We start from the raw sequence: 72,089 nt of genomic DNA, 5'->3' as shown, positions 1-72,089 counted from the left end.
TCCCCCATAATAAAGGGTGTAGCTGAAGCAGTTCTCTCATGTGGTTCATACTTAATTTGTACTGACAAGTCAATCAAATTCACATGAAGCTTGCGTTTTCTGCATAAATTGAACTTTAAGCAGCAGCTGATATCTTCATGTTTGTTATTAGGTGTTAGATGTTTCGGAATGGCCTTGTAAATATAGTGGGACTAGAAATTTTTCAACAACGTATAACCAAGTATATTGTTTAGGTAGAAAAACCATGGTGTCTATGTTCCATTTTTATTTTATTTTTTGAAGCAGGGGGCTGGGGTATGGTTTATACCTATGAAGCACCGATACGGGTTCGGCAAATGGCATTTCTAAAAAATATGAGATACGGGTACGGCGGGGATACGGCAAATTTTATATATAATTAATGATATCTATATATAAAACCACAAATAACACTCACAAGTCATTATAAAACCACAAATAACATCTATAATATTAACTAATATTAACATCTATAATATTAACCAATAAGTCATTATTTAATTTGTTATATAATCCTTGTATTTTAAGTTTTTTTTTTAAAAACCCCACAATTTAACTAATTAATTATGAAAAGTATCCCCGAAGTGTGCCCGGCATATCCCCTAATTAAAAAAGAAAAAGAAAAAGAAAAAAGGGGATACTTCCTAGCTGTATCCCGTAAGTATCCTGCCGTATCCCCATCCTCGGAGTATCGGATACGCGTACGTTGACCTCTTAGAAGTATCAGGTGCTTCATAGGTTTATAATTTAATTGGGACGTGTGATAACAAAATCCCTGAACTTCACATTTTTACATTAAAGTTCAAATCAACAAAATCTGTTAAAAAATCAACAAAATGATGAGGCTAAATAGATACTTGACCATAATATTTTGTGACATGGAAATTTTCCAAGGGTTATAAGAATAGTAGCACTGTAGTTCAGGGGCCATGGATGTATTTTACCCAATAAATTGTGTGGACTTTATGTAAAACTTGTAATTGAACATTATTCTGTATTTCTGTTATCCCTGCTTTGGCATCCCACCAATTTGTGGATGCTCTAGAAATATTTGAATTTATTTAACCTTTTTCTTTTTGCTGAGGCTTCAATGATGTACCGGGAAGTTTTCATCTTCTAATCAATTATGCTTTGTATTCCTTGATATTAAGTTGATTTCTGCTGAGTGCTTACCTTTTTTTTCCATGCATTTGGAAACTTAAGACACGCCCTCATGCAACTGTAGAAGTGGAAATATCAGAAGATATGCAGCTTGTTCATTTCGACTTTAATAGGTAATGAAACACTGTAAGCTTGTAACCTCACTAATAAATCCAGATGATTTATTCATGCTTTCTATGTGTCCCCGTCATTGGGGAAAATCAAATTTACCCTTAGTGTCATAATCGTGTTATACATATATATATATATATAATGTGTTGTGTTAGGTGGGTTATCTCTGTAAGCCGTGTTGTGTTAGAAATTGACAGCTCTAGATTTTCCATGTATGTTTTAGTCGGTTATCAGATGACTTGCAATTATCTTATGGGATTATTATTTAGTGGCTTAACCATATTCCAATCTGATAATAACACATTAAATTGATGTACTCCATTTGCAGCACTCCTTTCGTTCTTCACGACGATAATTACGTTCTCAAGGCAATGAAGTTCTGTGAGAGACCGGAAAGTGATGACATGGCACCCAATCTAATTACCGACGGAGGCGAAGGTTCTAGCATGTCCAGCATGTACCAACAACAAATCCTTCCTCCATCAGGAACAAACACACCAGTCAGGCCTCCCACCTCTCCACCTATTCCTGGAATCATAAAAGCCCGTAGTGTCAAGCATGAGCATTGACAACAAGCGTCATGCTGCTCGATCATCATCTTACCATTGGAAAAAGGTCAGCACTGTCTGTAAATTGTGTAAAGTAGTTTTCCTGGAGGTGGGTTTGCTTTCTATAATTAATTACCTTCTTCACCTCCTGATTTCGCCTCCACTGGCAGGAATCAAAAGGTAACAAGCTGATCAGTCCATTTTTCTTAGAAAATTACATGGGATATATTCTCCTCTAAGTTCATCAGATTTAGATCTGTGGTTAGTCATGTAGTAATTGCTTAAATTTTTTTTTTCTTGATTTATTGTAGTGGAAAGAAGTTAGTTCTTTAGTTCATATTTAGGCTACAGGGGATTGTCTAGTTGTGCTCACAGAATCATAGAATTAAGTCAAACAATTTGATGTTTTCTTGTATTGGATAGTACATTTAAGCCATTTCTCCTTACCATTATTTACAGTTACGACCATCAACTTGTTTTAGCGGATCAATTTTATCCGTGGGGATCTATGTTGACGTGTCAAAATGGGTTGTCTTGTCATAATTGTGTCATATGATATATATGTTCCTCAATTGACAACTTTAATTTACGAGAGAGAGAAACGTTAAAACGGTGCGATCAGTGAACAACATAAGTCTATCTGAATCATAGTTATATCAAAGGAGCAACATTTTGGAGTATTTGTTACATTCTATGTTTTCTTTTTCAATCACCTTGGTTTCTGGCCTATTATGGTGATGGTGGCCTGTCCTTAAATGGTTTGGAAAATCGCAGCATTAGGTGCCTATTGTTTAAGGTTTTTCAACAAGATCAATGCAATATAATTAGATTATTAAAATGATTAATTTATTATAATTATTTTTTAGGCTTAATGTATATTTACACTCTTAAACTTGACAAGTTTTGCCTACTGGCACCCTGAACTTTTTAAATAACTTATCATACACTAATAGTTGGCTTTAAAAATCCATCACACACTTATAGTTGACTTAAAAAACCTATCACATACTTAAAGTTGGTTCATTCGGACCTTTTGCACACAAAATCGTTATCTGTCATCTTTGGCAGATGAGGTCGCAAATGCGTTCTATAGAAACAAGAAAAGCATATTAGTTCGTTCTGTATGTCGTCTCATATGTCAAAAATGACAGATCGATGATTTTGTGTGCAAGAGTTCCGAATGAGCCAAGTTTAAGGGTGTGATAGGTTTTCAATGTCAAAGTATAGGTGTGTGATATGTTTTTAAAGCCAACTATAAATGTGTAATAGGTTATTCAAAAAGATCAGGGTGCCAATAGGCAAAACTTGCCAAGTTTAAGGGTGTAAATATATATTAAGTCTATTTTTTATTAATACTAAACTTCTCTCTTATAATAAAAAAGGGCAAATTTTAAAAAATATTGCAAAAAATGTATTGGTAATTAAAAAAACTACTTATAAAGGTTGTTTGCAAGTTTTTCCGATTTCAAGATATGTTTGAGGATAAAATGTTCTTAAATTCAATTGTTTGTGGCAAGCACATATTGAAGGAAGGAACACTCTCTCTTATGCCTTTTCCAATGGCATTCCTATAGCAACTTAATAACAATTTAGTATTTTTTGGGATTTGTACAACCTTGTGTGTCATGTGTAACAGAGAATGGGAGGATGGTTGGCACTTGTTTACCGAATGTGCAGTGGCCCTTCGTGTTTGGAGGAAAGCGGGATTACGAAACAAAGTCTCGAGCGAAGCGAACGTCGCTGACAGCCTTGCCGCATGGTTTCATCGAATTCTGGATACGTCCTCGAAGCAGGTTGTTAGTTCATTCTTGATGCACTTGTGGAGTTTATGGCAGGCTCGTGACGAGCGGTTGTGGCGGAACGGGTTGAGTGCAGCAGATCAGATCTCATCAAAGGCAAAGTCGGTTCTAGCCGATTGGCAGCAAGCGAGTAGTCTGAAACGTAATCATCCCGATCGAGCTGCTGCTGGTGGTGGGTCGGTAAACGTAGCAGCGTATGCAAGTCGTGTGTCAACAGCATGCTTAAAATGGCATAGGCCGCTCCGGATCATCTGTTCTGTTGTGTCCACGCTGCCCGTTTTGAGGAGGACGGTAGTGCATGTATCGAAGCAGCTATACGCGATTCTTCAGGGAACTTTATCATGGGGCATCAAGCTAAATTGTTTTGATGTCCACCGTCTAAGGAGCGCGAGGCGGAGACGTTAATTCAGGCTATGAAGTGGCTAGAAGTTAGTCAGATTCATAACATCATTTTTTAGCCTGTTGCTAAGCAGGTAATTGACGCGATCAACTCTGACTCTGAATATATATCTGAATTCGGCGATTTGATCTCTCAAATCAGAACATTTCTTCTTACAAACGACTCTTACTCAGTCAAGTGGATACGTAGGTAAGCTAGCGAATTGGGTCACACAATGGCTCAATCATCTCATTTTATCACTTGCCCCTCATTCTTTTATTCATTACCGAGTTTTGTTTCTCATTCATTGTTAAACGTTTGCCTCGAGGTTCATTAAGATATTCATTCTTTGATTAAAAAAAAAAAAAATACATTTTTCTGAATATTCTAGAAGTTGTGCATTTTTGTTGTTTTTATATTAAACTTAGTTATGAGAAATTGAGATGATGAGGTCTTTGTTCGTCTCTAGTACCTTCGTCGGGGGCGGTTCTTGGAGTACATTCCGATGGTTAAGTTAGTGTTTTGTGAGAAATGTTGGATCTTTTACTGTGGGGGTGCGATCCTTTTATTTATAGGCGTAGCCTATGGGATGGTGTAAAATCCTTAATACCGCTGGCTTGGGAGATGGTGCGGTTGCTAGCCCTGGACGGGTACGAATGTGAGGGGTGGTTGTGCTTTCTTAACGGGCCTAATTCTCTATTAAGGAACCGTCTGTGAGCCTTTAGACCTAGATGCTTCATCGGAAGCCCCTGTGGGGTAGTCGAGGTGAGTTATTGGGTGCGAGCGGTTTTGGGGGTGATGGCATTTTTGTTGATGGGTCTTCTTTGCGTCTGGTCGAGGCGACTGGCAGTGAGGTGCCCTTGCTTCTCTTGGCTAAGTATAGTGCATGTGCACATTTTTGTTGTTGGCTTTATTTGTGTTTTTAGTAGTGTTCTTAGGATGCGTGTCTGTCATAATGATGTTTTTTTCTTCTAATGTCTGCACAATTATTTGCAGTGACGGTTGGATTTTCGAGGCCACCTATAAATAAGCTTTCCTTATTTGAATTTCGCTTGGATTTCTTCTCAGTGTATATGAGGACAAGCTGGACGTAGGGATAAGACTGTCTTTACTCCCATTCTTTATGGAGGTGCCGCAAGAGTTTAATTTAGCTCATGCGTAAATAACTGAAAATAGGTGTCGTTTTATGGTTAAGACGTACTCATTGTGTAGGGAGGTTGGGTTTCATTTGATCGACCTAGTGTTTCAATAGTTCTTCTGGTTGATGGCCTCGTCACAGTCGCCACATGTGAGTTTAGCATACGCCCTCAAACCCATTAGGGGGCTTAAATCCAAACCTCTCGAGTGGTGACATCGGTACTTTAAAATGAAAACGACGTACATGGCTTTCCCATTTGCAATGAACTAGAACACAAAGTCGGCATGTCCGAGCACTTGTCTAGTCTAGAGGGATATGACATCGTGTAGGTTGGAGTTGGTCAGATGGGTGAGCGAGATGTTGTTTGAGCCAAAGCTGGATTGCGGGAAGTTGATGAATGACTATCTGGAAAATGGGTGGTTCATGTATTTGATGTGGACGACTGGCAACTTGAAGGATGGAAGAAGAACGACATGCATACGCATCGAGAGGGGAGGGGCTTAACGAGGCATGGCCTAGTTAACATTGAGGCGATTGAAGTGACTGTGGTAGAATATGCTCCTGCTGAAAGTGGGGATTTGTATAAGGATTGATTGATTAGAACATCATAACAACAAATAGGAATAAAATGGTTATAACTCCTATATAAACTATTGGGACGATCATAGCGGGGAAGTCGAGACCTAACAAAAGAAGTAAACTTGAGGGGGAAATCTTGATTGCTTCCTCGTAGTTGCTAATGTTGCCACCATTTTTTTATTAACATAGGTGCAATGGCTGGTGACGGAGCGCCCAACTAGTCGATGGATTTGAATAACCTCGAGTTCCTTTTTAAGCTTGACCATTTGACATAAGATTGTGAGGCGGAAGAGGGTTGACCTTGGCTTCAAATGATATGTCTTTTCGAATCTGGACATGAAGGTGGTTCAGAGGCATGGGCGGGGGCATCCTCGTCCATTAATGGAGCTGAGGTTGAGGGGATTGAGGGAGATAATGCTCATGACAATGTCCCTAAGGCTTCGATGCCTTTTAGACCGGTTTTGAGAAAGAACAGGGTTGAGGAGGGTCTTGTCGATGATGTACGTCCTTCCCATTTCTTTCCTAGTTTGCCCTTATCGATGGGTGATTGGGAAGCTATTGTTAGGAAATAGGTTATGTAACGGAATATTTAAAATTTTATAACTATTCTTTAACTCGGGGAATTTGTTACATTCATTATTTGGTAATAATATTAAAACGGTTCAAAAAGCATGAACAATTTACCTTTTTGAAGCGATTTACTATTAGAGGAGCGAACCACAGAGCTTGAATGAACGTCCAACTTTGTTTAGCAACTAAAATAGATTGCCTCTAACGAAGTCGACACGAACGTCGAACGAAAAATTAAAATCCGAACCTAAACTATTTGTTTCATTTAAGTAATTGAGAGAAAATCTAGGGTTAATTAGCAAAACAATTCGATTAGGATATTCCTCTTAGGTTGGTCGAATTACGTGTAGTAAAAAGGGTATAAATAGGTTTCAACTTTGCAAGGTTTATTTTAGGAATAGATCTAAAACTCAAATTTTGGGTATGAGAAAGAAATTTCCATGCTTAGATTTAGGAATGAATTAGGAATAAGGCTTTGTGTTCCAACTATATAGGGAGAGGGAAAGCCTTACCAAATAAAATCCTATAAGGTAACATGCCAATAGGTATCTTATAAGTTTGTAATCTTCTTTAGGATTCACTTAATCTCTTTGTTCGAGATCTCTACCAGTCCACTAGTTTGTGGATGGTAGGGAGTGAATATCATGTGCGTGACACCATATCTTGGAATAAGATGTTCTAACTCGGCATTACAAAAGTGGGTACCTTGTCACTTATTATGGCTCTTGGGATCCCAAACCTTGCAAACAGTTGTTTTAGAAAACAAACAACTACTTTAGCATCATTAGATGGATTTGATATTGCCTCAAACCATTTACCCATATAGTCTAAAACTACTAAGATGTATTTATTCCCATATGAGCTGGAGAAGGGTTCCATTAAATCAATTTCCTACATGTGAAAAGTTGCACAACCCATAATGTTGTTCAAGGGCATGGCATTTTTCCTAAAAATGTTACCTGTTCGCTAACATTCATTGCACTTAAAGACAAATCTTTGTTCGTCTTTTAACAACGAGGGCCAATAAAAACATTCCAAGTAATCAAGTGCTAAAGCATTGGAATGTCACATTCCACTTCCAACTCTACTAATGAGAGAAGATGAGTTGAGGTGAGATGCATAAAATATTCATTTGGGGGGTTGCATCTACTTTCCGTTTTGCCTAACTTTCGTAGGTCTTTGGATCAATTCAGTGAACCAATGAAATTCATGCTTCCATTCCATGAGTCTTCTTCGATTTGCCTCATTTTTTTATAAGAACGGCTACAATGGGCACAGACAACTGTTTGGTGAACAACCCACAAAACAGTTAGAAAAGAAGGGTAATATGCCCCGAAAAACATCATATTTTCTTAGAACAACCACAAAATGACTTGATATGACTAGTATAATTTCCTCTCATCAGTGCCTTGCGACATGCCTACTACGACAAAATCGACTCGAACTGAAGTTGCTTAGCTCAATTTTCCATCTGTACTTGGTCCAACCTAGGTATTTCCATGCCTCACTTTTCCTCTGCTTTAGTAAGTTCACGCGAATAGTCCCATGCACAAGGTTTATAGAAAAATCACACGCATTAGCAATAATTCCTTACCTGTATGGAAAACCATCTCACCCAATCCAAATCCAAGATCAGAATTCCTCACTTGCACCCTTGACCTCACTAGTTCCATGTCAAATAATGATTTATCTTTAGAATCTCCCAATCTAATTGAGCATAATAATGATGTTGTTTTGGGTAATGATTTATCTTTGGATTCTCCAAACCCAGAGAAAAGTAATGATGTTAATTAGTACTGTCAATAACTTTATGTAATCAGAATCCTCCACTATGTCAAGGAATAGAAGACTAACTAAATGATCTACATGGTTGGATGATTTTGTATCCATTAGTGTTGGTGATATTTCAACACATTATGGTATACCGACTGCTGAAAGTTTTAATCCACAACATTTAGCTTTTATAAGAAATATGGATTGTGTCAAGCAGCCAAAGAACTTTTATTAGGCAATTTCAGAGGAAATATACATTCTATGAATAAAAAGGTCGAGACTTTATAAACAAATGGCACTTGGGAACTAACATAGTTGCCTAAAAGAAACAAGCCAATTGCATCTTAATGGGTTTGTCTTATTAAATACATTCCTAGAGGTGAAATAGGTAATCTTAAAGCAAGAATTGTCTCCAAGGGATACAATTAGCAATATGGGATCAATTTCCATAAAAGTCTCAGTCATGTTGCTTACTCAGTAACAACTGACTTATGTTACCAATTACAACATCTCGAGATTAAGAGGTGCATTAAATCAATATTAATGATGCATATCTCCATGGTTTCATCGACGAAGAAATTTATCTTCAGCTACCTCAAGGCTATCACAAAGCTAAATACAATCAAGTTTGGAAACTAGTTAAGTCCCTTTATGTTCTTAAAAATGTCGGTCGTCAATGGAACAAAGAACTCACAACCAAACTCATTGCTTTTGGTTTTAAAAGATCTCACCGTGATTATTGTTTGTTCACCAAGAGGCAAAATAATGAGTTCCTAGTTCTTGTTATCTATGTGGATGATATTCTCATCAATGGTTCTAATGTTACTCAAATAAAAGAGAATTTATCATCATTCTTTGTTGACCATTAAGGACTTAGGCAATGCTAAGCATTTTTTGGGCTTAGAACTTGCAAGGTCCGAAAATAGAATTTTTTATCTCAAAAGAAATACATTAAAGATAACATTTTATATGCAGGGTTTGAGAATGCCAAAAATGCATCCAACCCAAAGTGACATGGCTTGATATTTATTGATCCTAGTACATTGTAACATTGCTTAAAAATCCAACAACATATTAGTTGCATACTGCTCTACCTCAATTTTACCTGACTAGACATTTCTTATATAACACAACAACTGAGCCAGTGTATGCAACAACCATGTGAGCATAATCTTCACGTGGCAATTCATGTGTTAAAATACTTAATAGGTGTCATGAATTATGGTTTGTTTTATCCAAAAAAAAGTCTACGAATCAGTTGACTGGTTTTTGTGATTATAACTGGGGAACATGCAAAATCGGCAAGAAATCTTTGAGGAGATATTGCATTTTCTTAGGAAACTCTCTCATTTCATGAAAAAAAATCAACTATTAGCAACTCAATTGTTGAAACTGAGTATAAAAGCATGAGAACAACAAGTTGCGAACTTAAATGGATAAGTTTTCTGCTGCAAGATTTCTCTTTTGAGTTTCAACTGTCAATCAAACTTTACGATGACAATCAAGCTGTGATTTCTATTTGTAGGAATCATGTTTTTTTATGAGAAAACAAAACACATAGAGATTGATTACTATATCGTTCGAAATAATATTGACTCTAGTTTTATTCAGACACTATATATTCCAACAACTCATCAATTGACTAACTTATTCACCAAATCAATTCCTTTTGCTCGAATGCTTTATGTTTTAAACAAATTGAATGATTCATCTTTTAAAACAAATGGGTTTGGTTTACGTGTGTCACAATGCACCCGGTGTTCATTGTGAGGGGCAGATGTTAAAAGATGAATCACAGAAGTTAATTTTTCTACAAATAGAAGAAAAGCTTATAGATGAAGATATTAAACCAATTCTAATATCAGTTAACAATGTTCAGGTTCAGTAAGTTACGAATTTCAATCTCCGTTAACAATGCGTAGGTTCAGCAAGTTAATTAAATTTCCAACTAGTAGTTTACTTCTCGAAAGTTAACGATAGTTTTCCCGTCAACAAAGGTGGACTAGGAAATGGTTAGTTTTGGCGCCAATTTTATACTCTTCTTTAACATTTAAGAATTGTGTGAAGTTGTGTATAAATAGACCCTTCAATTCCTCATTTGTCTTATTCTAGTGATATTTTTGTTTGTTATTAATAAAACTTCTTTTCTTCCTCTTATTTTCTTATGTAAATTTTGAAAAGAAAAGAAAACAAATATATCTCATAAAAAGCATAATTTTTTTATTGTTTGTTTTAATCCATATATTTATTTTATTTTTTTAAATTTGCGCAACACATTAAATGATAAAAAAATTTCTTACCCACGTGATCTCAATCTATGACTTTTCCAATTTGACTCTCAACCACTAGACTAAGACATTCATCAATAGTTCTTATATTTAATATTTTTTTATTTTTTTACCCTAAATTTATTTCATTTTTTTTTAAAGATTGGTTAGCGAGGAAGGGTAAGAGGCGGACATCCCAGCCATGCTGGCACCCCCACCACAGACCCAAAAAAAGCCCCGAACCAAATTTATTAAAAGAGTAAAAAAATATCATAATACAAAAAGAATAAAGAATAAAATGAAGCCAAAGAATTAGGAAAAGCGATAAACGCAACGTCCTACACGATCATGAAAAAAAGACCGATCCACAAAAATCTGGGACAACATCCCACCAAGTCGAAGCTGTTGTCGTCCGTCCATAATTTGCAAGCGAATCCGCAACATGATTTCCTTCACGAAAAATATGAGACACCACAAAAGCCACAGAATCAATCTGATTTAAACAATTGAACCATTTTTGTCTAAGCAACCAAGGAACCGAACAACATTTAGATTTGAACATCTGCACAACATACATTGAGTCGCTTTCAAGCCAAATTTTTCGCCAACCTTTGCTGATAGCCATATCAATGGCGTAAATAGCAGCAGATAGTTCAGCAAGATAAGCAAAGGAACTTTCAATCGGAAAGGCAAACGCACCAAGGCACATGCCAGTATGCGAGCGATAAATACCTCTGCAACCCGCAGGAGCAGGAGCACCCGTGACAGACGCATCAGTATTGATCTTAATCCAATCCCTCGGAGGTGGTTGCCAAAAAATCGGAGTAATGTGCGGAGCCTTAGCAAGACGCTTTTCAATCCCGAGCTCACCTAAGATTTGAAGTTCAACTAGCGAATTCCAAACGGAGCCTCGTCCAGTGTGAGCAGATTCACGAACAGCTCCCCAAATCCGTCTCAGTGTGATAGAAGTATCAACCCTCTCATCCTAAAAAATGGACCTATTACGAGCAAGCCATATAGCCCAAATTGTATTAACAATTGCTGCCGCCCATAAATCAGCGATTTGAGTACTGAAACGTTGAATAACAGCATGATCAACCAGATTCTTAAGAGTCGAGTCTATGTTAATTCGTCTTCCAAACAATGAGCTAACACCATGCCAAATAAATTTGGAAAACCGACAGGAGACAAAAAGATGGTCCAACATTTCAGAATCTAACGAGCACAAACTGCAACGAGAAACAACTTGACAGCCGCGCAACTGAAGCTGATCATGTGTTGGCAAATACCCAAGATAAGCCCGCCATCCAATAAGCGAGTGTGCATGAGGAACACTCTGACACCTTAAAAAACGACTCCAAGGCTGTTGAGTAGGAGGAGATCTAAGCCAAGCGTACAAGAGCTTAACAGTTAAAACCCCACTCGTAGCAGGCTTTCAAACACAAATATCAACATCGTCCCTACCCCGCCTAATATTCCGCAATCTATTCTCCACATCCGCAGGTAACACGGGCAGATTATGCCAATTATTACCATCCAAATAATCCTCCACCAAATCAAAAGAACGACGTTGTTGACTAGCAGATAGGCCAACCTGTGCAGCCAGTGAAGGACACATCCAGGCCCCATTCCAAAAATTAAGTTCAGAGTGCTGACCAATCCACCAAAAACAGTGATGCTCAACTTCAGAATAAATGGATTTTATCGAGCCCCAAATAGAAGAATTCATGATATAATGTCGTGACTGTCCCGCTTTATTGAGAAAACGAGTTCTAAGTAAGTTAAAGCAGAGAGACTTTTCTTGAAGAAGATCCCAAGCCATCTTTCCATTCAATGCTTATTTCATTTTTAGATTTTGTATTTATTTATTTATTATTTTTTTACCTTAAATTAATTTAACTTTGGTTCTTGTATTTATTTTTTTATATTATTTTTGTTTTAATATTTATTTGTAATCATTTTAAAATTATTGTTTTTCTTTTTAAAACATTAGTTTTATAATTTTTATTTCTAATTTTTTCGGTTCCATTCATTTTACAGCTTTTTAATTTTAATTGTTAAAGTGGTTGACTTTAATTTATATAATTATAAATAATTTTTTTTTTTTTGAAAATGAGTACATCATTTTATTGGTAAGACAATTATAAGTACAACATAAAAAGTAAGGAATAAAACCTCACACAAGACTATACCTAATACAAAATCCATATAGTTAAGAAAATGACTAAAAATAGCAAAACAAACCATTACAGATATTAATAATACAAACAGATGAAATATATACTTCTTGAAACTCTAAATTCACAGAGAAGTATTTGGAATCCAATCTTCATCATTTAAACTCTTCCGAATCTTCGGATTTGAGTCATTTCTTTTGCAATCACTTAGATGTAGTGATCTACATATAAGATCTATAATTTATGCTCTTGCTAAATCAGAAAATGTTACAAATGAAAATATAATAAATAACAGATGCAATTCAAGTGGATTAAAAAATCCAGTAAAATATATGAAATTCAAATAAAACAAAGAAATTACAAAACAAATAAAAAAAGAAAAAAACAGAATGGTGCAATGAGAAAAGTGGAAGACAATCTTCCTTCTTTTTACTCAAATAGAAAACTAAGAAAACTCAATTAACAAAAAGATCGATTGATTGATGAATTTAATGAAAAAACAAGATCACACTCGAAAATTAAAGAGGAGATGAAGAAGCATTTTTAAATAATTAATTTATTAATACAAACCGGAAACGCATAAATATAAAAATTGCTATTGAAAAATTAATTTTCTAGTTTGAACAAAATAAAAAAGGATAAAGTATTAAAATAGGACTATAGTTTTTAAGAAAGTATCAATTTAGATTTCACGTACAAAATAGTACTAATATAGGCTTAACGTTTAAAAAATTGTATCAATCTGTTAAGTTATGATTTATCCATCCGGATACAATTGACATAACCTAACGAAGTAATATCAATAACGTGTCTCGTTCCTTTCTTCACCCGCCACCTCCCACCCCTTCATCTCAGTCTTCTTCTTCTTTCTCCCCCTCCCACCAAACCGTCGACCCTCCTCTCCTCTTGTCTTTCTTCCTCTTTGTTGCTGTCTAGTTGAGGAGGAAGGAGGAAGCTTGTCTTCCTTCTTCCTCCTCCCACGGGTTTTTGTTTTTCTCGCTTTTGGTATTGTTTTTCTTTTGTTTGTGTCAGTTTTATAGTTGGATCCTCTATATTTTATCGGATCTATGAATCCGTTTTGAACTGCATCTGTTGGCTAAAATCTTTATCTTTGTAACATTTTCTGTTTTAGTAAGGGCAGAAACAACATATATTTTCCGTGGATCACTGGATCTACATGGTTGCAAAAGAAATGACTTAGATCCAAAGGTTCAGAATGGTTCAAATGCTGAAGATTAGACTACAATTGCTTTGCGGCGAATTTAGAGTTACGATCAATATATGGTTCAACGGTTGTTTATGTTTAATGTACCTTTAATGAGTTTTTTTGCTTTTAGTAGTCATTTTTTTATCCTAGTGGATTATATATTAGGCTTAGCTATATTTATGTGAGGTTCATTCCTTATTGATCTCATATTGTACTTGCAATTTTATTATTTAATAAAATATTAGCATTTTTATTATAAAAAATAACGTATCTCGTTCCGTTAGCGAGACCTAAATTGATATACTCCCTCCGTCCAACTTTGATAGGCAATATTTCCATTTTGGGTGTCCAAAAAAGATAGACATTTTTCCATTTTTGGTTGTTAGTTAATGATAAATATACCAAAATATCCTTGCCAATAACTACTCTTATCACTTGCCATTAATTAATCAAACTTATTCTTCTTTGATTCACGAGTAAGAGTTTTTATGCACAATTAATTTTATCTAACCCTTCAAATATCAAGAAAGTTAAAATCATGCTTCTAATTAATTATCCAACCCTTGCCCTTCTTATTTGAACCAATTAAAACCCTTTGAAAAGCAAAAAAAACTTTCAGAGTAAAACCTTGAAATGGAAGAGATAATCAAAATTCCAATTTGAAGACAAAAAATCAAATCAAGAAATCAAAGTCAGTATGTGAAAGTAAATGTTTAGATTGGAATTTTTGTCAAATTCTTGCCGCCAACTCAATATGTGAAAGTAAAACTGAATTTTTATTTTCAATAGAAAACTAGAAAAATGCAATCACATTTAATGTTTTGTCCAACATTTATTAGTGGAGTATTTTGAATAGTGGAGTATACTTATTCTCACCTTTTTTAGTTCACCAAATAAATAAGAGTATTATGGTAAAAATATTCCCAATTAACTGATTTTCTTAATTCCCGTGAAATGAAAATATTGCCTATCAAAATTGGACGGAAGGAGTATATTTTTTTAACGTGAAATTTATATTGATATTATTTTATATATAGAGTCTAAATTGATACTTTTCCAAAAACCATATGAAAAATAATAATGTATGCATTAATCCTTTTATGAAATAAATAGAATCGTTACTTGTGATTCCTCTCCGTTAAGCAAACGTTACTTAACTCTTAAAGAATGTGAAGAGGCGGCGAAGAGATAATATTCAAAGATGAGATGATAAGCTATTAGGTGTCACTTCTTAATTTGCTAAGTGAGATCATCTCCCACGTGCTTCACACACTCCGTCACGTGGTGTATCTGATTCTTATGTTTCTGTTTAACTTTATGAAAAAGACATTTTGGGGCTCCTGATTTTTCTTTTTGTTCATTATGATTTTTTTTTTTTGTCAATTTAAGAAATTCAGTTTTCTTAGATTTTATCCGATTGATTGTTTTGAGGTTCTTCAGACCAATATTTATTTTTTTTTATTGAACTTCAGACCAATATTTAAATAGATTATTTTTTCAGGTAAATTAAAATTGGAGCTTGAATTTTCTTAATTCAACAATTTGAAGCCATTAATCTATCAAATCAAATCTTAATTATTTAATAATAAATTTAATTTTAAATAATACTAATTATACATATTCTAATAATTAAAAAAGTCGGGAGAAAATCTAATGTTTTCAATTTGGTATCTTCTTCCAAGTCCATCTAACATACAAAATTTAATATTTATTTAAAAGTAAATATTATATAGATTAGGAAGATCACACATAAAATTATTGATTTTTTTTTACGCGTAAAAGATATGAAAATGAACACTTAATTAGAGACATCAGATTATCTCTCACAAATCAACTTTTCTTTTATAAAAATAACTCAGTTTAAAATATAAAAAGCATTTTACCTGCATATACAAAATAGGAACAGTAAAATTAGGAAAGACTTAAATATCACTCCTTATACAAAATAGGAACAATTTATAGGTTTAATTACAAATAGATATTGTGGTTACACAGATTTACACATGGGTACTTATGGTATTTTTAGCTACAAACGCAATCACGTGGTTTGTAAAATTTTGTATTTTTTTTACTTTGCCAAATAATATGACCGATAACGAACTCAAAATTAAAAATTTCAAAAATTAAAGTTGTTCAGTATGATATTTACTATGGAACCGCATTTTTAATTTTTTTTAAAATCACTATTTTTGTAGTTTTCTCTCTCTAAACATTAACTTTCTCTCTCATAAAAAAGCAACACGTAAATGACCTCAAACCTAAAAAATTGATTAATTAAAGTTGCTTAAAATATCATTTAACTTTCTAAAAGATTCATTTTGAGGTCGTTATCGGTTAAATTTGGCAAAGTCAACAAAAAAATGAAAATTTTGCAAATCACGGGGTTGGCTTTGTAACGAAAAATACCATAAGTACCAATTTGCAAATCCGTAAAACCAAATGACATTTATTTGTAATTAATCCTAATTTATATATGAATAAACCTGTTTTGACATTTATTTGGTAACATTCTGTACAATGAAAAGCTGATTTTACAGTTAAATTAAATGTTATCAAATCATATATATAAATCACCTTTGATTTTGATAGATGAGAAAGGAAGGTAAAAGTGTTACCACAAAAATAGAAAAGATGATATGCTCAAAAAGATGTCTTGTTTTTATTACAATTTTTGTTTTGTTCATTAGTGGTCTGGTGGAATTTGACAGTGACACCATGCTCTCAAAATCTTTTTATTTTATTATTTTTTTCTTGAATCAGAATTTGCATATAAAAAGGGTATTACGGTACCCTTTTGCTCATTCTTTCAACTTAAAGTTTGGAACTTTGGATAGCAAGTGGAGTTTCATTTATATGCATTTGCACCTGCACCTTTCTTTTTTAATCTATCTATCTATTCATAGATATACATAAATAGAAAGGTGCAGTTGCTATATGCACACAAATGTCTCATTGCTTCTTCTTTCATTTTCTCATCCATCTTCTCCCGAGGACGACGGATCCAAGTCGAGGGTTTGAGCACCACTGATTGTCAGTAAAAGCTAAAAATTCTATGGAAATTGCAGGGACAGAAATTGTATAGGTGTTTTTAAATCAGAAGAGAAAGTGAAGCATGGATCTGTCGCTATTTCATCCCATCCATATTCTTTCAGGTATTTTTTTTTAATATACAGTTGATGAGATTATTAGTTGAAGTCATGATTATCAGTGGCTTATACCATGTTGAGTCGATTTTGGTAAATTAAGCTCGTGATATTTTGTTTTAACATATTAAGGGTGTGTTTGGTTAACGAATTTTTCATCCGGGAATGGGAATGAGGAGGGTTGATTCCCATTCTTAGTGTTTGGTTTTACAAAAAATGGTGTGGAATAGGAATCCGATTCCCAAAAATATGGGAATCATGATTCCCACCTCTTACCTCATCAATCAATAGTTGATTCCCTCTTAATCACTTATAATAATATTTTTAAAAAATAAGATTCATCCCTCCTAATCCACTAATTCATCCCACGTTTTCTTTGTTGAATAAGAATAACTGATTTTTTTTTTTTTTATGTATTTAATGTATATTGGTATATTGTTTCTTTGTTAGAATCTATACTACACTATTATATGCAACTTTTTTTTTCCACGATTATATACTAAAAATTATACTATTTATAATTAAATTTACTTTTCATAATATAAATGTGATTTTAAATATATTTTTATCATTATATAATAAAATTTTGATTTTATCTCATTTCGATTTCGATTCCAAAATTTAAACCAAATAGTCTCTAAAATTAATTGGATTCCGATTCCGGATTAAACCAAACAAAAGAAATAAAGTATCATTCCGATTCCCATTCCGATTCCGAAATTTGAACCAAACGCTCCCTAGCATATTAAGCTATTGATTTTTTAGTTTCAGTCATATTAAATGCCTTCTTACCAAATTAGTTAACTGTGAATATAAAACCCAATTAATATAGTGTTACCGATTTAATCTGTGTATGAAATTGTATATTTAACTACACAAAATATAAGGTTTTTATAGTTTTTTATAAACTAATCACACATATAAAAAAATTATTTTGGAGTTACTAAAATGTAAATTTCGAATGCATATAAAATGAATAATATTGATTCGGGGGTCATGGGGGTTGAGGTCGGGGGTGCCAGCTTTGCTGTGATGTCCGTCTTCGGCTCCTCCTCGATAACCAGCCTTTAATTAAAAATAAAATGAATAAAGTGGTGTTAACTAAGTTTTAAAAAATTGATTTTTATGATTATCATGAGCTTATGTGATCGAACATAAAAGATCAGAAGCTTAATATGTTGAAATGAAAGATGAAAGATTCAATGTACTAAAATCAGAATGATTCAATATCTCTTATGTTTTTTTTACCTTAGTGTAATTTCTAAATTTTATTTTCTTCAAATAAAATTATTGAATTTTTCATTCAGTTAGATAGAAAAAGTTCTAGAAAAGCGACATGGTAATTATATTGGAAAACTTATTTTTACGTACAATATGATATCCACGTGTGTGTCACGTGACATCAACAAACAAATATTACATTTTTCGACTACAAATAGCTATTTCAAGCATTTGGGTTAAATAAATAAAAAAGTGCAATGTTTTTTTTTTGTTACAACTGAAAACAAGAGCGAAAAATACAGAAAAAAAAACTAAACGAAAGGAAGTAAGACTACATTACATAGCAACCAGACGAGGGAGAGCGACTCCCTGGAAAGTCACATTACAAAAAAAAGTGTAATGTTTAGTTTTATGTCGTCGTCATATTACAAATAAAAGTCACTCATTTTTAATGTGATTATCATATGATTATCATGTTATTATTACAGTGATTTTTGTTGTTTGAATTATTTGAAATAATTTTATTAAAATAAAAGAAAAGTTCAATATAGTTATTGAAAGAAAATGAAATTCACCATCGATACAATTTTACACAACCCAATGAGATGATTGAAGCGGGTAAGTCTCTTATCTAAAGGGCTAACATGATTTATTTGTCGATTGGATTAAATAGGATGTAGGATGATGATATTTAATAAACTAGTCTAAACAATAAATATAATCAGTTTCAATAGCTAAAATCAAAATTTAGACTAATTTATTAAATATTACTAACTTCACGACTTAATTGATCAAATTTGAATTAAACTAATTATATTTGTCAGAAATCATTTTTACCCTTCATTTGAATTAAATTAAATAATGATGGGGTTTATGAAGGCAATCGAGGAGTTTTGCTGTGTCATTTAAGCTTCAGGCTTTGTAATTCAAATTTTGTTTGGTTTAGGATACATGGTATCACAATGTGGGTGTAGAATCAAATTCAAAGTTGGCTATTTAGTTTATGGAGCATATGCTAAAAGTGCATCATTCCATGTTCTTGTTAATTATAAAATGTCGGAATGTAACGTATTAAATTTGGTCATCTATACCGTGAGGGTAAAAAATCTACCGACTGGATGACGAATTTGATAAATTCTCTTCTTTTGAATTATTACAAGTATGATGTACTTTCTCCATATGTATGTGGAAGATCACATTGGTTTTCTTTAATGTCGGGAGACTTTTAACTAGTTTTCTTTAAGACTTTTTAACCTTTCTTTGTAATAAAAATCTTCTAGTTTTTCTTTTTAAATTTTGAAAATATATAATAATTAATTTATAATTATTTTCTTAACACATTCGATAAATAGGACTTAGCCGTATTGAGTCATTGTTATACAAGCAATTAAATTAATTCTGTAATAAAAAAAACTTTGGATTATATATATGTAATTCAAAAAATTTCTTGTATTAAATTTAATTATATTTAATACATTTAAACTATCATATGCATCTCTTTCACAAAAAAAAAAAAACTATCATATGCATGCATCTTATAAATGTATTTATCTTAATCTTTTATTACAGTTTTCAGAATTATTTCATGTATTTTATTATCTTTTTGTTTAATTTAAATCATTTTAATCTTTATTTTATTAACTTTAAGTTTTTAATTAAACTTCCAACATTTTGTTAATAGTTCTCACTTTTTGTCAAATATATTTTGAATTAAAACTTCGATTGTGTCCAATTCATGTGATTAACTTACCAAAAATATATTAATTTTGGTTCGATATGGATAAAAGAGATAACTTCGCGTGTGAGGGTCACTTGGTGGCCTTTACAGCCGGTCCCAAGCCCGGACAAAGGAGGAGGGTTGCGGTAGGTTTGTGGCGGCCAGCGTAAAACTTAGCCACATCTTATGACATGAACCATAATATAAATACCGTTGGGGCGTTCCCTACTCAGCGACGCGCTGCACTTCCTAGACCCGGGTGTAGTGATAAATGTACAAGGGTTGCTAGGTCGTCGCCCCGAAGCGGCGCGCCACCCCAGGACCCGGGGGTGGTGTCAAATATGCAAGGGTTGCGGGTAAATAAGCTAGTCCACGGTAATGGTAGGGGTAGGGGTAAGGGTAGTAGGTTACACTTTGGGACATGGAACATAGGTTCTTTGACAGGAAGATTAGCTGAAATTGTAGATGTTATGAAGAGGAGGAGAATAAATATATTATGCCTACAAGAAACCAAGTGGGTTGGAGCCAAGGCTAGAGAGATAGCTCCTTGGGGTTATAAGCTTTGGTACTCAGGAAAGGATAAGGGTAGAAATGGAGTAGGTATTCTTATTGATAGGGAGTATATTGATGAGGTAGTAGCGGTGTCTAGGAAGAGCGATAGAATTATGAGTGTTAAGCTAGTGATAGAGGATGAGGTTGTGAATGTCATTAGTGCATATGCGCCACAAATAGGATTAGATGTGTCTATAAGACAAGCTTTTTGGGATGACTTAGAGGAAGTGGTGCAACAGGTTCCTAGGGATGAAAAAATGGTACTAGGGGGTGATCTCAATGGACACGTGGGTTCTAGGCGAGATGGGTTTGAGAGTGTTCATGGAGGGTATGGTTTTGGAGATAAGAATGAAGCAGGAAATGATATTTTGGAATTCGCATCAGCCTATGACTTGAGTATCATGAACACATGGTTTATGAAGAGAACATCCCACTTAGTGACTTATCGGAGTGGCGGTAATGCGAGCCAAATTGACTTCTTCTTAGTAAGGAGTGCTTGGAGAAAGAGTTATATTGATTGTAAGGTGATCCCTGGTGAGAGTACGACAACCCAACATAGAGTAGTGGTGCTAGATTTTCGAAGTAGGAAATGTATAAGAAAACAAACACCTCAAGTAGAGACTAAGATTAAGTGGTGGAAATTGCAAGGGGAGAATCAACAAAAATTTGTGGATGAGATGACCAAAAAAGATATTTGGACTTGCAATATGGATTCAGATATAGATTCGATATGGAATAAGATGGAGCATAGTATAAGGGAAGTAGCGAAGGAAGTTCTAGGGGAATCTAAAGGTAGCATGCCACCGGGTAAGGACACATCTTGGTGGACAGAAGAAGTACGACAAGCAGTAAAGAGTAAGAGAGAATCCTATAAACTATTGGGGAAATGTAGGAGTGACGAGAACTGCGAAAAATACAAAGAGGCTAAAAGGGAAGTAAAGAAGGTCATACGAGATGCTAGAGCAAAGGTGAATCGGGATCTGTATACAAGATTGGATACGAAAGAAGGGGAAAGAGACATATATAGAATTGCTCGGATGAGAGATAGGAAGACGCGAGATCTCGGAAAAGTTAAATGTGTGAAGGATGTGGACCAGAAAGTCCTAGTTGGAGATAAGGATATCAAGGAACGATGGAGGTCCTATTTTGATGACTTATTTAATGGAGATCGCCAACAAGATGTTGGAGATATAAGTATCCATCACGATATGATAAATCATGAATGCCTGCGGAGAATTCAAAAGGGTGAAGTCAAAATGGCATTAAGTAAGATGAAGTTGAAGAAAGCAGTAGGACCTGATGGCATCCCTATTGAGATTTGGAGATGTTTGGGAGAAAGAGGAATCGAATGGTTGACGACGTTCTTCAACAAAATTTGGAGAAACAATAAGATGCCATCAGAATGGAAGAAAAGTACCTTAATCCCTTTGTATAAGAACAAAGGCGATGTCCAAGATTGTGCCAACTATCGGGGAATCAAATTAATGAGTCACACTATGAAACTTTGGGAGCGAGTGATTGAACAAAGGCTAAGGAGGACGGTGAAGATCTCGGAAAACCAGTTTGGCTTTATGCCGGGAAGATCAACTATGGAAGCCATCCATCTAATGAGACAATTAATGGAGCACTATCGAAATAAGAAGAAAGACTTGCATATGGTTTTCATTGACTTGGAGAAAGCATATGATAAGGTACCAAGGGAAGTACTTTGGTGGGCCTTGACAAGGAAAGGCATTTCGCGGAAATATATTGACATCATAAAGGACATGTATGAGGGAGTATGCACGAGTGTACGTACTAGTGTTGGGAAGACTGAAGAGTTTCCTATTACGATTGGAGTGCATCAAGGTTCCGCACTAAGCCCATTTCTTTTTGCCATCGTTATGGATGAACTAACAAGTTCACTTCAAGATGGTATACCATGGTGCATGCTGTTTGCAGATGATATTGTGTTGGTTGATGAGACGAAAGAAGGAGTGGAGATGAAGTTGGAACTATGGAGGCAAACTCTAGAATCTAGAGGCTTTAAGTTGAGTCGAAGTAAGACAGAATATTTGGAGTGTAAGTTTAGCGGCCGTAGGAGTAGGGAGGCAGGGACAATCACCCTAGATGGGAGAGTTGTTCAGGCCTCGGATTGCTTCCGGTATTTAGGATCTATTATCCACACGGATGGAGAAGTAGATGGAGATGTTGCTCATAGGATTAAAGTTGGTTGGTCGAAGTGGAAGAGTGCTACAGGTTTCCTTTGTGATCCCGGCATGCCTAATAGATTGAAGGGAAAATTCTATCGGACGGCAATTAGACCAGCATTGTTATATGGTACGGAGTGTTGGGCAGTGAAACACTGCCACATCCATAAGATGTCGGTGGCGGAGATGCGTATGTTGAGATGCATGTGTGGTCACACGAGAAAGGACCGGGTGTGTAATGAAATAATTAGGACAAAAGTAGGGGTCACATCTATTGAGAATAAAATGAGAGAAAACGGACTAAGGTGGTTTGGCCATGTGAGACGTAGAGCGCTTGATGCGCCGGTTAGGAGAACCGAAGAGTGGCAAAGGGATGTAGTGGTGAGGGGTAGGGGAAGACCTAAGCAAACTTGGAGGAGGGTGATCGAGAGTGATATGAGTTTATTGGGAATTGAGGAAAATATGGTAGTGGATAGGACGGAGTGGAGGGAGCGAATCTGTGTCGCTGACACGACTTGATTTTCACGATTTTATATGATGGTTCATGTTAGCCGACCCCGAATCATTTCGGGACTAAGGCTTTATTGTTGTTGTTGTTGTTATGGATAAAAGAGATCTCACAAGTTAAATTAAATCATTGGATAAATATTTGATGAGATTTGGGAAGATGATTGACATATTTTCAAGGGATTCAGCAATTATCAGAGGGTTGGCCAAAGACCAAACACAATTCTGCACGATTAGATGTCGTTGACCGCTAGCTCGTCGAGCTGGCAAGGAAGGAACGAAGAAGGCCTCCAGCTCGCCAACTGGTCTGCAACCCACCCAACACCTGACTGTTGGTTAGCTCGTGCGAGCTAGCCTGCGTAAACACCCAGTTTTGATTGATCCTCCCCATTTCAAATATGTAATTTGCATAATATTTTATGGATGTATTTTATATCTTTATTTTTCTATTTAAAGACATTGAATTTGTCATTCCAATACATCTAAAATCAATTATTAGTGTATTCCCTTTGAGAGCAATATGAAATTCTATCATTCTCCATTTCCATTTACAAAAAACTTCCGCCCTTCATTGATCAACAAGAGATTGAGATTCATCCTCCAATTCAGACATTGATTGCTTGAGTTAACAAAACTTCAAAACGAATCTCCTTTTCCTTTGTTCTTTTCAATTTATAAAATCTTTCTGGGTTTTGAATTGGTTATATACATTAATACATTTTCATCTTTAATCTGAAGTTTATTCAATTAAATTCTTCTTTTTAAGCTTCTGATAATTGTGTGTTTTTGGGTTATTGATTGAGTTTTTCATAAGTTTGAATATAATTATGAGTTCATATATTGAGTTAACGATATTCATACCAGAAATTATAGGTATTGACAACACCACGATAAATAGACTCTAATTTCTAAACCATTTGAGTTAGGCACAACTCAGTTAAGGAATCACGGGATAAAAACATATAGGATAAGTTTGTTCGATCTCTGATCCATTCATGCATTAATAAGTCTTTTCATAATTAAGTTTGATTATTGTTTCAAATTTCTTATTATCCTATTATTTCCATTATCATTCATAGGAAATAACACTTAGTGTGGATCAATCATAGAAATAGGATAAGAATTAGAAATTAGATTATAGAATTAGTATAAACAAACCAAATTCAACTTTCACCACTTAAATAACAATTAGGAATTGAGTAAATCGGTATTTGCAGTGTTTAATAATGATGGGGGTATACTTTCACCACTTAAATAACAATTCCGAGAATTCGATACCTGGATTTTTCCATGTCATTACTTGATAATAGTGTTAGTTCGAGACACATCAACACCATAAATTGCATGGGTATAAAATTAGTTTATGTTGAAAACTCAAAATCAATTTGAAAAATTGCATGTATATAGTTGTGAAAGCATATACAAAATTAATTGAAATGATTTTATTGATATAAGATATAAATTTAGTCCATATTTAAAAAAATAATAAATCCTCGAATCCACATTTTAATACAAAAAAGAATAAGAGGAAAAAATCTTTAATATTAGTAAAAAAAGTTGAATATGTATAAAATGAATCAGTTGAGGGCTCAACATTTTGATCAATTAACATTGAAAGATCTACATCCCCATTAATCTCTGTAATGTTGTTAATAAGCTTATCTCAAAAAAATTTAGCTAATCGTCTTAAGTTCTTCACAAAGTGATTTTATTCTGAATCGTTTAATAACTGATAGTACTTTCATTGCATTTGAGTTGTTCCATTCTATGAAGCATAGAATTGATAGTAAAAATGGTGTATGTCATGATTTTTTTTTTTTTTTTTTTATGAGAATGCTATAATTTCATTAGATGATAAAAAGATTGATAGTACATCATGAAAATAGTAAGGAATAAACTCTCACATACATATAGGCCAAGCCTATTACATAGTCCACAAAGGCAAGAAAAAAACTACAAAAAGCAAAATAACTCATAAAAGATACATCTGAAAATAGAATACCGTTGAAACATATATTTATCGTAATCCCAGATTCGCAGCGGTGCAACTGTAGTTGGATCAATCTGATTCATAGTTGTCTCTCTTCAGTTTCATTTTCTTTCCTTATAAATGGGGTGCCTAAAGGGTTTGTTAAGCCAAGTAGGGGTTTTCATCGAGGGGATCTAATTTCACCTTATTTGTTTTTAATTTGTGCGGAAGAGCTATCGGCATTGATTAGGAAAGCTGAGAGTGACAGGGTTTTGCATGGTATTCGTGTTAGCAACTCGGGTCCGACTATTTCACACATGTTTTTCACGAATGATTCAGTTATCTTCTTTAGAGTTACTTCTATTGAATGTACTGTTGTTCGTAAGTTTTTACATGTCTATGAGATGGCTTCTGGTCAAAGAATTAATTTTGAAAAAACTGATATTACCTTTAGTAGGAGTGTGGGTGTTGATAGCGGTGCTAGATGTATTGCACTGTTAGTGTGCGTGAAGTTCTGTAGTTTGTTAAATGTTGTTAAATGTTTTGGTTTGCCATCTGTGATTGGTTGGTAAAAAAAAAAAATTCTTTTATTTCCTTAAAAAAAGATTGATGAAGCATATTTATGGATGGCAGGAGAAGTGTTTATCGTGGGGAGAAAAAAAAATGCTTATTAAATCTGTGGCACAAGTTGTCCTATAATATTTAGTGAGTTATTTTTTTTTTTTTTGTTATTTAAACTTTATGTGATGAATTACATCGGGGTTATGTCAAGGCACTAGCGTTCACCTGGATCCTAAATGATCAAATGAATTTAGTCATTCACTGCTAGATTATATCTAACGGTGAATGGGCAAATTCATTTGGGCCCTGTTTGGCAAAGAGCGTTTTGGGATAAAAAGAGCGTTTTTGATCAACTTTAGCGGTTTGACCACTGAAACCGCTGATTGGAGTGTTTGGTGGAGAGAGGTTTGGAAGAGCGTTTTGGGATGAAAACGCTAATTTTGAAAAAGCTCATTTTAGGAGCTTTTTCAATTAGCGTTTTGGGATATTAAAATTAATGAACTTTTTTGACCCCAATAAATAGACTCTCTCTTATTCTGCGCCAAAATTAATGCCCTTATTTGTCTTTTTGCATAAACCGCTATTATCAATCAGCTAATTTTTACCAAACAGGTCTAACAAACAGCTAGTCAAATCAGCTAATGTAATCAGCTAACAGCTAACAGCTAATGTAATCAGCTAACAGCTAATTCCCAAACAGGTTAGGGTCCAGGTGGACTCTACCGTACGTAAGGTTGTAGTGGAATCATTTATACATCAAGAGTCAAATTGAAAATTTCAGACAGTTCGGAATATTTTTGCTCACAAAAAAGAAAAGTGTAATCCAAGAGTGAACGACGTCGCTTCAACACCGAGACAACCAACGACGTCGGTTTTATGTTTTTGACATAAATAAACCACAATACCCAAAGATTCCATCTTTTTCCGGTTCCTCCATCAGTCGCCTAGGGTTTTTGCAAAGATCCCCCGAAAACCCTAAAAATGGGAGGCAAATGTCCTAGCAGGAAGGTGAAGAAGAGGAGATACTCTCACAAAACAGCTCGGAGATCCAAATTTCTCATCAAAGATATCCTTTAATTTAGTCTATTGAAGTTCTCATCTCGTGATTTTTCCAAAATTTTCTCAATTTACGCACTTTTTTCTTAAAGCCAAAGAATTGTTGTTTGTGTATGCTCCTCGATTTCCTTGACTAATTTTTGTTCTCTCGATCACGTGACGATGCGGTCTATGACCTGTTGCAGAAGCCCGATGCAGAGCAGAAGCCTTTGCCCCTTGACGAGGACTTACCTGGCATGGGCCAATATTATTGTTTACATTGCGAGTAAGTCAAAGTGAATTGAAGCTTTTAAATTACTCATGGAAGATGGATTTGCCTTTTTGAGGTTTTATTTCGTTTTTAGAACCTTTTGTTTTGTTGAAGCAAAATGAAGATTTGGTAGACTTGGTTGCTGTATATATCTATTGTTGAATATGATGAATTTCTTATTTTCAGCCGGTACTTTGCTGATGTAACTGTGAGGGACGATCACTTCAAGAGCAAAAGACATAGGAGACGGTAAGTGTTTTTTTTTTTCAATTGTTATGGTTCCTATTGACTGTTTTCTTATTCTGGATCATCTTGGGCTTCTTTTTATGCTCTGAGTCCTGGAAATTTGTGGTGGGGAATAAAATGTCTAAATTGAAGTTTCTTATGGAAGTCTTATATTCATCTTCATTTATAATGGCTATCTGTTCGTTATTGGTACATGAGAGAATGATTATTAAAGTTTATATTGAATATATTCACCACCCATCAAAGTGATCATCACAACTATTCTCATCATCTCCAACATCATATTCATTTTCAAGGTTCTCAATCTTATCCTTTTCATCTTCGAAGTACTCATCTACAAATTCAGAATCTTCTTCCTGATCCCTAACTCTAAGAACTTGAGTTCTTTCTTGAACACTAGAAAATGGTGCTTTAGCCTTCTCCTTTGCACTTGGCCTAGGCCTAGCACTTAAAGTAGAGGTATTCATGATATTTTTTTCCTACTCTAGAATATGATAAGCACTTTCTTCAACTGTAGATGATATAGATAGGGAAGGGTTGAGATTGAACAAACACCTTTAACTTGGAACAGTAAAAAATGCTGTCTTATAAAATTGTTCCTAGGCGTGCCTCCAACAAGGCGCTAGGCTCACAAAGACTGGCTGAGGTCTGTCCCTCTTGAATAGTACCTGCCTTTTGACTTCTCAGGCGACATGCTAGAGCCTGTAGCCTTTTGTGCCTTTGATAACTATGCATGAGAGAACTCTATTGATCTTCTGGTTTTAGTTTAGATCATATTAGACTCTTCAAGCTCTTAAGTCCCAGAGCAGGAGCTAGTGACTAAGTAGGTTAATTGCCAAAGGAAGATCCTGACAATAGGATATGGATGTTAAACTTAGGGCTGCGCATAATTCAGGTAACGGAAAGCTTGACTGAACCAGAAGAAGATTATGGATTGGTTATTCGTAATTTCAGTTAAGTTTTTTTTTTTGCTGTATTATATTAGTTATATTATTAGTTTGGTAACCAAAGACAATTTGGTGCAACCATACCAATATGTATATAACCTTTGACCAGTTATGACTTATTCTCAGCCCTAACATTTTCACTTAGCCTATTCCCCATCTAGTGCCATTCATTCCTCCCAAATCGAAATACCTTATTCCCGTTGGCCATAGCCATTGTTATGGGTAACAGTGGAGAGCGAGCCAGGCTTGTTGCACGTCGTGTATCAAATGCTCTCACAGTTGCTGTTCCTTACTTATTAAATCAAATTTTGCAACCCATGAGAGCTTTTTGTACTGCAAACATATTTTTCCCAAACTTCAAGGAGAAGGGAAGCTGCAATAATCTTTTAAAAGTATACTTTTAAAGCGAGCCACAATCTCATTACCAGAATCTCGACTGCCTTGCCCTAATTTGATATCTATGTGTGTAGTTTATTATTTTTCAGTGTGGTTTCCTTTGGATCTGACTTCCATTAAGAGGAATTGGTGAAAGGTGATCCTGTATTCATTTTTGTTTTCGTATCACTCTGTTCTTGTGTTCGATTTATGGATGGGGAACACATTCCAAAAATTATAAAATGATTTATGGACTCTATCTTTTCTGTTGCCGGTCTATGACCAAAAGTATAGACGATAATGTGTTCATAATCAAATCATTATTTACAGTTGTTTCGGTGCAGAACTGAATTCTGAAGTGTTCATAATTGTTTTCTTTCTTGTCACATTACCTGACACTACGAGAGACATGTGATGTTCAAGCTCAAGATGTTAGAATTTGGCTGCAATACTTCAGTTATCTAATGATACTAAAATCTAATGCTTGCATCCTACATTGCTTACAAACTGGAGTATAATTTTCATTTCACGGTATAATGACGTGACCTGTAAAATTAAATGATAGGATTTCTCACTCTTTTCTTATTTTTGTAAATGCAGTGTGAAGCAAATGCTGGGACCTGCACCCCACACACAACTTGATGCCGACTTGGCTGGTGGGATGGGTATGCCAGATAATGGCCCTAAGCTTATGATGACTTGATATTTGATGTTGTAAGAATCTCATGCTTATATAGACAGGTTTATTTGTTACTAACCATACAAGTTATTATTATATAATGCTGGGATCTGCAGTTTTGTGATCCAATGGTTTAGTTTGATCCTAATGTAACTTCCCCTCTCTCCTGAGTAGGGGTGGCGATTTGGGTTATCGTGTCAAAGTCGTGTTCTGTTATATATATGCTCCATATGCGCTTATATATGATATAAATGCAAGAAAAATGATAATCGTGTCGGTTGGGTTGTATCTATAAATAGTGTTGTGTCAGAAGGTGTCACCCCTAAATGAGTTATTTTTACCAAGTTTACAAGCCTTGGTATCACAATAAGGGTTGCAAATGGGGTGGGTTGGGGATGGGGACTACTCTCTCCATTCCCATCCTGTCTCTATGGGGATCCCAGTTCCGCATTAACTCTAAATAAAATTTTCTCTAGTGTAATTTAAAATTTTGTCGCATAATACCATTAGGAAAATGTAATACTAATTCAATTACTATGTCTTCTTTTCTCGCAATGCTTTAATGCTTAATTCTTCAAGATTCGGGTTATCCACTTCCCCGCGCCTTTTGGGATTTGTTTTCCTCCATCCCATCCCCATGGGAAAAGTTAATGGGGATTCCTTTTCCCCGTTGGGGCGGAGAATTCTCATTGTATATATGGATTGGACTTCTTGCTCTATGTCACGGGGTCAAACTTTGGCTAGGCTGAAGTCCTGTGTGGCTTCAAGATCTTTCCCAAGTCATCAGCTAGCCAACCAATACCTACAGATTTCACCCTATGGGCCTAATGGCCCCATCTGTCCATATGGCTCCTCCCTTCTCTCTGCCCATAGGGTTGATCATTTAATCCTAGTGTTTTTCTATTGACTTAGGGGTGGCCGAGATCCTTTCTTTTAAGTGTTTAAGCCTAGTGTTTCTCCATTGACTTAGGAGTGGCGGAGATCCTTTAGGCTTTGATTGGATGAGAGGTTTTGAAGGGTAATTAAAGGGATGGTAAGGAAGGGTAGGGAATAGAAAGGAGGGGGAGAGAGGGTATTACCCTTACCCTTGTTTGGGAGATAGGTAAGGGTTCATCAAAACCCTTCCAAACCCACCGATTTGGTGAGTTGAAAATCTATTAAAAACTTGTTGATTTTGAACCCTTCAAAACCTTTCATAAACCCTTAACCTCATATTTTTTAATTCCAAACAAGGGTTTCCACCAACCCTTCCCTGCCTTCCTTTTAATTACCTTTCAAAACTTCTCATCCAATCAAAACCTTATTGGAGTGTCCTTGTCCTGTATAGTAGTTCTTATATATACTTGGTGGGAGGAACAACCATCAATACGTTCCATTCGACCCGTTTTAAGGCTTCCTACCCGTTTTAAGGCTTCCTAGGAGTTGTGCCAATGTTTCGACCCATCGTAAAGCTTCTTAGGAGTTATGCCAATGTTTGGGCTAGTTCGCATATGACACATGAAAATTATATCTGATTATGATTATAAAATTGCATCAATTCATAAATCCTAAAAAATATAACTTAGGCGCCTAATAAAAAAATATATGTTAGATCCCTAATTTATAAAAGGGTAAATTTCAAATAAAATCTATGTAGTTTCACTAATTTTCAGATAAAGGATTGTGGTTTACTTTTTTGTCAAAACGAGAATTGAAGTTTTCAATTTTAGCAAAATAAGGACTTTTTCGATTGATACTATTAAAATCACCATTGATGACTTCAAAAATGACATATTTTAAGAACTACTAATATTCTAAACAACTTTAATTCTTCAACTTTTTTATTTTGAGATTATTTAGATGATGTTTGGTAAAGAGAGAGAAAGTTAATGTTTAGAGAGAGAAAGTTCTAAAAAAGATGATTTTCGAAAATAAAAAATGTAGATCCATAAAAAATATGATATTGAACAAATTTAATTCTTGAAAATTTTCATTTTCAGATCGTTAAAGATGGTTTTAATAGCATTAATTCAAGTGCGAAACCTCAATCCTTGTTTTGACAAAAAGTAAACCATAATCTTTTATCTAAAAATTAATGAAATTACATGGGTTTTATTTGAAATTTACCTTTTATAAAATATAGTTTTTAAAACATGCGAAAGACAATGATTTTCTTTCCAATATCTTGTATTACTATTGAGAGGAAGTTTTATAATGTTTTTTTTTATAAATTTATATATAAATTCATTTTAAAAACTATCTACAATTATATCAAATAATAATTTTAAATTATGTCAAACTAGTAAAATCAGTACTTTAATATATTTTAAAGATTAGAATTTATAAATTAGAAATCTAAAATATATTTTCTAAAATTTATGATTTATGAATTGGGGTCTAGAATGTTTAAATTATGGCGTAAAATTATAATATATAAAAAATAATAATATAATAAAAATAACAATTACGATATGATTTAGTTATAATTTTATACTTAATTATGGTGCGCCATTTATGTATTTACTTTTTTTTTTTTTTTTTTTTTTTTTTTACCCGCCCATCTTTCAGATTTTTGTTGTTTGGCCCTCTCTCCTTGTCTTGTATAATGTCGAGACAGACAGTGTCAACTCTTTTGCTTTCATAATGACATTTTTTGTTTTATATTTTTATAAAAGTTGAGGAGGGAATATGAGAGATTTGAGAATTTTCTTGTCCACCACTATTTTGATGTAATTTCTACTGATTAGACCTGTTTGTGGTGCCACGTGTCTGTTTGACTATGTCCAATGGGCTGGGCTTAGACAAAGGAAAATGACAATAGGCCTACCCAGGTTCAGTCCTGCCTATTTTTATGCCGGTATGAGAATTATTTATTTACCCCAGTTTAAGATTTATAAAAATAAGATGGTAAGTCATATCACCAAACTTAATTCTTAATATGTCATTATTCTCTATATATATTATGATTACTATAATTTAAAAATTCTAGACTCCAATTCATAAATCATAAACCCTATAAAATATATTATAAGACTTCTAATTTATAAATTCTAATCTTTAAAATATATTAAAAGTACATAATCCAAAATTATGGTTTGACATAATTATAAATATTTTTTCAAATATGAATTTCTGTGTAATTTTCCCTTAAAAGTGTACATACAGGTTGAGGTTAGTCTGTTTGGGCCGAGTTTGAATGCCTATTTTTAAGTTCAATTCCAACGCATAATTAGATATAAAATTACAATTAAATTATATTACCAAAGTTAATTTTAAATGACACTTTTTTTTTATATCATATCATAAATAAAATATGATTTTATATTCTAATTTAAACATTCTACATCCAAATTCATGAATTTTAAACTTTAAAAAAACACATTTATAAATCTTAAAGTAATGATTTAATTAGTTTGATATAATTAAAATTATTACTTGGTAATTTTTTTTAAATGAATTTCTATGTAAATTTCTCAATGAAATTGATATTTCATTAGTAGGTATAATCTTTGAATTTTTAATGTGTTGTTTGTTCTGTTGTTGACATGACATAACTCAAAATCTAATTATTTGATTTATGGTTAAAGTAGTGATACATCAAATTTCTAACAATAGATTTAGTAAAACAAAAATGAATGTATAGTCATTTTTATGACATTAAATTGAAACCAACTCTCAATAGTCAAAATTGAATGACCATTTATCTAGTGATGTGTATGAGGTCAAAGTCCAACTGGGAAAATAATTAAACCCCAACATTTAAGATAAAATACTTATTTTAACTAAGTAGAAATATTTTTTTTTAATGAATTACTTAAAAGTATTTATTTTTAATTACAACTTTTTATATACATAAAAAAGGTTAAAGAATTATAAGAAAAGTAGTTTGTTAAATTTTGATAGTGATAAGAATAATAAAAAATATTTTACCACATCCTTGTTGGATTCAATAAAAATATATATACAGTAAAATCTCGATAAATGCATATCTTTGGGACCGGAAAAAAATATTCATTAAGTGAGATTATTTATTTATCGATAAATGAATAGATAATTTTCTTTTGAACTATCTTAACGAGAATGATGCAGTTATGGAATCGCTTATAAACGAAGAAATTATCCAGTCAATAATGAACAATAATGATGGAAATGATCCAGAGTCAGATGATAGTTGCGTTGTCGCAAATGTATCGTCAAAAGAGGCCTTTCAAGCAATGGTCACCTTAAACAACTACTTGCTACAACATGAGCAAAATATACCAGAAGTTGTGTTTGTACTACAAAAAGTTAAGGATGATGTTCATTTTGGTTTAGGTGGAAAGAAAAAATAATCAACTATAGATGCATTTTTTCAGAAGAAATGACTTCTAGTTGATTGATTGAAGCTTTTGGTCTATATAAATTATATGTAATTCAATAATTATTAATTTATATTTTCATTGGGCCCTTTAGGATTTAAATATATTTATTACTTAATGCATTTAGCGAGGTTATTACTTTAGTCTATTGGTCCAAGTCGGGACCAAAAGAATTTATTATATAAACAAGGTTATTACTTTATCGAATATTCATTTATCGAGATTTAACTGTATTTTTATTAAGATTCAAAGAATTATTTTATTTGTTGCTTTGTTCGGAACTAGTAATTTAGATTATTATCTCAAAAAAAAAAAAAAAAACTGAATATGTGCATATATCAAACCGAACTAAGATACCGAAACATATCTAAAAATACCACCAATTTCGAGCCCAAAAAGTAAAAAAAAAAAAAAATTGAATTGAATTGAACGGGTTAGGTTTGGTAATTTGGATTTTATCCGGTCTTAAAGGGAAAAATGCACATTCTTATTTTTACGCATGAAAACACATAATAAAGTAAAGTCAACTAAGCATAATTGCAGAAGCAAGAAGAAGCGTGTCATAACAATTCTGAAATGCCATAGTTAATTCAGACAAGAACAATGGTTTACAGTCAAATGTTAAAAAGCTGAAAAAACGTTTGAAAAATACAAAAACACAAAACTGTGGTGTGGTGTGGTGTGGTGTGGTGTGCCCACTACATTACACTGGTTATCATTTTCTGATCTGTTTAAGAACAGAAGAAACAGATTAGGTGTGGTCGTGGTCCCACATTTCTTGGAATTTAATTACACCTAGCCATCCTATCCATTCCATTCATTGTCAGATTCCATCATATCCCTCCATGTTGCATGTAGGGCTGGGCACAGTTCGGTCCAAGTCGGGTATTCATGAATCTCCAGTATTGGATTGAAATTCGGAGATTAATAAAAGGAAATCTCCAAGGATGGATTGAAAGAATAAATCTCCAGAATTGAATTGCCCCATAATTTCAGTCCAGTCCAGTTCGGGGATTCGGAGATTCGGTTCCGGTCCAATCCAATATAATTTTTCGGTGATTCAGATAAATATCTAATAATTTAAATCCTAAAAAATAAATTAAAAATTTAATTTACAAGATAATAAAATATAAAATTTTATTATCTTACATAATTTAAAATAAATTATATTTTTTAGGAAGTAAACAACATTCATTAAAGGTTACAGTAGACAACAAGGCAAAAAAAACCCACAAAATCAAAGTATTAAAAGTTACGGTAGACAACAAGGCTAAAAAAACCCACAAAATCAAAGTTACAAAATAACAAATCCATAAAAACAAACAACCTTTAATTCAAAAAAGACAACACTTCATTAGCAAAATCTCTATAATCATCATCCCAATTTGTAATTGAATATTCTTAACACAACAAGTTCCTTGTTTGCCAAAGCAAAGACAGTAAAAGTCAAACATCAACCTAAACATATAAAATTTACCATATTAGTGAATCAACAAATGTTAAATTAATTAGCTTTCACTTCAATAAAATTAATCAACACACTAGCAAAAAGTAAAAGGAAAAAAATATGCTTACCAAAGTGCATTTGATTCGGTTAAAAAAAAACCTTAGATATCCAATTGAAATATGGATAAAAGAGATGATGCAATTTCAGGATCAGAACTAATTTCTACAAATTAAATAACATTTATATAGTTAGTATTCATAAACATTTAATTAAAATAAAACTATGAAATATAATTGCTAAGTAAATATTACCTTCTACAATAGCTTCAAGATCTTCAACTTCTTCTTCATTCTTGAAAGCTTGAGTTGAAGTTTTCAACAAATCTTGACAACAAATCAAAACCGCAGATGTAGCAGGAGTTAAAGAACTCCTAAATTAATTCAAAGTTCTACCACTTGTGCTAAACGTAGATTTAGAAGCCACAGTTGAGCATTGAATTGCAAAAACATTTTTTACAACTTTGGATAATCAGGATATCGCATAGCATTAACCTTCCACCACAATAGAATGTCAAACTCAATTACATATTTTTCAGGTGCCTCATTGACATATCTTTCTCATTCTCCCTCAATTGACATATCTTTATCAATATTCAAAAAATAATCATCAATCTCATCATCCTCTTCATCCAAACTAGAAGAATGTGCTCTAAGATTCACATTTTCTTGCACATTTAGCACTATATACCCAGCTAACAATGCAATAATAATCTTTGTGAATTGTGCCACCAACTCATTAGCATCGTTCTCACTGTAAAATTCAGTGTACTTAGCCATCAAGTACTTAATTTTATACCTTAGGTCAAAAAACATCACATTCATTTTATCAACAGAACCCCAATACTTATCAAATTTTTTCCTCATTTGAGTTCCCATGTATTTTAAGGAAGGATTTTTACTGTTTTGACATAATGTAATATCCTTGAGAATTTTCATTACCTCAGGAAAATAAAAGCTAGAGGTAGGATATGATGAACCTGAGAATTTTCATTACATCATTTGCTGAAGCATTGTCAACAGTAATGCACATGACCCTAGTCAACCTCCACTCATCCATGCAAGAACTAATAGAATTAGCAAGATGAACCCCTTTATGACTCTCTATCACACAAAAATTCAGAATTTTCTTTTGACACACCAATCACTATCAACAAAGTGAGCAGTTAAACACATATATGACAAATTTTGAATACTTGTCCAAGTATCTGTAGTGAATGACACTCTTTGACATTGAGAATTGATTAAAGCTTTCAATTTCATTTTTTCTGTGTTGAACAAAGCAAAACAATCCCTAGTAATAGTTCTCCTTGAAGCAGAGAGAATGGGTAAAAGAAGCACGAGATTCTATTTTGTAAAATGTTTAAAAATTTTAATATTTAAAACTTCTAATATTTGTTACTTAATTAAATGGTTAACAATTAGTAGAATTGGTTTGGATGGTTAAGGTGATTAACAATGTTCCATTTGGTTAGGTGTTCGATTCTCCATGTCTACATTTTAGGTAAATATTTTTTATTTCATTTTATAAACGGGAATTAATCGGGATTACGACTATATAATAATGTTATACCTTATTAATAAATTATAAATTTATATTATTGTAATTAGTTTACCAAACCTTACAAAATATATAACTATATACTATATAATATTTCTCTTTATATAAAGTTAATGTGTGAAATATAAATTTATTATTGTTAAACTTTCGGTTATTTCAGTTCGGTCCAATCCAATCCAATCCAATCCGGTTATCGGTCCGGTTCTGGATAAATTTCGGTCCAGTTCAGTCCAGTTCTTTGACAAAAAGTCAACGGTCCAATCCAGTTCGGTTCTTCAAAAAAAAGTCAACGGTCCGGTCCAATTCCAGAGTTTTTTCCTCGGATATTCGGTCCGGTCCAGTATCTCCAGGATCCACGCCCAACCCTAGTTGCATGAATACCCCCCTCTTTAACAACGTTTTCACGTTTCATCTCCGTTTAAAAAAGGCAAAAAGCATCTTGAGGCCCCTGATCTTTCATTGTTTGGTGCATTAAGCCCTCGATCTTTTATTTAGACACATTGAGCCCCTGATCTTTCACCATTTGGTGCATTAAGCCATCGATCTTTCATTTACACACATTGAGCCATTGATCTTTCATATATAGGTGTATTAGGTCCTTCCATAAATCAATTAATATATAGGTTTATTAAGGGCATGTTTGGTGTGACAACAAATGATGTTCTAAAAATAACAAATTCTAAAATAAAAAATATATTATACAAATTAATAAAAATAATTTAAATAAAAAGTAAAATATTTATTGAACACAATAAAACCTTGTTTTTCGATAATTATGTTCTAAAAATAAAAATAATGTTAAAATTGAAACACATTTTGTGGAAATAAGAAGAGTAATTTTATCAATAACAAGTAACTACAAACAACTGTTCATGAAAAGAGTTTTTCATGAAAAGCTCCAAAATGTTGCAGTGTCCAGTGAAAATGCAAAACGATGCAGTTATATAAACCTAACCAAACATGCCTTTAATAAACCTATATATTAATTTATTTATGGAAGGACCTAATACACCTATATATGAAAGATCAAGGGCTCAATGTGTCTAAATGAAAGATCGAGGGCTTAATGCACCAAATAGTGAAAGATCAGGGGCTCAATGTGTCTAAATAAATGATCGAGGGCTTAATGCACCAAACAATGAAAGATCAGGGGCCTCATGATGCTTTTTGCCTTTAAAAAATTAGCTAAATACTATACATATATTGTCCGTTTTACCTCAAATTCAACACATTGGATTTTACGGTCTACATATATTTGATTCTCACTTACTAATAAATATTAGTTACTCTCTTTCCATTTTCGATGATATTCAGTTCATTCCTACTTTCATCGTCATCTCTTAGAGTCGCTCTTTGTTCAAACGGTCTACGCCACCCATACCGGATCAGATCGTTATAGACACATTGTACTCTCAATCAATTATAATCACATACATTAAGTGAATCTTTAATGAATGGGACGTAAGTGAAATTCGATTTGAAATGTAGCTTATTTTATTCATGTCTGATAATTTTGACCTATTATGCTCTCATTGCGAAGAAACATAAAGTTTTAATATCCTCTCGGACCACATCGCACGTTAGAAAAGAGTAGATTTGTCGGGCCGGGCCGGGCCTATTGGGTTTTTAGGTAAAAATGCTCGGGCTGGGCTCGGGCTTAAAACCAAATCTCAAGCCCAACCCATATAAGCACACCTAAATATAAATATAAAATTATTAATTATAAAAAATAAATATTATACTTAAAACTAAATATTTAATATATAAATATATACAATTTATTAATTGATATTAATAGACGGGTTGGGCCGGCCCGTGTTATTTTTATTAATTCCAAACCCGTCCAAAAAATAGGCAGGTTTTAGCAGGCCTGGACCGGGCTGGGTCTATGAACAAGTTTTATTGTCTAAGCCCGATCCAAGGGACACGGGCCTGGGCGGGCGGATATCCGGACTCATGGACAGGTATAGAAAAGAGTATAATTTTTTTTGTGTGTGGTTTGATTGATTTACGAGTAGAAAAATGTGATTTTAACTTTTTACAAAAGAGGACGTGTGTTTTACATAATTAACAAAAAAAAAATTGACTAACACTGTTTGACACGTCATCTAGTCAGCATAACATATCATCCGGTCAACATATCACATCAGCAAGAATCAATATTTCATTGTGCCAGATCAAAAGAGTCGACAAGTCAAATTATTATGTCATCAAAGTGTAACATATCATGTCATATAAGACTAACACAGTTAGTCAATTTACTGACCACGGAAAACACATTCCCATGGACGATACCATTGGGGTTTAGGGGGGCTTGAACCACCCACTGTTCGCCGGAAAATGTCAAAAATTCTATAAAAATTGTAGATCCGTCACTACAATATCGTCTTTTACAAAGAATAAAACCACAATCCTTTGCAAATCAATGAAAATACAGAAGTTTTATTTGCACATTTCTAAAAAAATAAATAGAGATTTAATAAATAAAAATAGGAAAAGATTAAAATTAAGATGTAGGAAGTAATAATGTGTTTTGTTCCTTAAAATTTTGCCCTTATGTTGGTATATTGTCTTTGCACATGCTTACAAGTTCCATGTGAACATTCGAACAATAATTTTGTTCCCCACTCTCATCCCCACGTTAAAAATTGATGCTTACCCAATTCAATTTTCCATGATTTCAATTTTACACCTCAATCTTTGGATTTTTTCAATTATGTCTACATCCCATAGCTTACTCCACCACCTAGCTCCATTATTTTTCTCTATTTATCAAACTGATGGAACTCCAATATGTGTAATCCCTCTATTGATTATTCTAATTATTACGGGTCCCGGTGTCTGCTCGCTGTCCAAACTCGAGTTGTAACGATCTAGTACATAGTGGCCAGCCCTGGAGCAGAATGCCTGGACAAAGAGGGGCTCTAGGAGATGATAATAAGGACATGAATCAACTGAATCTCATTAGTGAGCTTATTAATGATGTCGTCTAATCTGATTTATCTTCTAGAACCTCCCTTGATCACCTGAAATGGGAATAACAGTAAGTCAGAGAAGGGTAGGCATTCGGTGAACCCACTCTGATGCTTAAACTAGCAAGGGTAGATAAGAGGTTGAACACAATAAGAATAGTAACAATTGTTGAGTTTTACGTACCTTTGTCTATTTATAGTTGCTTATAGTCATTTTAGGAATGTGTCCAAATGGTTCACCGATACGTGTTAACCTTCGGTTGGCTCTGCCATGTCTAAACTACGATGCCGTCAGGTGGTGCACTCTGTGACATAGCAAACGGGATGCCAAATGTTCTCACTTCATTGGACCTAAAGCCTTCCCACCTCTGAGGTGTCAGACGACGCACCATATCATGTACCTCATGTTCTTTGCGTAACTGTTTATCTCGATCCAACGGTTCCCCTTTCCCAATTGTACGGTGATTGGAACGGATGATGGAGATTTCTCCACGTGGCTGAAAGGTATTGTTCGCATCTTAAAAGAATATTTCTTCGGATCGGATGGTTCCTACGAGTCTTCCGGATCCGAATGGTGACATTGATCCATATATAAATGATGTTTCCGTGGAATATTCTTTAGAGTATCATTTAGTAAGATATATTCTTAATACATGTTGACGCGATTTAAAGCCGTGAAGGCCAAAGGATTGGATTGGGACCAAAACGTACAATACTACATGGTATTAGATTAGACTAGTAAACAAGTTCAATGGGTCAGAATTGGAGAGAGAAATAATATTAGTCAACGGTCTAGACTCATCTGAGTCTGTTTATTTTAGTGTTGTGTTCGAAATTTATAAAAATAAAACAGATCGGCTCAGTTCGATCTTAACCCAGTTAAATTGATGGCCGGTTAGGTCAATCCGAGCCATAAACACGTCTATACATAATATGTGAAGGGCTCCAATCAAGATCCGAATAATGATATCTATATACACTAGTTCAACAGGCAACACAAACCGAGTTGGATAATAAATGGAAAGAAGCGAAAGAGCCTAAAATGTGATTAAATCTCGAACAAGATTATATTAATTAGAATATTCGTGGTTCACAAGATAAATAACATAATATTAATATCTACATAATCACTATATTTCAATCTCGTGGAAATATTTGCTATTATCATTTCCTTAGAAAGATTCACAAGATTAGATAATATTATGGTTAAAAAAAATAGATAATAATAATAATACACGTATTATACTAAAAGCTGGAAACAAAAAAAAAACTCAAAAATCACAAAGGAGTATCTGAAATATACTCCTTGTTTGCTGACATGGATCAGCTTTTGTTCACTTGATCTCGTTACGCCTCCTTTTCGTCTTCCCCTTTCGGTCTAGGCGAGGAAGTCGAACCTGAAGTCATTCCGATGACTTGGCTATGCGTAAACCGTTGCAACTGTATCATCCTGGCATAACAACCATCAGGATAGTTTTTCAATAGGTGTGAATGTGAGCCTTGTTCGGCTACTTTCCCATCGTCTATGACTGCGATAACGTGAGCATTTCGGATGGTTGATAGCCGGTGTGCAACCACAATTGTGGTCTTTCCCGAGCAAGCTCGGTCTAGAGCTTCCTGGACCAATCTTTCGGACTCGGTATCAAGTGCACTTGTAGCCTCATCAAGTAGCATAACCTCTGCCTTTCGTAGTAAGGCTCGTGCTATGGCAATTCTCTGCTTTTGTCCACCGGATAATTGAACTCCTCGTTCTCCTACGAATGTGCTGTACCCGTCCGGGAGTCCTGATATGAACTTATGTGCATTGGCTAAAGTAGCAGCTTCCACGATTTCTGCTTCGGTTGCTGACTCGTGCCCGTAGGCGATGTTTTCGTAAATTGTTGTGGCAAATAGGCAGGGCTCCTGAGGAACTACAGCAATGTGCTTTCTTAGAGACTTGAGGTTGTATTTTCGGATGTCTTTCCCGTCGATCATAACCCTTCCGGACGATGGCTCATAGAACCGCTGTATAAGTGCAATGACTGAGCTCTTACCACATCCACTCGGACCAACAAGTGCAAGAGTTTTTCCAGCTCGAGTGCGGAGATTTAGATCACGAAAAACTGCAATGTCAGGGCGAGAGGGATACGAGAAATCTACATGCTTGAGTTCGATTTCTCCACGAAGACGGTCAGGAACTGGAGTAGCATCTGGATCATCAGGTTCAATTTCAGTTTTTCGGTCAAGAAGGTCGAAAACTGAGCGCATTGCTCGACCGCCTTTGATAAAATCAGGAGCTAAGGTTAATGTTTCGGCTGCACCATTGGCGGATACCATAAGGACCATGAAAACTCTGATTGTTTTTGAGAAATCGGAGATTCCGTGCTTGACAAGCCAGGATGCATACCAAAGGCCAAGAGCATAGGCAGCATAGAGTGCAAACTGAGCGATTCCGAATCCACTTCCCGCAATCTGCCCCTTCCAGAAGCACCGTCGAAGAGGAATCTGCAGGTTCGTGCTAAAAAGACTAACAATTTGTGCCTCCGAGTTGAATGCAGCAACGGTTCTTACATTGGCTATTGCCTCACCAGCCAGTTGAGTCGATTTGGCGTGTGCAGCTTCTAAGTCTCCGGAAAAACCAGTCAAAAACATTTTCTGTTGCAAATGAAGAACGCCATTGACAAAATCGATTGTCAGTTTTCGTATCTCTAGCAATAAGTTGAAGTTTCAGAAGGCGAAAAATGAAAACGTACCTGTAAAACATTGGCTGCAACGACAAACGGAAACACTGCAATAAGAACAAGGGCGAGGCGCCACTGCAAAACGAATCCTACTGTGCAAGCAACGAGCAACACTGCTGTATTCTGCACAATGACCGAAATCCTATCTCCGATAGCTGATCTCACATTATTCGCATCAAGAGCTAATCTCGCTGCAATCCTACCACTCTCATTTTCCTCCTGATCGAACCACGCCATTTCGTTTTTCAGCACAGCTGCCAGCATTTTCTCTCTCACTCGTTTGGTAAGGTTTTCGCCAACGATATCCCAGAAGGAATGCTGCAGTGTATTGAATATAAGTTCAGCTGACGAAAGTCCAATCAACAAGTAGCAGTATTTTGCAATCTCTCGACTCATATAACCGTGGTCCGGGTTGTAGTAGACACTAACAACAGCACTGAGCACATAAGCAAAGAAAGCACTAAGCGAACCACAAATAACCGAGCCTATAGAGCCAACAAGTGCATAAACCCATTCCGGAGAGTTCATCTTCGCGAGCCGCCAGAATGAGCCGGCTTGCTCTTTGAAAGGAAGCTTTTCAAGTCGGTAACTCGGGTGTGAGGCATCAAGGGAGAGACTAAAATCCGAGGTAGAGAAGTCAGATAACCTCCGCGAGTATGGGGATCGACCATACGAAGAATTACGTGCAATTATCGGAGAGCTCACCGAGTTCCTCGCACTTGAGGGTCTGCAGGTGAGGTGAAGAAACATGTTAGTTACAAAAACTAATGCATTCATTCATAACAAACTTATCGAAAAACCTTCGATTCGACGCACCTTGCGCTACTCTTTCTGGCATTGTTTTGAGCTGTTTCTTGAGCCGCCTCCTGCATTCGGATTAGCTTAGCATAAACACCATTCTCTCCTTTGGAAATGAGTTCATCATGTGTTCCGATTTCCGTCACACTTCCCTGCTGAAGTACAGCTACAAGATCAGCCTTTCGAATCGTGGAGAGCCGGTGAGCAATGACAAGAGTTGTCCTTCCAATCATGAACCTGTCAAGGGCCTCCTGCACTAGTTTTTCCGACTCCGAGTCGAGGGCACTTGTCGCCTCATCGAGAAGCAGAATTGCCGGATTTTTCAGCATTGCCCTTGCTATAGCTATTCTCTGCTTCTGCCCTCCTGATAATTGCACTCCTCTCTCACCCACCTGCCAATTCAACATCGTCAAAATACGGTATCGTGTTATATGATCTACATATTCAACATTATATGATATAAAAAAAAAAAAAAAAAGGCGGCCCGGTCGCATTACGCGTCCCCGCTGAGCGAGGGTCCGGGGAGGGGTCCCACCACAAGGGTGTATTGGGGGCAAGCCTTCCCTTGCCAATTTAATTGGCAAGAGGCCGCTCCTAAGACTCGAACCCGTGACCTCAGGTCACACGGCAACAACGTTTTACCGTTGCGCCAAGGCTCGCCCTCTCATTATATGATATAAATGACGCAAAAATGATAATTGTGTCAAACGGGTCGTGTTAAGCGGGTTATTTCTGTAAATCGTGTCAGAAACTGACATCTTAATTCCCTTTTTAATCTGCTACTTTTCTACACAAACTTTATCACCGACTTAATGTGTTAAAAAATAATTGATCAAACTTAACACGTCCGTTTAAAAGATGAGGAGCTTAATAATAAAGTGCGGCCCGGTGCACTACGCGTCCCCGCTAAGCGAGGGTCCGGAGAGGGGTCCCACCACAAGGGTGCACTGGGGGCAAGCCTTCCCGTGCCAATTTTTTTGGCAAGAGGCCGCTCCTAAAACTCAAACCCGTGACTTCTCGGTCACACGACAACCGTTGCGCCAAGATTCTTATTGGTCAACATCACAAAGATTCTTATTCCTGATCTAATGTTGAATTATTTTAATTTCCCCAAGGTTAGACCAACACATTTATTGAAAGACTTAATTTTTTTTTAATATAAAGAAGACCTAATTTATGCACATGGATTGTTGACCAAACCATGTTACCTGCCTTCAAATGCAATGTATGACTAAAACACTTCCCCACATTGACTTCTAAAAATCAATATATAATGAAGTTTGGTTTAAGTTTGTTGACCAAATATATATTAAAAAAAAAAAAATCCAATTAAATTAAAATTAATTAGGAATTCTTGAATCAGACTAAATACCCGAATAAAAAAAAATCTGAATCTTTGACTTTTTTTTAGAACCGAACCGAATTATATTGTTGACTTTTATTTAATATAGTTCTGTAGATTTCCCTTAAATACGAACCTTAGAGATTTTTGAATTAGATCGAATACCCAAATAAAAAGATACAAAATTGATTTAAACCGTTGATTTCTTCTTTAGAACAGAACCGAATTGTAATAAACCGATCTCACCTAATTAGTCTATCATTTCATTTCACTTTAACTAAGCATTACCCCACATTTCCCATCTCCCTCAGACAGTATCCTAACTTGCATTAAGATAACACATTATTGTTGGAAATAAAAAGTCTTTTGATTTAACTAGTTAGGTAGATTTCAATTTTCATATATTTTTATATATATTTCTGAGGATTTTTTCTCATAATAATGTCTTTTCTAATAAATATTCCTTAAATAAGGTCTGTTTAAAAATATTTCCAGGCCTAATGCTCTTGTCTAGATTTTCAAAGTGCGTAAGAAATCGTATTTAAAATGCAAAGATTGGGTTCAGTATCAGATGTTGCTGCAACCGAAAAAGTTTCGGACTTTGACATCTGACACTAAACCCGGTGATTGAATCACCGGGTTTCTTACATTTGAAACCGGTTAAAATTAGCTCATGAGATAAAAAAGGGTCATTTTGATCTAGTTGGCTCATCCAAAATGAACTTTCGGCATCGATTTACATTTTCTTTTATCAAATTAGTCCAAAATAACACGTGTTCGTACCTGAGTGTCGAACCCATCGGGTAGCTTGACAATAAAAGAATGAGCATTAGCAACTCTAGCAGCCTCTTCAATCTCAACCTGATCAGCATCCGGTCTACCCAACAAAATGTTTTCTTTAATGGTGGTTGCAAACAGAGCCGGTTCTTGGCTAACGAGCCCTATTTGTTGCCTTAACCATCTCAGTTTCAATGTCTTTATGTCATGCCCATCTAACATAACTTGCCCTGAAATGAAAAAATAAGTTAATTCTAAAATGCACCGACGGTAATTGAAGTTTCAAGTCTGTTTCATAAAAGTTATTGAATTTCACCTGAATTGGGATCATAGAATCTCTCAATGAGGGAAACTACAGTACTTTTTCCGGAGCCACTGCTTCCGACTAAAGCTATAGTCTTTCCGGCAGGTACACTGAGAGTAAAATTGTTGAGAATGGGAACTTCTGGCCTTGATGGGTATGAAAAGTCTACATTTTTAAGCTCTACTAGTCCTGTAACTGTGTCTAACTCTAGTCCTGTTTCACTGTTCCGGTTAATTCCCGGCTTGTGATCAATTATCCGGTAGATTTTTGCTGCTGCAGCTTTTGCTTTGGCAAATGCACCTAAGCTAGGAGCAGATTGGCCTAATGACCTGAAAATTAAGCAAAAACAATACCTTTTTAAAATGAAGAAATAAAGAAAATCATAAAGTACAAAATTAGTTTTATGGTTATTACGAAAAAAATAAATTTCCGGTTCGGTAGATGGAGAAATTTCAGATTCCATTCAGTTTTATGGATAGAGCGATTTCAGATTCCGTTAGGGAAAGATTCAATATAAGTTTATTTCACGTTAATTTAGTTCCATGTATGTGCCTGCCATCTAAGCTCCACTAGCGTCCACCTAGAACTAAACATTAGCGCTAACATTGCAGTGTAGGGACGGATCCAAGGGCGTCAGGGGGCTTCAGCATTCATGGTTGCCAAAAATATCGAAATACTCTTTTTCTTTTTTTGTGCAAAAGCAATCGAAAAAATATCAATTGGACATCCATAGATCACCAAAAAGCATCCCAAACACCCCTCTCTGTCAGTGAATCCTGGAATCGTCACTGCATAAAGTAGAAGCGGGACAAAATTAACAGAAAACTGACTGTCAAATCTATCGTTAATAGAGTCTGAAATTGCTCCATCTATAAAACGTTATTGCTAGCATTGCACAACGGTTTCAACGTGCAATCTAAATCCGTTTTCCCCAAATAACCATAGCGCTAAATTTGTAGGGTAGTAGAAGAAAAAAAGAGAACTTACAGGCCTCCAACCATGACAGCAAACATGGTAGAAATAGCTAGACCTCCATTAGTATAATGATGTCTAACAAGATAACCTCCATACCAAAGAAGCAAAGCATAACAGCAGAAAACAACAAAGTAAGTTGCACCCATTCCCAATCCCTTAGCCAATCCACTTCTGTAACCCATTTTCTGAGCCACTTTCAATGCTGAAGAATAAGCTTGTAATGATCTTGATTCCCCAACATATGCTAGAACAACCCGAATTTGAACTACCGTCTGCAATCAATTACCCTCAAATCAGCCAATACCCAGATCCTAAAAACTAACAAAAAAATCAAACTTTTCTTAAATTTACCTGTTCTACAATGTTTCCTGCTTGTGACATTGCTTCCTGGCTCTTAGCAGCTAGTTTAGTTAATGTAGTTGTATGAATTGCTGCAATTACAGCAATTAGGGGAACCACTGCTAGAGTCACAAGTGCTAATTGCCAAACAGCAGTAAAACCCACAATGAATCCAGAAACAAAAGTGCCCAGATAGTGAAGGAAATTCCCCAACTGCACAAAAAAGATTGGATTTTTAAGTGAAAAAGATTAGGGTTACTCTGTTTTGGTCTGTTCTGTTTTGTGCTTACCTTTTCACTAATGGCATCTTGGATCATAACTGCATCAGAGTTGATGGCGAAAACGACGTCGGAGGTTCTAACCTGAGTGTCAAAGAACTGAATGTCTTGGTTTAATGCTGCTTCTAAATACTTGATTCTCATCTTTGTTGTTTGTCTCTCCCCAGTCCACATCCAACATGATATCTCTGTTTTTCAATTCACATTTTACATAACCAAAAATGGCAAAAAAAAAAAGACCCATAAAATAAAAATTAGAACAAACCTGCCCAAGAAGAAGCCCAAATTGATGCTCCAACAATGAGAAAGTAAAATGCATACTGCAAAAAACCCCCAAATTTTGATTAGTTAAAACTCAAATTGGGGATATGTAAAGTTAAGTTACTGTTTTTAATGTTACCTTGACAACTTCTTGCATCATCTTATCCAAATCATTAGCATTGGACCCAAAAGAGTTAACAAGATCAGCAAAGAAACGAAGAAAAATAGGGAAAGAAGAGCCATGGATAATTGCACCAATTGACCCAATTGCCATTAAAACATAATCTAACCCATCAGCAAATCTGAAAAGCTGAAAAAACCCAATTGGAGGAAGAACATCCCCTGTTTTCCCCCTTCCACTTTCACTTCTTTCCACCATTAAAGCTTCAATCTTTGGTGAAGATTGTGTCTTAATTGAAGTTTCAGAACCAGTAGCAGGCTGAGGAGGATGAGGAGGAGAAGAAAGAAGTTCAAGACCTTGCATTTCAGACCACTTCCATTGCTCAATTGTGTTTATCTCTTCTTCAGACTCTTCCTGTTTTGACATTTGCAGATAATTTCACTCACTTTAAAGCAATTTTTTTGCTTCAATTAGGCTTTTTATTGAAACACCAAAAAAAAAAAACCCAATTTTTAATTCATCTCTCTCTCTTAAGTTTCTCTCTCCTAATTTGCCCTTTTGATCCTTTTCTTGGGTTTCCTAAAATTTCCAAGTTTTTATTTACTTACTCTCTATCTAGTACTGAGGAAGAAGGAAGACCAAATGGGTTTTTGTTGGGTGGTTCAGTGTTTACTTCTACTGTAAAAGAGACATGGAAAATGACATATAGAGAGTGAGAAAGAGAAAGGGGGGATTTTTTTATCCGACAAAGAACACTGTGAAACATGAAGATGGGTTCTTTTTTTGATTTTTGACTAAAACAGGTTGAAAGTTATTTCCTTTTTATTTAAATTGGGTGATGGGTCTTCCTCCATTTTTGTTGATTTCTTTCTTAAGTTAAGAAAGCTTTTTGGCTTCTTATGTAAGTTAAAGTGAAACTGTAAAATTGTATAACTAGAAATTAAATCTTATGCAAGATAGATAAACTTGCTCTTTCTTGTTTTCTTTTTGGTTTTTCTTCAAATTGAGGAAATTTTCTTGAAGTTTAAAAAATCTAAGAGTTAATTTACTATATCCTAAATAGCTTCAAGTTTTTAAATTTGGGATTTTAAGATTATTTAAGCATTATTTTATTAGGAGAGAATACTTGTTTAGAGTAAGAAAGCTTATTTTAAAAAATTGAAAATGTGATTTCGTAAGAAATATTATTCGAAATAATTTTAATTTTTAATACTTTTTTTTAGATTGTAACTATTTATCTAGTTTTTATGAGCCTATTGCTAGTATTGGATTATCAGAATATTATAAAATCGGTGTTTAAAACACCAGGTTTGAAAACAAAAATACTTGATAATTAAATCATATCTCACTAAATTTGAAACCTTTTTTTCGAAATCAGTGTATGTGATTGTTGTCGTTGACAGAATTGAGGAGTTTAACTAACGTGGTATAAGGACATTTTTGTCCATTTTTGTCTCTTCTTTTTTTATTCTTCTTGTTCTTGTTTTGGCAATTCCTTAATCGTTATGGAGTTTCTAATGGAAATTTCAAAATCATTATGATTTTTCAGTCATTTTGGAAGTTCCATGATGGTAGAAAATTCCAGAACAACTAAAAATCTAGGACGATTTTGAACTTTTCAGGATCGATTCTGAAATTTCCAGTCATTCTGGAATTTTCAGAATTTTAAAAATTCTAGAAAGAAAAAGACGACGAGGAACAAGATGAAGAAGAGAGAGGACAAATTTTGGAAAAAAATGTTCTTTGTGCCACATTAGTTATTTAAGATTGTATGGGTAAATTTCTCAAATTTGTTTACAGAAACATGATTCTAAAAATCACAAGTATCTATTTGTAAAAAAATGCAATCACAATTTTTTTTTTACAATTCACCCCTTCTTAATCCATGTGGTACATATCTATTTCGGTGATTATTGTTACACCAATTCAATTAAAAGGTGTCCGATATTATAATAAAAACTATTCTTTCACCTTAACTATCAACTAAAACTTTTATTATATTAGTTTTTTTTTATATAATATTAGAAAAAATGGTTAAGGGTTTGAATCTTGACAACTTTATTTATTGATGGAATTTCGACGTATGCCTAGTAAAAGTTATTGGTATTTTCATTTGCACGATAAAGTGTGCCAGGGATAATAACAAAAGTTATTCTTGAACCTTAACTATCAACTTAAACTTTTAGCTTAAATGATTCATTGATATGATATCAGAGTCTCCTATATCAAGCTTCAAGTACATTGAGCATTCATTTGTGAGGATATGTCGTTATATAAGCGTCAATTCCAGATGGCATTCACGTGAGGAAGTGTATCAGATATGATAATAAAATCTATTATGGAGCCATAACTATCGGTTTAATATTTTTGTACAATTGATTAATTGATATGCAGTTGAATATCTGAATCTTGATAATACCATTTGTTGGCTAAATTTCAACACATGGTAAGATGGATGTGTGTTTATATACACTGTAATTCGAGAAGGCATTTGAGTGAGTGGGTGCGTCAGTTTTAACTATCAGTTTATGTTTTTAATTTAATTGATTGCATTAAAGCCGTGGTTGATGGTTCAATTCAAATCATGATAACCTTATTTATTGATGGAGTCTTAGCACATTATAAAATGAATCTATGCCATAAACGCTTCAACCTCAAAAGCATTCACGTACGAGATGCGTAAGAAATTATAATAAAAAAAGAATAAGGTGCAAAAATACCTCTAAAATTAACAATTAGAAGCAATTTTACTCTTAGTGTCTAAAATGGTGCAATTTTATTTCTAAGATTGGCAGCTAAAAGCAATTTTACCTTTAACATTGGTAAATTAGATCAATTTGATAAATAATTCATCAAATTGTCTTTTAAGTCATAAATTTTATCATCTACGCGTTACATGTGTGTCATTTTGTTATTCAGTTGTAACAGATCACAAATACATGAATAGACGTAAAAAAAATTAAAAATTTATACTGTATTTTGTACGAGTTGGATAAAAAATTTATATATTTCATCGAATTTAAAAATATTAATCCTAAATTCTATTATTAAATCATAAAAAATATGTGATTTTTTTAAACTAACTAACTGATGCAGAATAAGTAGCAAAACATATGTATTTTATAATTATTTCTGAAATTGAATCAATTTACTAACGTTATAGGTAAAATTGCTTTTGACTGCCAATATTATGAGTAAAATTGCATCATTTTAAACATTAAGGATAAAAAATTTCCTAGTTCTCAATGTTAAAAATACTTTTACACCTTATCCCAATAAAATATTATTATTAGACAATTAAACCATTTGGTTCAAATTGTTGTATGACAAAAGGATTACATGATTTTACTTTTGTTGTTCAACTTTTATTTCATGTTTAATTTTTGATACTTAGAGGACCTTTATTATAATTAACCAATATTAGGCAAACAAGAATTAATATTGGTGAATGCTTTATTTACCTTATCACAGATGACAATACCTTAACTTGACTTTTTACCTTTCTCTCTGTCAGTCTGTCTCATTCCTTCAAATCCGCCGATTTTTATTACCAACTGTAATAATTAAATTAACTGAGATCAAATTTATAGTACAAAACTTTCTTGCTTTCTTTGCATTTACACACTCTTTTCCCTGGTCATAATCATTGTTAAGTTTATCTAATTAACCTAATTTTACCGTGTATATCGTTTTTAGAGAAGTACAAATATACGAATGAAATATCCCAAGTTTTAGTCTAGAAGCAACGTTATGTCTAGCTAATGGGAACTCACACTTCACCATTAACAACTCGTACTTTGACATGATACCTTCCTAACCATTTAATATATGTGTGATTCAAATTCAAACCCGATCATTGCTTCTGATTATAAACATTGAGCATAAAATTGGACTATTTTATATATTAGAGACTTCGCACTTTTAGAGAAGTGTTGGTGACTTATTCCTAATATAATAAAAAAAATAACTTAAATTGCACTAATTTTCTAGTAGATGAGTGTGGTGTTTTAATACATCATTTGCTCCTAAACTTGTCCCAAAAATTTGATTGACCATCTGAATTTTTAAAGTGTTCCGATAGCCCTTTGAACTTGCATAAAATTTTTAGTTAACCCCTTCATTTGAGTAAAATATAATCAATTAATCACCAAGTTGTAAAAAAGTAAGTTAAATGTGGAAGATATGTTGCACGCATTTAAAAAAAAGTAAAATGTCCAAGGTTAGGGTATGCGATTCTAATATTAGAAAAGAAAAAGTTTTATAGTTGAACAAGTAAGAACTTATTTTTTCATATATTTCAATCTATTTTGTGAATTATATAATAACATTTTAAGGTATGTGTAACATATCTTTCACATTTAACTTACTTCTTTTTACAATCGAGTGATTAATTGATTACATTTTACGCAAATTTAATGGGCTAACTGAATATTTTATTCAAAATCAAGAAGCTATCAAGACACTATAAAAGTTTAGAAAACCAATCAAACTTTTTAAACAAGTTCAGAATGTAAATTATGTATTAAGCAAAAAAAAAAAAAAAAAAACTACAAATTGTAGCTTTTAAGTGAAAACAGGTAGATTTAAGAAAGTTGATATTAAATTTTCTCAATAAAAATAGCCATAACTTTATATTTAATTTAAAAAGGGTAATTAATTTATTAGTCCCTATATTTTGACAAAATTAGTCCCTGTATTTTTAAAAACACATGATAAAGTCCCTAACTTTTTTCTCGATGAAATGTTTAGTCCCTAACGTTTTTCTCGATGAACTGGTTAGTCCATGCCGTTAGACTCTCATGAAGATTTTGTTAGTCAATTTGGATTTGCGTTTTTCTTTTCCTTTCTTTTCCTTTCCTTTAAACTCTAATGCATCTGAAATCAACTTTGAGTGTTCTTCTTGATTTTCTTCCTAATCGTTCAAATTCGTAAGCATTGGATCTGTTCTTTTTCTTGTTCTCCATACAAATAGCTTCTTCTTCTAAATTGGATTTCCTCTTCTAAAGTTTGAAAGTAAATAGTAAAGGGTAATTTAGTCATTTCCGAAGTCATAAACGGTAAAAAATCTAACAAACAGACGGAATGACTAAACATTTCACTGAGAAAAAGGTTAGAGACCTTACCATGTGTTTTTGAAAATACAGGGACTAAACAGTGTGTTTTGTCAAAATATATGAACTAATAAATTAATTACCCATTTAAAAAATAACTCTAACTATCTTTAAAATATCTATAATTTTCGATTTTTAGTATATTTATAAAAAAAATTCATACAGTATATGTTATTGAAATATATGGTGTGTTGTGCAATAAATTACAGCGTTATACGCACTGACTTTCTAATGTGAACTATACCACCCACTCAAATACTATTTCTCTGTTCATATTCATGCTTTCTGCTTCATATTATAATATTATTATTATAATAATAAACAATATTATTATTTTTTTCTTTCTATAATGATCAAGTTTGAGACTCGATTCCCTGCTCCGTCAAAATTTAATTCTTATTAATAGGTGATTTGTAAATTCCATTTTAAATCATGATCGAGGTCTGTGGTTTATTCTAACTTTTGGAGTGGATAGATTTATCTTTACCTAAACTTTCTGTACCAAAAAAAATTTATGCAATCTTAAGTTTTTTTTTTTTTTGTTTTTTTTATTTAAGTATGAATGTAAAGTATAGTATATATATTTGTCAAAAAGGGTAGCTGGATTTATGGGGTATATAATAAGCAAATAAAATAATAAGTTACTCTGTCATTGACTGATTAACCTCTGCCAACATTCTACTAAAAAAAAAAAAAAAAAAATTGTTATAAGTTTGAATTTCCACTTTTATGTCAGCCCAAAAACAGCTTGTATTTTTCAACTATCCTTAACATGCCCATTACATTAAAGTTTTTTGGAAAATAAATGGAAGTCAGATTCCAAGAAATTGTCAGCAAAATCTTTTAGCAAATCTTAGGATTCCTCTTTCATAATTAATCTCTATAATCACACCAAATTAATTAACCTAATTCTCTAAATTTCCTTAATTTTTTTTTGTTTCATTTTCCCCAAACCGAAATACAAATTGCACAGCAATATTCACACACCTTAACGACCAATGAGCCTAAATCTAATGAGCCTAAATCTAACGATGAATGACCAAATTCTACATGGTCATTAAGGTGCATGTGATCAAAACCGACAAATTACATACTTAAACTTGTTAAGTTTTGTAGTTTGTCTCTAAATTTATAATTTTACCGATAGCACATTTAAATTTGTCTGCATCCTTATTTACCGATTTGACAGATTTTAAAGCTTATATAACACTTCAAAATTAAACTTTCGCATAAGCATTATCCATAGGGTTAGGCTATGCTCAAAAACAAAGTAAGTCTTACTTTGTTTTCTTGTTAGCAAATAAGTAGGGTAAAGTTCAAATAAAACCCTCGTGGTTTCACTAATTTTCAGATAAAGGACTGTGGTTTACTTTTTGTCAAAACGAGGACTGAGGTTTTCAACTTTAGCAAAATAAGGACTTTTTCGATTGATACTATTAAAATCACCCTTAACAACTTCAAAAATGACATATTTTAAGAACTACTAATATTCTAAGCAACTTTAATGCTTCAACTTTTTTATTTCGAGATTATTTAGATGATGTTTGGTAAAGAGAGAAAAAGTTAATGTTTAGAGAGAGAAAGTTCCAAAAAAAATGATTTTCTAAAATCGAAAATGTAGTTCCATAGAAAATATGACATTGAACAACTTTAATTCTTGAAAATTTTCATTTTCAGGTCGTTAAAGATAGTTTTAATAGCATTATTAAAAGTGCGAAACCTCAGTCCTTATTTTGACAAAAAGTAAACCACAGTCCTTTATCTGAAAATTAGTGAAACCACAGGGGTTTTATTTGAACTTTCCCCAAATAAGTATGTCAAAAGTTTTAAAATAATAATTTTAGGTGTATGATAGGTCCAAGTATAAATTCAGAATATCAAATGATAAAAAATGACAAATTTAAGTATGTAATTATATATTAAACTAAAATAATACAAAAAATATGTTGCCCCAAGTTTAAGTGAATTAAAAGAAGGAGGTGCAAAAATATCTCTGTTAATGTCGATCAATAGCAATTTTATTTATACCATTATAAGTAATATAATTGAATCTAATGTTGATAAACTGATTTCAGAAACAGAACTATCTTAAATCATGAATTTTGTTATCTTATTTCAGATGTCGTGCGAGTCTCATTTAATCTGGATTCTTTTTATACGTTATTAACTTGTTAGAATAAATAAATAAATGCAAAACCCTCACTTTTATATTCTGCCAAAATTTAAGTAAATTAAAACAGTTTTTGTTAGAGAACAGAGAATTAGAAAAAGAGTGAGGTTTTGCTTTAATCATAATATGCCTTTGGTAACTTTTAATTGTATTTTTGGGGGTTAGAATATAAATAAATATAAAGCTAAGGCTGACATTTCTGACACTGAAATTTCTTGAAGAGGTAAATTAATACTTTTTTTATTCTTAATATATTCCTTAATTTCAGTATAATTATGTGTTAAACAATGATTAAAGAAAGAACAAAAAATGAAGTGTCATAAATGGAAATTTATTTATTTATAAGAAAAAAGAAAAAAATAAAAGTGGGGTTTTTGAAATGAGTTATTCACTTCTCTCACGCATGCACTCGTACTCAGATTTTGACTGCAAATCCTCTGCTTTAGCTTTGCCCTTCGCCCACGGGCACTTGTCCTGCTTTTGGGTAAATTATAGGATCACTCACTCTAATTTTACTACTATTTTCATGGATAATTTTCATTTTCTTTCAATCAAATCACATTTAATTCACTATTATCAATTTGTATACAAAAAATTAATAACTGTTGATATCAGATTTTACGTACTAGACCGAAAGATGGTCGAAAGGAGACATTTGACAGACAACATCACTCTAATGTTTAAGTCAGTTGAGCAATTTGAGAGTAACTAAATAAAGTATGAGTATGTACCTTGATTGTGTGATATTTAGATGTATATATAGAAAATTACTATCTGAGTAGTCTTTAGAAGATAGTTTAGGCAAGCTGGATCCTACTCATTTTGGACTTTCTTGATTCTAGACGAATCTGGTGGGATATTGAGATCTTCCTATTGGTCGATATATTGGATGAAAGACGGTATTCCTATTTGATGAATCTGACGACTTCTAGTGCTCCACATGTTCTTGTTTGTCTAAAATGGTGACACGTGTGCTAACATTATTTCTCAGGTTATCAAATGCCCCCTAGATTTTATAAGCTATTTTAGGGTTTCGTCCGTCCTAAAAGTGTCTATAAGACTTTATTTAATCGATCATGAATAAAAAAAATGATTTTGCCTTTTAATGTGTAATTCGTAATTTTCTGGTGGTGGATTGTTATATATGATGATGTTATGCCTATGGGTAGGTGTACATATGTTTCCCTAGCAGGTATTATGATGACTGTTATGTTGACTTGATGTAATGCAAATTGTGCATTTAAAAGATAGAAGATAGCAATGTGCTTAAATGAATTAATGGACCAAATATGATCGAATATACCAACTTATTAAATGAACTATATTTTGTAGATACAAGATTATGTAATGGATGAACCCACCAAAAAAGGGAAGGCTTGCCATAAGAAGCAAGTCAATTAAATCGTACAGATTGAGCACGGGGGGATAAGAAGAGAGGAGCCTGTGTAGATTTGGGGTGACAGCCTATAAATGGTGCCACCTAGTGAAAATGTCTATTTTACCTATCACTGTAGCGAAAATTATGCTGCATGTTTAAGAATATTGTTGATATAATTTTACCTTCCTTTTCTTAAAGGAGGAGGTTTTTGTTTTTGCCCTACCAAGGGGTAGGGCTATTTATAAGGCACTTTTGGCCTTTTGCAAAAATACAATATTTTCCAATATAATTTATAGTTTTAATATAATTTTGCTATTTTCCATTTTCGTCTTCTTGATAGAGCTGGAAGTTTCTAAGTTTGCTATTCGTGTGTATGAGATTGTGCCGTCTACATGCTCTTTATGATCTTTGTATCATGAAGAGTGAGTTGACTAATCAACATGTGATAGATCATAATGATGGAGGAAGGTAAGCATTACATCTCGATATAAGGGTATTTATTTGTTTATGCATCTCTAAGTTGTGCTGCATGAAATGTTAATAGGCCATTAATGTTGTATGTTATTGAGAAATTTGTTCGAGAGAAAGAATTCTCAATCAAAACCTTAACTTAGGGTGTTTACTAATGGATTAGGCAGGGATGCTGATCTTGAGCTAGATATGCTGCAAATATGAGTAAGAGATTATTTATTTACTCTCTGTGGTGCTTTGTTAATCAGTTGAATGTCTAAGATTAATAGATATATGGCTTAGACATAACATGGACTTCTTCGACCATAGATATGTGGGAATGATGCTTTTCAGATTCCTTGCTATTGTGCTTGAAATATACCCTTGTGAGATGTAGAGTTAGATCTATCCCGTGTGTTTTACCCAAATAGTATCTCGTTTATCTTGTGCTCTTGCTGTTGTTTTTAGCATATTTGGTTTTACTTTACTATAAACTCTTAAAATCATTACTTGGTTACTTCCGTCTCTTAAACATAAGCTAAATAGAATGCAAATACACCTACAAAACTCCATGTGGATCAATACTTATACTATACTATGATTGATGATGTGTGTGATAATCTTATAACTATATTGTGATAGCAAAGTAAATGCATCAATTTCTAGCGCGCGTTGCCGGGTAGTTTTAACGGAGTTTTTGATAATCTAATTTGCAAAGTGTTTAAGAGTCTTTTAACTTGTGTGTTGAGGCTGTGCAGATACTATTTAAGCTATTTTTGTAGTCTATGTGAAGACAATGCCCTCTTGAGTTTTCTTTGGTTCCTGAAATCGAAAGGGAGTGCAGACAAAGGAGTGGAGCCCTTAGACGTGCATAACGATTATAAAGAGCTGAGAACAAAGCAGCCAACCCCAATGCATTAGTTGATCCTCACCCTGCACACCAAGCACTACATTTCCTAGAGCATCTCTTAGACGAGGAAGTGGATGAAGAGATCGAACCAAACCCACCACCACAAGCTCAAACTGTGCAAATCCATGTTGCAGAAGTAAACATGGTGAACCAAAGGCCCTGGATGGATACAGAGCTGCCAGATGCAAATTAGCACAACTTTGCGATCATTATACCTGATGAGAGGAATAATATATTTGAGGTGAAGGAGGCAATGAACCATATGTTGCAAGCAACATTTCAACACAGAGGTATATGGCTCATGAGGATCCACACAACCACATACAAGATTTCCTAAGTATGTGCGATACTTTCAGGAATGCAAAGGTTGTGTTGGATGATGTGATAATCACGAGACTATTGATGGTGCAACTAATGAGCCCAGTCGGGAACATGTTGACTATGTCAATAATCAGAGACCACAACAACGTAAACCATACTCAAACATATACAACACAAGATGGAGTAAGCATCCCAATTTTTCATGGCTGCCAAATCCAAATCAGCCAACCCCAGCTCAATCTTAATCGATGTACTAGAGCCTTCAACAGTACAATCAAGCCAAGAATCCACCACCACCACCACCACCACAGCCTGTGCAATAAGAAAAGAAACCCTCGATGGAGAAAATCATGGCACAATTCATACAACAAACACATGCATCCATAAAAGGGCTAGAGACACAAATACACCAGTTGTCTAGCATGGTGTATGCCATAAGAAAATGAACTTTACCAACCAAGACTAGGGATAACCCCAAGGAGAATGTACTCACCATCCTTCTAAGAATTGGCAAGACTGTATCAATAGGGTACAGGATGAGTGAAAAGGGAGAGTCATCCAACGCATCCAAACTAAGCACAAATGAGGAAGAAAAATAAGCCACTACTTTAGATGAGAGTAACCTGACACTTGTGCTGACTGTTGGAATTTAGTGTCCTAAATACAATTGTTTTGGATATTAATATTAATGAATAAATTGTTTATTTGGTCATTTGTTTAATCAGATATATAGAATTAATATGTAACTATATATAAAGGCACAAATCTTTCGCAAAGGAAGTAATCCTAAGTTTATTCAAGTAGTTATAAAGTGTTCATACAAGCATGAAGTGAGACTATACTTTATAATAGACTGATAGACTTAAAGTAAACCCAAGTCAAGTAATATGTTATAGGGATTGGCATATTGCTGTTGAGACTTGCATGTAACAGTGTTTTCTGTCGAGACAGAAAGCTGATCTCACAAGCTTTAGATATTCTGATATCTAGACAGTTACATGGATCTGATGAGGGAGTTCATTAGGATTGGGACCTGACTTGAGATAACATAATGGAGTGATTTATCTAATGTGTCAACTGTTCATCTCATCGGTATTAGTAGGTATAACTAATCCTCAGACTCAAACATTCATTAATTAGTAATTCTGGATTGCGGAGTCTGATACTTTGATTCTGTGCGAGCACGGTCCAATAGGTGAGAGCCTAGGGGGTGTGAGAGCAGGGTTGGGTATCACGCGAAGTAATTACAGAATGGTTAATGTCAGATTGAGCATTCGTCACTCCCGATAAATGGGAGATATATCCAAAGGGCCGCTTGTGGTGAATTGACTGAAATCCTTGCAAGGTGATACAGTTAAGAGTAGAAATAAACATTTCACTTAACTTATCTTTCAGAGTGAATTCAACCTGTACAAGTAAAACCGGACTCTTCGTTATATGTAACCTTGACACATTCCATGGTTATAAGGAATTGACCGACAGGATATAGTTGATGAATGATCGTATTATACTGTACCTAATACAGAAAGGTTAATGTCAATTATCAACCTGACTTCTTAATTGCTCTGGGGGAATATCATAGGTTCTGCTAGTAACAGCTCTCGACGGTATTCCGTTATATATATGTTGGAATTAATCGTAATGAATAATTTCAAATGATATATACGGCTAGTGGCAATAAAGAACCTAATGGGTCGCATATGGGACTTGGAATCGGAGGACGAAAATGTAATTAGTGGGACATACACATATGGGCCGAAATTTGTATTAATTTAGGGATAAATTAATTTGATTAATAATTATAATTTGATTATGGTTATCAATTAAATTAAAAGATTATCTGATAATATTAATTAGAAGTTTTATGGGATTGAAACTCTAATTAATTATTCCTAACATTAATTAATTATTAATTTGATTAATAATAATTATCTAGATATAATTAGTTATTATTTAGATAATAGTAAAGTGTTTATTTAATTATCTAATTAGGAATCCTATTCTGAATAAGATTCTAATTATTTAATTACCTAACACAACTGAGATTAGGGTTAAGAAAAGTCTATAAATAGACTCCCTAACCCCTAAAATTCGACCAAAACACAAAAAGGGAGAGGAGGAATCGTTCCATCTTTCGTCTCGGCTAATTTACTTTATTTCTTACTCCCTCTTTGATCTCGTATCGATTTCTGTTAGAGGCAATCATTGTGATTGCTATTCATTGAAGGTTGATAACTGATTATCTTTTGGTTTTGTGTTGAATCAAACGTTCATGGTTCACGAGTTGATAACAACAAGTTGTGGGCACTTCGTTTGCAACGGTAGATAGTTCATCACTAAAGGTATTACTATCTATCCCTCTTTATATGAAATAACAATTAACAAATTTTGAAAAAGGGAAATAGATAAAATAGATAAAATTTTATTATTCCGCTATGCCTAGACTTATCTATTTTCTTTCACTGACATCATCATCAGTTTTACAATCTGCTTTGCAGAAACAAATGTCATGTCTTGAACCAAAGGTTGAAAAACTCCCAACCAGAATTATTCTAGCACATGTTACCTCTGTGCCAATATATAAACTTGTGCCACCATATCCAGGCAGACTGAAAGGAAAAGAGATGGATGTACAATACAATAAATTCTTGAATAGTTTGAGGAAGTTGGAGATCAACATACCTCCCACTGAAGCATCACAAAGATGCTTAAATATGCAAAGTTCCTCAACATACCTCCCACTGAAGCATTGCGATTGTGCAACTGAATAAAGATTGCCCATCCATTCTCTTGAGAAAGGGCTTCGTTACCAACTAAATTGAAAGATCCAGAGAGTTTTTCTATCCCATGTACCATTGGTAATTTAAATATTGATAATGCATTTTGCGGCCTAGGAGCTAGCATAAATCTTATGACATACAACATTTATAAAAAGCTAGGCCTATGGGAACCAGGTCCGTACAGTTAGCGGATAGATCAATTTGGTACTTAAAGGTATAGTTGAGGACATTCTCGTCAAAATGGATAAATTCATATTCTCAGTTGACTTCATTAACAACGTAGAGTACAAAAACTAAGGTTAATTAATGTCATGTGGTTTTACGTTTTTCCAGATCGGTATTTGTTGTTTTTTTTTATTACAAACCAAACCTTGTGGTTTGTATTGTTAGCAAAATCAAGGCAAATGCCTTAACTCTGTTAAAAGGCATGGGCAAATCAAGACATTTGTCTTGATTTTGTTAACGGCGCAAACCACATGGTTTGGTTTGTAACGAAAAAAACCTATAAATACATATCTGTAAAAACATGAAACCACATGACATTTATTTGAAATTAACTCCAAAAACTATGAGTCCGGTGTCTCTAAAATATTGGAACCGTCCCTGAGCTCAGTAATAGTTTTTATATTAATCTCTGATATACCCTTGTATATGAATGTCTCATGCGCTTGAAACATGTACAATACATGTCTATCTTATCATGTATTAAAATTTCACCAGTTAATGAGATTATTAAAATTTGAACTCCATCTAAGATTGAAATTGATACTATGTTAAGGAATTATTTTAACTAACAATTTAAGTTAATAGCTAAGGTTAAATAATAGCTTCAATATTAATGACACATAAACAATATAAAATTTCATATAAAATTATGTTGAAGGAATTCAAGCATCAATAACTCCAAATTAAATAAAGAAGTTAGGATTCCATCAATGTGAAGAATTCTCAACTACTCTAAATAAGATGCAGATTTTGGTGACTACATATAAGGAAACATTTTTTAAAAAAGAAAAAAGTTAATATGGAAAGCCATACTGAGTTTTTGATGTCATGCACTCATTTTTTGTTGGGTTGGGATCATTTAATCAACAAAAATTTAGCAACATAATGAAAGCTGAAATGATCATGTTTTATTGTGTTAGAATTCAATTTATGATTTGCTTATGTCATCCTTTTCAATTTATTGTGTCATTAATTAGTTTTATTTATTTTACTAGGGTCCATTTCGGGTAAATTACACGCATGACCACTGAACTCTACCCAACCCATTTTAATATACTGAACTTCAATTTTTAATGGTATAACCACTGAACTTATTACTTTTTAACACCGGTGGTCACTCAACGCCTCAAAACGGCCGTTGACGGTCTCAAAATTAAAAATTCAAAGAGTTAATGAATTCTAAGGAACTTTAATTCTTGAAAATTTTCGTTTTGAGATTATTTAGAGGTTGTTTGGTTAAGAGAGAGTGCATTTTTAGAGAGAGAAAATTCCAAAAAATGTGATGGTGGAAAATAAAAAATATGGTTTCATGGTAAATGTCGTTCTAAACAACTTTAATTCTTGAATATTTTCATTTTGAGGCCGTTAATGATTATTTTGAGAAGTTAGTTAAAGTTAAGTGACCACTAGTGTTAAAAAAAATATATAAAGTTCAGACTATACTGTTAAAAATTAAAATTCAGTGACTATAATATTAATATGGATAAAGTTTAGTGGCTATGAGTGTAATTTACCCATTTCCTATATTTGCATCCTTCCTAACATAAATAATTGCTGCAAGTACTATTTTCCATATTGACTATATAACAAAAAAAGTTTATGTATGGTCCCAAAACTCTATGATCAAGGTAAAATAATTTACTTATAAGCAGTGACGAATCCAGGATTTGAGAGAGAGAGGGGCAAAATTCTAAGTAGAAAATTTTTAGACAAAAAATGTAAAATTGTTCAATTTTTTATGACAAAAATGCAAAATTGTCCAATTTTTTGTGACGAAAAATGCAAAATTGTTCAATTGTCATGCATTATTTTCATGATTTTTTTTTGATAAAAACGTAAATTATAATGTTTCCGACTCGTAATCATCCATTTCCAGGATTCTCGGGTTGTTACGAATCAAATATCCCTAACGTTTTGGGTCAGGTGCAATTTTACCCCTAACATCTAAAATGGTGCAATTTTATCCATAATATTTGTAGCCAAGAGCAATTTTATCCCTAACGTTGATAAATTGGATCAATTTCAGACACTATTATAAAATACAGTCATTTTTTTCTTTATTTTGCACCAATTGCATATCAATTTTGTAATTTTGCACCAATTTTACCTCTAACGTTGATAAACTGAATTAATTTCAGACACTATTATTCATGACCGAGAAGACAATTTGATGAATTATTTCTCAAATGGGTTAATACACGTATTTGCCCCTTTATTTTCACGGAAAAACAGATTTGCCCTTAAATCAAAAAAACCCACAAAACTATCCCTGAATTTTCCATAAACCTGCAATTATACCCTAATCTAACAGAGCTGTTAAACGACGTTCACATCAAACCTGCTTGTCTCCAGAAAAACTTCAGAAAAGAACAACCAATCACAAACAGAAAAAAAATATGCACATTCAATTTCGATTAAAAGCAAGTTAGAAGAACAGATTGGTCAAAATTCATTTTCATAAAAGCTCAATCAACCTAATAAAACGACATCTAAACCTCCTAATTAATCCAAAAGCAATAGCAATAGAAAACAATAAGAAACCAAATGAATTTTGATTGTCGTCATCTAATTTTTTTTGAGACAATAAGGTTTGATGTCATCGCCGTTTAGCAGCTCTGTTAGATTAGGGTATAATTGCAGGTTTATGAAAAATTCAGGGATAGTTTTGTAGGTTTATTTGATTTAAGGACAAATCTGTTTTTCCGCAAAAACACAGGGGCAAATATGTGTATTAACCATTTCTCAAATTGACCCAATTTATCAACGTTAGGGGTAAAATTGCTCCTGGCTTCCAACATCAGAGATAAAATTGTTCCTGACCCAAAATATTAGGGGTATTTTTGCACTTTAACCCTTATTTTTGGACTAAAAAAATTCTAATTTTTTTTGCCCCCCTACATCCGCCCCTGCTTATAAGACTCCGTTTGTTTGCTGCAAAAATTGTACAGGAAAATATTTTTCTGGTTTTTCAGGGTTTATTTGCTTAAAAAAATTAAGTTAACAGAAAAATTTATGAAAAAAATGACTTTTGGAACCCTACTTGATTCCTTCTTACTTTTTTTAAAAATAGTAGCCACCCCACCATTTCTTTTTGTTTTTTTTATATTGGAACCAAATACTGAAAAATATTTTATTTTCCAACACAAAAATTTCCGTTACCCAATATTTTTCGATAAACAAATGGGACCTAAATATGAAAATTCAATGATGACAAGTAAAATTTCACCAAACAACATTAAATGGCAAAATTTTCTATTTTTCTCATAATAAATGGATAACCTTTATAAGGATGGAAATATGATTTAATTATAAAAGCATGCATTAATTATTATATAAAATGTGCATGGCTTAATAAATAATAGTCATCATTTTCCCCCCAAACTAATGGGTGCAAGTCTCAATATTAAATTCTACTTAACACCAAATTAAGGAAGTCATAATCCTTAATTAAAAATATATTTAAAGTATGGATTATGAAGCTTTGACCCCATTCTATTATAGAATTTAAATTGAATATTCCTTAGAAGTAGGATTAGAATAGGGCACTAAATAAAGGTGAAGTCATCAAATATATTTGACTCAATTTTTATTATTATATAGGTATATATATACAGTGGTGAAGCAAAAAAAGAAGGTCTAATGATATAATTGCATTGCGAGGAAAACCACCTGAAACTATCATCTCATGGTAAATTTGCGGCCCGAGTTCAAAATTTGGGAAGGCACATTGAAAGAGAATAATTGTTTCACATTTATAAATGATTTATTATATTTATATATAGCCAATATGAGATACTTAACACACTTTCTGATCCTCAAAACTAAATAGTTGAAGCATGAAATTTGTAGGACTCAACATTGCAAATGACCTAGCAATGAATTTCTCAACAATGGAGGATTAACCACTCTTATAAACAACTCATTACATTTATAACTAACCAAATACTTATTAGGGGAATAGCACATTGGCGGACTGAGAACCAAAAACTTAGTAGTCGTTGGACAAAAGATTTAGTAAGAAAACACAGATTTTTTTAATATGTCTCTACTTTCGTATCCCGAATATGTCTCAAATTCTGTAAATAACAAAATTACACTATATTTCTTATGTTCAATGATGATTTTTTTGTTGATAAATGTAAATTTTTATTAATTTCTCCTAGAGTCGGGGTGTACGACCCTCAGTGACCCTGTAATTTCCCCACCCGTGGACATCATCCTCGTAAGAGTTTTCTATTTATTGTGATTTTGTAAGAGTTATGTAAGAAAAACAATAGAGAAAAGTAGTTGATATGGTGATAGAAGAAAATGTGTAGCATCCAATGAAATTGATGTTCATTATTATAGGACAAACCAAACGTACAAATCAATATTACATTCAAATAAGGTTGTTGGACATTAGGTACAAAGTTAGGGATGAGTAGTTCAAGTTTCATAAATAAATTTGAATTTAATTACCAATAAAAAAATTGAATTAAAATACAAAAAAAATATTGAATTAAAACAAAAATATTGTATAGTGTTTTTTTATATGGTATATTAGATAAATTATTGGTAAAGAAGTTTTACTTACACTTTGATATTTAGAAGGGACGCAAGTTCGAGACATAAAGAGAGAAATCAGAAAACCAGTATTAATTCTTCTTATAAGAAAATTAATAATTTTTTTTGAAGAGATAAATTAATGACGTAAAAAAGTATATGGCAAGCAAGCTACTGTGCATTCTTTAGGCCATTTGGCACCGCCGTAACAGCAGGGTTTGGCAATCCACTACCGGAATGGTAAAACAATGATGGAAGCACACGCAAGAGGAGATCCGCGACTGGCGGGCATACCGTACGGGTAATATTAGTAGGCACGTAGTGGAGAAAACTGTCGCTATGTGGAGGCCGTTGAGAAGGGGATTCGTCAAGTATAATATTGGCGGGGCACTTTTTCCTACCGAGGGATATTACGGGTTGGGTGCAGTGGTGCGAGACGCAGAATGGACATTCTTGTGCTGTAGTAGCAGTCTGAGTCCGGGCATGAAGGAGCCGAAAATAATTGAGGCGTTGGTAGTTCGGACTAGCTTCCTGTGGATGGCGGGTCACAACTTCAGACACTTTGAGTTTGAGACGGATGTTAAGCATGTGGTCGACAAGATTCACTATACAGCAGTCGATCTGTCTGAATTCGGCACATTAATACAGGACTATAAGGCTATTTTGCATCAATTTTCTGATCTCAATTTTTTTTATTCCTCATTTAGCGAACAGTGCAACTCATTTAGTTGCTAGGCACGCATGTTCCAATACTAGCAATTTTGTTTCGTCTATTTTATCAGTTTAGCTTTCTGATGTAATTGTTAAGGATGTGAATCCTTCTCTTTAATAAAAGTATTCTTTCAAAAAATAAAAACCACAACAAATTCTATTTTTTATTTTAATTTTGTAACAATTTTTTTTCTTTAAATTATCTTTCAGAAAAATATTAAATTACTTTTTATAGAAAAGTCAACAATTAGATTCATACAGGAAAAAACAAAATTACAATTTTATATCTTAGGAATCATTTGGTTTACTTACTGTTGTTGTTTTCTATTGGAAAAGTGGAAATTCCATGTTTTTTACTTTTCAGATATGTATAAAACTATGATAAAACATTTAAAACTCTTATTTTTAATATGAAACACGAGAAAAAAAAAAAAAACAAACAAATACCCCTTAGTTATTATAAATTTTTTCTAATCTTTTTATTTATTAAATATCATAAACTTGATTATGTATTACTTTAGGACATTTATACTCCAACATTTATAATTATATGATTACGTGTAAAATATCTAAATTAACCCTATATTTTATATATCCATTAAAAAGACCCCATATCTATCAATTCAACATTATGTTAATTTTTCCACATCACATGGTTTTGTTTTTACTCTTATATTAATTGTATATATAAGTATTTGATTTATAGTAAGAGATGGAGGTTGAAGAAGTCAAAAAAGAAAAAATATCATTAGGAGGATGTAATTATTGGTCCATTTTTTCCACCTCCCTTTCATTTCTTCACCCAATGAGAAGATGACAACTAGAGAGCAAATAAACAAATAATTAATTATATTTTTTTTTACATAAATAAATAAATATTTTAATAAAAAATTAATCAGTGAAATGTCCACTCAAACCAAATACTCATTAAAAAGTGGTGCATGTGACACTCATTATGCCATTCCATTGTCTTTCTTGTGGTTAAATGTGCATTAATTTAATTTAATAGTAACTAAGTGAAATATATATATTCTTAATTTATAAGCTATGATAATTAATTATGATGGTAACTTGGCATCCCTAACAACAAGTTGAGAAAATACTTCACTTTTTTTTTTTTTGGATAAAGTATTAATTTAGTTTTTGGAAGTTACTAGGAAGATTAATATAGTACAAAATAAAGTTTGAGATTTAATTTGTTCTTTCAATTTGACATCGTAAGATTATATCGATATCTCTTGATAAAGGAAATAGAAAGTATACGAAAAAAAATATGAAAATAACTGAAACAGATCCCAAAGATTTGAATGAATGAACAAGGTTGCTCCTAACTACCTTATATACACAATGCAATTATCTGTTACTAAGTAGTTAATCCTAACAATCTTAGTTATAAGTAAACTATAGTTACCTACCTAATTTAGCTATATGATTAATACACTATCAAGTTAGGATTCCTAAATTATGCAAGAAAGAATTGGATAATAGAGAATGAAGAGCTTTAATGAAGCAATCTGATAACTAATATGTAGTAGGTGAACCTTATCAGATCGCACTTTTTCTCTAATGAAGGGACAATCAATTTTAATATGCTTGTCCTTTTGTGAAAACTTTATTTTTAGATATCTGTATAGTAGATAAGTTATAAAAAAAATAACAATGTAGACGGTGGATGATGTACATATAGATCTTTGAGTAAATACATCAACCACTGTAGTTCATTTGGTGTTGTTGTCATTGCTAGATATTCAGCCTCTGAGGATGACCTACTAATTGTGCCTTCTTGGATTTCCATGATATAAAGGAGTTTTCGAGAGAAAAAAAACAAGTAGCATGTTATGGACTTTCTTGTTTGTTTACATTTTGCCCAGTCCGAATCTATATAAGCTTGTGACAGGACTTTTGATGTTGCTGCTAAACAAATTCCTTATGCTGGATGAGTTTAAGATAACTTAAAACTTTAAATGTTGTATGTAGGTGTTTTTCTATTAGCTTCTTAAGTGATTGTGAAAGATGGTGTGCTCAGATAAGATATCTAGCCTAGTGTTGGTCAGATATAACAATTTGCCTACCAACTTTCTGTAACCTGTAATATCTGTATCTCTAAAATCCATTATTTCAATAAGAATAGATGTTGAACATGGTTTAGATTCAAGGAATTTTGTCTCAACTAAAAGATCTAAAGTATAAGGGAAAATTTCTGCTAGTTTCAGTCAGTTTTATATTTCATGTAATTTCATTTTACATTTATATATATTTTACCTGTGTTAAGATTTATTTTATATATATACTTTGCAAAATCTCAACCATGAATCTTTATCTAAATTAGTTGAAATTTTTTATTTAACGAGAACAACCATATATAGAAGCAATTAAAGAACAAAATGATTACACAGAAAGGTTCCCACAAGAGAGAAACCAAGTAGTAGGAACAAAATTATTTACACAAAAGAGTTAGAAGACAGGGCTTTAGTAGCTAAACTATGAGCTGCCTAATTACAAGTTCTACCATAAAAAAATAAAAGAAGCATACTGAAAAGATCTAGGGAGAGCCAGAATATCCGTAATGATCATGCTAGCTTAGTAATACACTTGATGCTAGGATTATTGATAGCATTAATGACTTCCATGGAGTCTCCCTCAAAAATCACCCGTTGAAAGCCTTTTTCGATACCAAAGATAACTCCATCGTGCATATCCAGAGCTTCAAACATCAATCTCGACTGAAGAGAAGGATAACGCTTGCATCAGCAACCAATAATGTTTCCAGAATGGTCACAGGCTATGATGCCACCATTACCGGGCAAGGATTGCAAAATAAAACCCCCATCAACATTTGTTTTAATCCAACTAGAGCAAGGTTTGGACCAAGAGAGAAATTGCTAAAGCAGGGAAGACAATAGTGAGTACGGGTGCTTTAAGATCTGCCACCCCTGTTTAGCTAAAAGAGACAGGTTGAAGGCTTTTAAGTCTCTAAACCCAAGGCCTCCTTCCAACTTGTTTTTACATAGGACCTTCCACGAGAACCAATGGATTTTTCTTTTATCAGACTTTTCACCCCACCAAAACTTAGCAATAATCTTGTTAATATCTTTGCACACAGTGTCCGGGATCTTAAAACAAGTCATAGAAAAAATAGGGATTACAGCCGCAACTACTTTAACAAGGACTTCTTTTTCAGCCATGCTTAACAACTTTCCTTTGCAACAAGCTAACCGCTTTGCCACACGATCTTTTATACTTCTAAACACTTGAGATTTGGAGCAAGAAAAGACAATTGAATGGCCTAATATTTATCCTGACCACCTCAGTTTTGAACTCCAAAATAAGACAACCAGTCGTCGGTGCTCACTATGAACCATTTGAATAAAAATATCAGAAACATGTTTCGAAATAACATATGACAATTCAACAGAGAAGATTTAGGGGTGTTTGTTTCAGCTTTTTAGATAAGCATTTAGCGTTTCACTCCAAACCGCATGAAATACAGTGTTTGGTTAGGTTTATAGCACCACATCGTTTAACATTTTCTCTGAAAACTGTAGCATTTTGGAGTTTTTCATAAACAGTTGTTTGTAGTTATTTGTTATTGACAAAATTATCATTCTCATTTCCACAAAAAATTGTTTTTCTTAAAAATTATTTCTATTTCTATAACATAATTACTGAAATAACAAGATTTTATTGCATTCAATAAATTTTTTATTTTTTTATTTAGATTATTTTTATTAATTTGTGCTATACATTTTTTATTTTATAATTTTTTATTAAAAGACTGGTTACCGAGGAAAGCGATGGACATCCCAGCTAGGCTGGCACCCCCGAGCTAGACCCCGAACCCCTTTATTAAACGCTCAAGGCAAAAGAAAAGGAAGAATATAAATAGTCAAAACCAGAAATTATGAGAAGCGGTAAGAGACGCCTCCCCTAATGTCCCTAAAGTACACTGAATTACAAAAGCTGGGGACCGGGTCCCACCAATGAATACCCGTCATAATGCGACCATAATTAGCCAAGGCATCGGCCACGACATTGCCTCCTCGGTAAACATGAGAGACCACTAATTGCATAGAATCCATAAAGGGGATGCAATTCAACCAATCTTGTCTTACCTCCCAAGGGATAGAACGCGTCCGGGAGCGAAAAACGTGCACAACGTATGTCGAATCACTCTCCAACCAAATTCGACTCCAGCCCCGATCAGCGGCCATGTGAATTGCTCGAATAGCGGCAGATAGCTCCGCAAGGTATGCAAAAGAACAATCCAGCGAGAAGGCGACCGCTCCCATCCAATTGCTTGAAGACGATCTGAAAACACCTCCGCAGCCCGCATTATCACGCGCAACGGAGGCGTCCGTGTTAATCTTGACCCAAGACGTCGTAGGCCTCTGTTAGCAGACCTGCAGAATCCGCGGGGCCGAGCATACCGTCTATCCATATTAGACATTTTAAATACTAACAACAATAATTTAATATAATTTTATCAAATACTAATAATCTTCTGCAACCACAACATTTAATAGTAACATTTGTATGAAACATGCCTTAAACTGGAAAATTCTCACCCAAATGCCATTTGAAAAAATGAATGATCCATAATAAGACCTATAACTATACAAATAATAAATAATTTTTTTTGACTACGACAAATAAATAAATAAATAATTAATAGCTCTAATCACAAAGGATCAAAATAAAATAAAAAACTTGTTTGCTATACGTTGATCAGAAACCATCAAGAAAATATATTTAATTAAATTGAGATATGGTAGGGAACTAGACATGTGATAGGAAAGGTTGACAACATATTTTTTCTTTCTTTCTTAATTATATAGTTATTTATATTTTATAATATAAGAATATAGCTAATACCAAATCACATTTGAGTATCTGAATTTACTAGTGGTTAATTTGTTTCCACGGTTGTTGTTTGATGTTGCTGTTATTTGTTTATTGTTTGTTGTTGCTGGTAGCAAGTAGATATTAGTTGTTTTTTTTTTAAACAAAAGACATTTTCAAAAATCGAAACAAACGGACACTAAGTGTTCAAAGTTCATGTCGTGTCTTCCGAGGTTTGACCTGTAAAATAGAACAAAAGATTAGAGAGGGGTTGGAGTCCGGTGAATCCATTCCGATACCTAAGTCAATAGGTGATGGAAGAGCTGACAAGTAAAGATTACTTGTGAGATAATGGTGTTAATTACCCTTCAGTTTGATCATGTATGTCCATATATAAGGTAAATATCCAACGCTTATTCTTCTAGGTATCCTATGTGTATGAGGATTCCTACTCTTGTTGGAAGTTTGACTCTGGGAGAAGTCTTCCAAGGGAAGTAGTTTGTACCGTAGCCGCATGGGGTTTTCCTAAACGAGGACGTTCCATGGAAGATTTTTAATGGATCTGAAGGCCTATATTTTGACACGTGGTGTATGATCTGAGGATCCTCAAGTGTCGAGTGTCCTAAATCATTTTATATGATACCACCAAGTGTAGGAATTTCTGTCCAGATTAAAATTGGTTTCGGTTGAAATTTTTATTGAATTCAGATATTTATCTAATTAAGAAATTAGATAACTAAGAATCTTAGTTGAATTAGTTCTAACTAATTAATTAATTAAAAATATTAATCTAATCAGGAATTAGAATCAGTATCTGAACATGAACATGAATTAATTATTGCCTAACTCTTGAAAGACAAAAAAACTTAACCTATAAATATAAATAGAGGGTTAGATCAGACATAATGCAAAAAAGAAAACTCTCTTCCTCTTCTCTATACAATTCAGCGCCGCCCCTTCTCTCTCCTCAGCCAGTGAAACTTCGTTCTTAGACCATGGATTAATCGTTCTCCCCTGCAAATAATTTTGGCATAGGAAAAGTGTGACTGGTGATATAGGTTTTGGTTCTAAAAGATTCTTCCGCTACCTATTCAAAATTAATTAAAACTCCAAAAGGTAAACCTCAAACCCCACTTGAGTCCGTTCGATACTTGGACAGTAAAATGCTTCACCAAAATTAAAAAGAAAAAGTGAGAAATGTAAAAATTACAATTTTTCCATCTTT

General features: G+C 33.6%; 3 protein-coding genes across 6 annotated transcripts in view; 2 read left to right on the top strand and 1 right to left on the bottom strand.

Annotated features, from left to right (window-relative positions):
• The window catches only part of LOC136208787 (transcription factor-like protein DPB), an 8,829-nt gene extending 4,514 nt beyond the window's left edge, over positions 1-4,315 (top strand). For 2 of the 4 annotated variants that reach the window (XM_066000014.1, XM_066000010.1), the window contains exons 8-9: positions 1,222-1,292; positions 1,619-2,347. In XM_066000014.1, the coding sequence (XP_065856086.1) occupies positions 1,222-1,292; positions 1,619-1,859 (312 nt within the window). In that variant the 3' untranslated portion in view covers positions 1,860-2,347. Of the gene's footprint in view, positions 1-1,221; positions 1,293-1,618; positions 2,348-3,474 lie in introns of those variants that run through there. The other 2 variants (XM_066000012.1, XM_066000011.1) reach the window with 2 other exon arrangements.
• A 22,176-nt stretch (positions 4,316-26,491) lies between these two features.
• On the top strand, positions 26,492-29,263 carry LOC136208944 (uncharacterized). Its single transcript, XM_066000244.1, has 4 exons — positions 26,492-26,652; positions 26,799-26,907; positions 27,079-27,141; positions 29,061-29,263. Exons 1-4 carry the CDS (start codon positions 26,568-26,570, stop codon positions 29,161-29,163), a joined length of 360 nt encoding a protein of 119 aa, XP_065856316.1. The 5' UTR covers positions 26,492-26,567; the 3' UTR covers positions 29,164-29,263.
• Positions 29,264-40,655: 11,392 nt separating this feature from the next.
• Positions 40,656-48,070, bottom strand: LOC136208943 (ABC transporter B family member 1). The gene is made up of 10 exons (XM_066000243.1): positions 47,446-48,070; positions 47,311-47,365; positions 47,058-47,233; positions 46,780-46,980; positions 46,441-46,700; positions 45,466-45,782; positions 45,156-45,379; positions 43,049-43,422; positions 42,245-42,959; positions 40,656-42,146 (listed from the first exon to the last, which is right to left on the bottom strand). The coding sequence occupies exons 1-10, from the start codon at positions 47,851-47,853 to the stop codon at positions 40,860-40,862; spliced, it is 4,017 nt and encodes a 1,338-aa protein (XP_065856315.1). The 5' UTR covers positions 47,854-48,070; the 3' UTR covers positions 40,656-40,859.
• Positions 48,071-72,089: the final 24,019 nt, after the last annotated feature.

Source organism: Euphorbia lathyris, chromosome 10, assembly GCF_963576675.1.
Source record: "Euphorbia lathyris chromosome 10, ddEupLath1.1, whole genome shotgun sequence".
Taxonomy (NCBI): domain Eukaryota; kingdom Viridiplantae; phylum Streptophyta; class Magnoliopsida; order Malpighiales; family Euphorbiaceae; genus Euphorbia; species Euphorbia lathyris.
The sequence above is the reverse complement of the archived record's forward strand: the minus strand, read 5'-3'. Positions and strand labels throughout refer to the sequence as shown.

Excerpts from the sequence above, each read along its gene's own strand:
- LOC136208943 (XM_066000243.1), bottom strand. The coding sequence starts at position 47,853 with ATGTCAAAACAGGAAGAGTCTGAAGAAGAGATAAACACAATTGAGCAA. Across the intron at positions 47,234-47,310 it reads TTGGGCTTCTTCTTGGGCAG|AGATATCATGTTGGATGTGG; the intron begins GTTTGTTCTAAT and ends ATTGAAAAACAG. Across the intron at positions 42,147-42,244 it reads TTGCAGCCAATGTTTTACAG|AAAATGTTTTTGACTGGTTT; the intron begins GTACGTTTTCAT and ends CATTTGCAACAG.
- LOC136208944 (XM_066000244.1), top strand. The coding sequence starts at position 26,568 with ATGGGAGGCAAATGTCCTAGCAGGAAGGTGAAGAAGAGGAGATACTCT. Across the intron at positions 26,908-27,078 it reads TATTATTGTTTACATTGCGA|CCGGTACTTTGCTGATGTAA; the intron begins GTAAGTCAAAGT and ends TCTTATTTTCAG. Across the intron at positions 27,142-29,060 it reads AGCAAAAGACATAGGAGACG|TGTGAAGCAAATGCTGGGAC; the intron begins GTAAGTGTTTTT and ends TTGTAAATGCAG.